The 67961-nt window shown below is 52.6% G+C and overlaps 4 protein-coding genes across 13 annotated transcripts; 3 read left to right on the top strand and 1 right to left on the bottom strand.

The window, feature by feature from the left end:
- Nucleotides 1-5447: 5447 nt before the first annotated feature.
- Nucleotides 5448-10043, top strand: LOC310912489 (regulator of G-protein signaling 16-like; the record flags this gene model as incomplete). The annotated part of the gene is made up of 5 exons (XM_083867081.1): nt 5448-6080; nt 7278-7379; nt 8060-8121; nt 9382-9548; nt 9843-10043. The coding sequence occupies exons 1-5, from the start codon at nt 5590-5592 to the stop codon at nt 10041-10043; spliced, it is 1023 nt and encodes a 340-aa protein (XP_083723207.1). The 5' UTR covers nt 5448-5589.
- A 6435-nt stretch (nt 10044-16478) lies between these two features.
- On the top strand, nt 16479-23661 carry RNASEL (ribonuclease L). Of its 7 annotated transcripts, none has more exons than XM_083867750.1 (8): nt 16479-16690; nt 17860-17911; nt 18549-20119; nt 20427-20515; nt 21400-21590; nt 21692-21809; nt 22102-22223; nt 23048-23661. In XM_083867750.1, the coding sequence occupies exons 3-8, from the start codon at nt 18688-18690 to the stop codon at nt 23181-23183; spliced, it is 2088 nt and encodes a 695-aa protein (XP_083723876.1). In that variant the 5' UTR covers nt 16479-16690; nt 17860-17911; nt 18549-18687; the 3' UTR covers nt 23184-23661. The 7 variants fall into 7 exon arrangements, with proteins under 7 accessions (XP_083723876.1, XP_083723875.1, XP_083723879.1 ...); XM_083867749.1 differs by having other exon boundaries at nt 17788-17911; XM_083867753.1 differs by having other exon boundaries at nt 17781-17911; nt 21695-21809.
- Nucleotides 23662-25645: 1984 nt separating this feature from the next.
- Nucleotides 25646-42174, bottom strand: RGSL1 (regulator of G protein signaling like 1; the record flags this gene model as incomplete). Its single annotated transcript, XM_083867521.1, is given in 19 exon segments — nt 25646-25652; nt 26931-26988; nt 27110-27201; nt 29567-30130; nt 30132-30304; nt 30864-31002; nt 31674-31839; nt 32554-32683; nt 33062-33281; nt 34120-34192; nt 34530-34616; nt 35205-35436; nt 37138-37200; nt 38444-39393; nt 39551-39712; nt 39960-40064; nt 40897-41026; nt 41762-41836; nt 42103-42174. Coding segments are annotated over 19 exon segments (3489 nt in total). The 5' UTR covers nt 42166-42174.
- GLUL (glutamate-ammonia ligase) lies at nt 40830-57157 on the top strand. 4 transcript variants are annotated; one of them, XM_083867464.1, is made up of 9 exons: nt 40830-41083; nt 43535-43667; nt 46764-46989; nt 51690-51880; nt 53068-53229; nt 53499-53645; nt 54036-54163; nt 54335-54534; nt 55444-57157. In XM_083867464.1, the coding sequence occupies exons 3-9, from the start codon at nt 46856-46858 to the stop codon at nt 55760-55762; spliced, it is 1281 nt and encodes a 426-aa protein (XP_083723590.1). In that variant the 5' UTR covers nt 40830-41083; nt 43535-43667; nt 46764-46855; the 3' UTR covers nt 55763-57157. The 4 variants fall into 4 exon arrangements, with proteins under 4 accessions (XP_083723590.1, XP_083723589.1, XP_083723592.1 ...); XM_083867463.1 differs by lacking the exons at nt 40830-41083; nt 43535-43667 and adding an exon at nt 46423-46450; XM_083867466.1 differs by lacking the exons at nt 40830-41083; nt 43535-43667; nt 46764-46989 and adding an exon at nt 49250-49272.
- Nucleotides 57158-67961: the final 10804 nt, after the last annotated feature.

The following is a 67961-nucleotide window of genomic DNA, read 5'->3' as shown; positions in this document are numbered from 1 at the left end:
CCCTGGAGGTCCAGTTTGGGGAGATGAGTCAGAAATGTGTCAGTAGGACCTGCAAGGAAGGAAAATCCCAAGAGCCTTCCAGCAGCACACTGCTGTCCTTCTCTGAGTACCCCCCACTGCTGCCTGTGATGGATTCCCTGCCCCAAATCCCAACCCCATCATGGCCAGAGGTGGGAACAAGTGCTGAGTCTGCTCCTTGCACCAGGAGCAGCAGTGGGGGATGCACAAGCTCCTGGGAAAAGGGAGCAGTGTGGATGGATCGAGCATGATCAGGTCACAAAGAGCAAACAACAAATGAAGAGCTTTCTCCAGACCATAAAAAGCAACTCTGTGCTCCAGCAGGCAGCTCACATCCAGGGCTCAGCTTGCTCCATCCTTATGGGATAAACCAGGGAGGGATGAGCAGGAGTAGGGTGAGAGTCACCAGCCAGTCAGTTTGGGGAGTCTGGAGGAGCCTGGGATGGCTGGGGAAGGGCCAGGCAGCAGCTGAGGGCAATTCTGGGCAGCAAGGGGGGAAGGGGAGGCATTTCCAGGGGCAGGGAGCAGGGCAGTTGAGGCGAGGTTAGGTTTTAGTGGGAAATTGCATGGTGAGAGATTTACTGCAGAAGCTGTCTGAGGCTTCAGTGAAGAAGAATCTCCTGAGCAGGGCTGGCCTGCAGGAAAAGCAGTGACCTGGATCTCACCTGGCCCTGGGCACACTGAGGGCTCCTGCCCTGCCTGGAGCATGACCCCCTCTTCCTGTGCAGGTGAGTGTCTGCTCTGTAGCCTGCACGGGGTTCCATTTAAAAGCAAAAATTAAATTTGCCTGTTTTCCTCTGGAAATGAGTGCAGTGGAATTTATCCCTCCCTCTGGCTTCTTTCTGTCCCCCTTTTTTCTTCCCCCTAAATCCCTTCTTCTACTGTTTTTCCTTTTCATCTGCTGCTTCTTCCCTGAGCCTGTCTCCGAGCCAAACCAATTTGAATGCATCCAAGGAAGGATCTGCCATTAGTGCTGCTCTGCCTCTCCTCTTAGTTAGGATATATTTAGCCATCATCTTTTTTTTTTTTTTTTTTTTTTTTTTTTTTTTTTTTTTCTGGCTGTTCAGTGGCTTTAAAAAGCAGGTGCCGGGAACGGAAAGAGAAGATTAAAAGTACCTGCTGTCAGCTCCCTCTCTCTCCCTGTGCAGCTGTGCAAAGCGAGCACGTGAGCAGAGTGGATAACAGCTGCCCCTCCAAAGCTTCATTTGTAATTCTAATTATTATTCTTTTTTATTATCATTTCAATAATCTCTTTCCGCACTGTTACGAATTTCCCGAGCAGCGATTTCCTCCCGTGCTGCACATGGATGTGGAGTGTTGGGAGTCCATCAAACACCCCAGGGTCAGGGTGAGGGATCCTGCACGGGCAGCTGGGATGTCCTGGGATGGGATGGGCTGGGCAGGCACAGATGGAGCCAGGCTCACCTGCAGCCACAGGGATATGGTGTCCCCACTGCCTGTCCCTGCCCCACAAGCTGTGCCCATGGCTGAGATCCAGCTGCAGTGTGGCTACTCAGGGACCACTTGCAAATGCCTGGCTGCTGTCTTAGCCTTGGTAACTTCCCTTCTCCTCCCTGGCACCATCACAGAATTTCTCAGGTTGGAAAACACCTCTAAGATCATCAGGTCTAACACAGCACTGCCAAGCCCACCACTAAACCCTCTCCCTATCACAGCACTCCTGCCTGCACAGCACCAGCCTCCATCCCATTCCCATCTCCTTGGCTTACTGCCCTCCCTAAAGACATCCAGAGCTTATCAACAGCTTGCAGGTGGAGGAAAGGGCTATGGAACATGAACAGGGCCTTTAAACCTCCCATTTCTGCTCCTTTGCATTCAACATGTCCCTGATTTCATGGCAGGCTCTGTTGGAGTGCCTTCAGGTTTGACCATTCCTGATTGCCACCTCTGTGGTTCTCCACTGGTTCAGTAGAAGTCAGGACAGACTCCTTGGTGAGCCCCCAACAGCACAGCTCACCCTGGCTCTTCCCCTCTTCCTTCTCCCTGCCTCCCCCTCCCAATCTATTTCTCTATCTTCCCCTTATTCCACTCGAACAGTATAAAAATACAGAAACACCTCTGCCAGAAACCCTCCTCAGAGCTTGACTGTGCATTGTGGCACATACGCAAGGGCACTTTGCACCCTGTCACCAAACCCTTGTTTTCCTATTCCCCACCCCATTTCTGTAGGTTGGGGCTGAAACCTTTGTCGTTGTGTTTCCCAAACAGTTGCTGGCCTTTTGCAACTACTGACCCAGAAACACCAGCAGCAATCCCTGGGGCCGATGGGGTGTGTGTGTTTTGGTGCTGAGGGTGAAGCCATTTGGGGACTGTACCCTCCCAAGTTCTGGCTGTGGGTGCCTCCAGAGCCCAGCCGTCCCAGCCTCAGCAGAGCACCTGCCTGGGCTGCCAGGACCTTGCTGGTGGAAATGGAACTGGTCCACACGGATGGGAGGTGTGTTGGTGCTGGCAAGGCTGTGGCACAGTTCTGGGAAGGTAGCCTGGCCCCAGGCGTTGCAACACAGATTTCTGTCCTTTTTTTTTATTTGAGTTTTTTGTATTCCAAAACAAGGGCTGATAATGGAGGCAACGGAGCCGGAGCCGCGGGAGGCTGCTGAGCTAAATGAGACAGGAAGCACGTAATTAAATTAGATACAGAGCAGCATGAAGACATGTGAGTACACATACGGGGCTGGGCTGAGAGGCTGTTATTGCATAATCCCGGGAAGAGCTCTGCAAGATGAAATATCTCACCTAGGGCAGCCCAGGCTGGCCAGCTGCCTGCCTTTGAACAGCCCCATTGGAGGGGAGAGGCAGAAAGGCTGCCCGAGGGAGCAGAGGGGGCAGCTGGTGGCTGTGGCACTGTGGGCAGAGAGTCTGCCCCAGACTTGCTGAGGACTTTGCTGGAACAGCCCAGTCCCAGTCCTATGCCTGGGCTCAGACCTGCACACCTGGATCTGGCACTGCCCTGTGTCCCAGAGCGACGTTCAGGATCAAACATCCCAGCGTGAGTGTGGCATTTCCTGTGCCTTTGTGCCTCTTCTGGCTGAGCTGCTGTGGTGCCCAAAACCACACAGCCTTTGGCTGACCCTTCCCTTCCCTTCCCTTCCCTTCCCTTCCCTTCCCTTCCCTTCCCTTCCCTTCCCTTCCCTTCCCTTCCCTTCCCTTCCCTTCCCTTCCCTTCCCTTCCCTTCCCTTCCCTTCCCTTCCCTTCCCTTCCCTTCCCTTCCCTTCCCTTCCCTTCCCTTCCCTTCCCTTCCCTTCCCTTCCCTTCCCTTCCCTTCCCTCCCCTCCCCTCCCCTCCCCTCCCCTCCCCTCCCCTCCCCTCCCCTGGGGTTTTAGGCTCTCTCTCTCACACCACAGGCAGTTCCTCACCTCTGCTTCGCTGTCAGCCTGGCCTCACCCCAGCCCAGAGCAGCAAACTCTGTCACAGAGGACAAGGTAAAACCACACACACCTTTCTGCAATGCACTTTATTACTCCGGGGGAAAGCAGCAGGGCCTGAAGCAAAGAGTGGGGTCAGCAGGCTGTGATCTGGAGGCAGAGATGTGCAGAGTGTCTCTGCTCTGGCTCACATCCCCACTTGCTGCTGTGCCATCCCAGCTGTGTTTTTTGCCACAGCCAGGTTTGCCTGGCTGCTCCAGCAGCACGTGGCTCCAGCTCGGTGCCTGTGCCAGGCACCACGGAGGGGCAGCCAGAAATCATCTGTCCCCTGTGCCTGCAGCACGTGCCCAGGCTCCTGGAGGATTTTTCCTCTCGGCATGACCTGCTCAGACTGTGCCTCAAACACCAGGCAGAGTTACCAGAGCATCCTGTGACTTTGCACATCGGCAGGGGAGAGGATGGGCTGCAGTTCTAGAGGGGAAAAGGACAGAGGTGAACATTTCCAAAGAATTTGTGTGAAAAAGCAGGGAGGAGATGGAGATGTAGGTGATGAGGAGAAGGGGCATGGACACCCTGAACCATCTGGTCACCTGCTGCAGCTGGGAGGTGAGTGCCAACCTGCTTTAGCAGGGGGCAGGACTGGAAGATCTCCAGATCTCCTTCCCACCCTGAGCATTCAGTGGCTCTTTGGAACAGCTGAGTGTGGCCCTCCCCTGTGGGTACCAGTGTCCTTGTGACACCAGTGCTGCTGTGACACCAGTGCTCCCAGCACGTGCTGAACTGGGGGGGAGCCCCAGGTCGGTGTGGTCAAGCATTCCAAAAGTGAAACCAAGCCCTGTCCCCGCTGTGGGTGGGCACTGACCTTCTCAGCAGCTGAACAGGCAAAGGAAACCTTACAGCCCTCTCCCCTTTACTCTTCCATTTCTTCCCTTGAATCCACAGCAAGGAGCACAGCTCTAATCACGGTTTTAAGGCACAGAGAAGAAGACATGAGTAAGAGCTCCAGCCATTCATCTGTAGCTGAATATCTGCTAACCAAGAAGGCTTAAACTTGATTATTTGAGTGAAAAACCCCAGAGCCATTGGGAAAGAGGCTGCTCTTACATTAGAGCTGAGACAGGAGCTAAAAATGTGTGTTCAGTCATTAGTCCTGATGCATTTTTTCTGTCTGTCCACAAGCAACACCATTCTGTGGCTTTTTCTAAGTGATGAAAAAAAATACAGGACTCTCCTTTACTGCTCAGAGGGGCTGAGGTGCTTCATGCTCCTCCCAAAGTCTCCCATCCAGACATCCTCCTGCTCCTGCTCCCAAAGGCAGCTCGAGAGGAGCCTTTTCTCCCTGGCCCAGGGCCGAGATGGCTTTGTGCTGCCACTCTCCTGGCACAGTTCATGTCTCCTGGGAAAGATGCTCTGGCAAAGGCAGAGATGCTCTGGCAATGTGCTCTGTGTGATGAATGCAGGCAGCAAGGGTAGGAGACAACTGGAGCTCTGGAAAAAATGTCTGAGCTGGGAATAGCAGGGAGGAAGGGAGAGGATGAGGAGTGGAAGTGGCAGCTGGGGCCTGGTGCTTGGCTGCCGATGAGCAGGCAGGGTTAAGGTCACTCCCTTCCAGAGCCACTGAGCTGGGGAATTGCAGGGAGGGCAGCTCTGGGATCCTGTGTGAGCCTGACCTCACCACAGGGACCTGTTGGCTCTCATGGATCTCTGCTTCTTGTAGCACCAGACCCTGGGCTTTGCTGGTGTGCACTGGTTTAACCCTTTCTCTTCATCTTTCTCTTTTGCTGGCTCAGTCCTTCCCCTCCAGCTTCCAACCTCTCCCCGTCTTTTAATCTCCCTTCAAATTTCAGGTCTCATCAGGATCCTCCATTATCAGCTGCTTTCCCAGGTTTGGGCTCTCTTTGATGTGCATCCCTTCCCTTCTCTCACCACACACCCAGCAGGGAATTCGTGATGAAGAAGTGCAACTTCATCCAGCGCAGGGGGCCCGACACTGCCCTTACATATCCCGTCTGCGGACTGGCAGTGGCGTTAAGAGGGAAGAGGAAACATGACACCCTTCTGCTCCATCTCTCCGGGAAGCACAAACCCTCCTGCTTAAACCCCTCGGGCAGGCTTAAACCCCTGCTGAAACCCCCGCTGCTGCGGCGCTGGGAGTGCGGGGAGGTTTGGGAGCCCTGGGGCAGCGGGATGGAGCTGACGCCTCTCTGCAGCGTCTGTGCTGTCCCTCGCTCTCCCACCGGCGTTACTCAGCGGGCTCCACACGTCGGTGGAAACGAGTCTGGTGGTTTTTTTTTTTTTTTTTTTTTTTTTTCCTGTTCTCGAGGAAGCGGCTGTGACTGTGATGCTCAAGGACGAGCCTGGGCCTCCCACTCCCCCCTCCCTCAGCAGCACACACAAACTTACCTAAGCCCTTATCTTCACGGGCGCTGCCTGAGCAGCTTTTGGTTGGCTGGAGGCTGGAGCGCTGCCGGGGCCCCCTCCCCGCTCTCCCGCCTCCCACCCGATATAAAGCGCGGCTCGGCGCCGCTGCCGCAGCCGCCGGCACAGGGACCGCGGGGCAGGTGGTGCCGCAGCCTGTTGCAGCCCCGGGAGGAGCCGATGAGTTGCTGGATGCCCGGGTGCCCAGCCCTCAGCATGTGCCGGGGCGTAGCCGCGCTCCCCATCACTTGCCTGGAAAGGTAAGGCGCTTCTGGGAGGCAGAGGGCTCGCTGGAAAACTGCACGTGGACCAGCCCGGGCTGCTTCGATGTGGTGTCAGGGCAGGGACCGGGGTGCAGGCCTCCAGGAAACGCGCAGCCAGGTGATTTTGTGGTGGCTGCATCCCCTCTGCTCCCCTGGAGGGGAAACAGGCGGAGGGAGAGGAGGCTGGACAGGGCTGTACACACACACCAGGGTTTGTTTCTCCGGCTCTGCCTCTGCACAACTTGCTCCGAGTTGGCGGCGGCGGCAGCAGCAGGAGTGTTTTTGTCAACACGGCCGAACTGTTAAGTGACACGTCGCTCCTCCTGCAAAGCCCCACGCTGCCGGCTTGACATTTAAACCCTTCCTTTTGTACGAACGAGCCGCGGCACGCAGAGAGCGGCGGGGCCACCCTCTGCCTCGGGGACACCCTGGGGACAGACAGGAGCCGCTCCTCCTGCCCTGCTGCCGCAGACAGATCCCGCTAGGGAGGTGCCTCCTCCGTGCCCGAGCCGCGGGGACAGGCAGGAGCATCCCAGCCCCTGGCTCAGGAGCATCCCAGCCCCTGGCTCAGGAGCATCCCAGCCCCTGGCTCAGGAGCATCAGCGCTGCCGCTGCCTCCTAAAGGCATGGGGTGGGTGGATAGCGCTGCCCTCTCCACGGCCTGGTGACAGGCTCCTGGGGACCCTAGGGCAACCCAAAAAGGAGAGCAGGGGAGCAGCAGCCTGGCAGGAGGGAGATGCTCCTGCTCTGCCGAGCGGGAAGAAATCGCTGTGTTTTCCCAGCGGTTTGGGAGCAGCGGAGCGCTGCCGCCGAGAGAGTGGGATGGGGAAAGGAAGCAGGTGAGCTCCGGGGAGCTGGGGGGTCCAGCTGGGCACTCGGCAGCTGCTCTGTTACCTGCTCCAGAGGGAAGAGCTCGTCGTGCTTTATATTCCATGTGTCTGCGCCTGGGAAGCGAGCAGGAGAAAACAGTCCCCCGGGCGTAATGCGCTGCCGAGCGCGGTTGCCAGGGAGCAGGAAAAGCAAGTGGGGAGCGTTTGTTTCACACACCAGAAAGCAAAGAAGTGGCTGGAGCTGGGGAGCGAGGGCTGTGCCCCCCAGGCCACGGGGTGCAGCCCCTGCCAGCGAGGGAGCGGCGGCAGCAGACTGATGGTCCAGCCATCCCACCTCTCCCCTTCCTCCCTCCCTCCCCTCCAGAGCCAAGGATCTGAAGACCCGCTTGGGCATCCTGCTTCATAAACCCGAGCCGGGACACAAGATCGGGAGCTCCAGCAAGCTGCAGCTGGGCTCTAGGCGCAGGTAAGCCCAGCACTGCTCTGCCCCGGGTTCAGGCCGGGCCAGGTCCCCGTGGAACAGCCTTTTCCGAGGGATGCTCCTGCCCATCTGCGCAGCTCCCCCTCCACATGGTCCCACCCAGGCGGGCCGGGAAGGCGGATCACTTCCCAGCTCCAGCGGTTATAAAATCCGACGGGGGAACGGATGCTCTGGCATTAGGCACAGAGAGCAGGGCCTTGGCAGGAGGCAAGGAACCCAACCCGCGGGGCTCCTGCACTTCCTGGTGCCTCACACCCGTGGCTGGGTTACCCCCGGGGAATGCAGGCAGCATTAAACACAGAACACTAAATACAGCTGCCGAGGGCAGGGGGTCTTCCTGCAGAGGAGGCTCTGCTGGAACGGCACCAGCAGAAAGGGAGCATTCCCTAGAGAACCTGCCGGACTTGCATCGGCAGGAAAGGGTTTTTCTGAGCATCCCCTAGAGAACCTCCTGGCCAGCAGCATGGAGCTGAGGTCGGGTGAGCCATCAGGGAAAGTAAAGGAAAGGGAGGAGAGAGGAAAGAGAGCCCACAGGTAATGGATATTGGCCTCTCCTTTGGTCTCCTGCCGAATGCCGCTGTCTCCCGTTAACGGAGCTGCACAAGTGAAGTGCTCCCATCCCGCAGCGCCGGACAGCGAGCCTCACATCCTTTTGTCTTTTCCAGAGACTCCTCCCGAGAGGTGCTGGAGTGGAGGGAGTCCTTTGACCAGCTCCTCAAGAGCAAAAGTGAGTAGCATCTTGTTTTTTTCTCTCGGTGAGAGCGTGTAGGACAAATGTTCTCGTGGTGAGCTGCACGACTGAAGGCAGCGTACCATGAAATTTTGCCTCCTCCTTGAATGAGGTGTTTCAGGATTTAGAAAGGGGTCCCTTTCCTGCCCAGATGTGAGGCACAGGGGTCATTGCCTGCCCCATGAAGCTGTACCTTTTCCTCCTGGCTGGGTGTTTTTGGGGAGAAGTGTTGTCTCGCTGCTGCCTCGGGACAGGAGCGTTGTCATGGGCATCACACGAGGAGCAGCCTGCCAGGGGAACGTCATGGTATTCCCAACCCAGCCCTCTCTGCACACTGGGGAGAAGGCAGCGTCTGCTCTCCGTGTCTGGTGGAAACAGCGCTGCGGCCACCTCCCCTCAGGCTTGTCCAAACAACTGCATTGCTGCCCTCTGTCTGTCTGACCTGTGCCTCCGGGGACGGCTCCTCCACAGGGAGAAGGAACTCAGCTGTTTTACTGAATAGCCGTGGCCTTTCCCCCTTGATATCAGCTGTGTGTCTGTGAGATGCTGTGTCCCTCTCCCTGTGCAGGCAGCTCCTCCGGACCCAGAGGTGGGACCTCTTTTTCAGTCCCACACATCATCCTCTCCTTGCCCGAGCTCTGCACAATGGCAGGAGCTCCAAATTTTAATCCAGAAGCAGTTGTCTACCTTAAAAGCTCTTCCCCAGCCAGACGAAGTCCTTCCACAGCGCTAGTCTGGAGCCAAGAGTAATTTTTCCCCCCAGTCTTCCTCACGTGCAGTGATGGCTAATGAGCATCTCCAGCTTTGTAACTTAATCCACCCTCCCAGCACAGCTTTGAAATGCTTGCTGCAATTACTCTCCCGCCCTCAGCATCTCGTTCCCCCCGGATCTCGGCTGAGAAATCAAACCCCAGGCAGCGCTGCTGGGCTCCTGCAGCGTTCCGATGCGTCAGCGCGCTCCTCCTTAGGTAGAATTAGCTCTTTTCCGAAGCTGTAAAGAAAATACTCTGAGGCCTCATTACAGAAAGGTCAGATAAATAAAACCAGAGGATTACTTGTCTGTGGGAAAGGATTTTATTGGAGTCTAGAGGCCAATTAGCAGTGTCTCAGAGGGTGGAATTCGCCCGGAGGGAAAGGAAATCGGCAGATGTCACGGTCTGAGCTCCCAGGGTGATGCTGCTGCTCGCCAGGCAGTGTCTGCTGCTGGTGCTCTTCCTCCCTTCTGTGCCATTAACTGTTCTTCTGTCCCCTCCCCAGGTGGGGTAAATGCCTTCCACACCTTCCTGAAGACCGAATTCAGCGAGGAGAACCTCGACTTCTGGCTGGCCTGCGAGGACTTCAAAAAGACCCGCTCGAAAACCAAGCTGGCCTCCAAAGCCAACAGGATCTTCGAGGAGTTTGTCCAAAGTGAGGCACCCAGGGAGGTGAGAGCATTTTCTGTGGCATCAAATAGGGTGGGAAAGGAACAAAATATTCTGGTGGGCTTTATCAAAGTGCTTTTGGGTCAGGGGGAGACGAGCTCTTGTTCATGAGAGCGTTAATTTCTAACTCCGTGTGGGTCCATCACAATTGGCCCGTTAATGGTGGAACAGAAAATGAGTCTAGCCATGAAGGGATAGGAAGGTTTGTGAGCGTCTTCACCCTCATCTGAAGATGGATTACAAACAGTTTTTGTCCTCACACAGGAGAGGAGTTAACGTTTGTGGGCTGCCTTGCAGGTGAACATCGACCACGAAACGCGGGAGATCACCCGCAAGAACCTCTCGGGGGCCACCTCCGCCTGCTTCAACGAGGCGCAGGCCAAGACCCGCACGCTGATGGAGAAGGACTCCTACCCCCGCTTCCTGAAATCCGCCTCGTACCAGGACATGTCCCGGCAGGCGGCCAGCCGCGGCTCCAGCAAGCGCTCGCACACCTGAGCCCGGCGCGGCGGGCGGGGGGACGGGCCGGGGCCGCGCACGGGCGGGGACACGCGTGCCCGGGGCTGCGTGCCCGGCTTTCGGCCGAACTGCTGGAATTTTAGCAGGATCCCCCAGCGCCTGGAGCAGGACCCGGCATTCCTCCCTGTCCGAGTGGGAGCCCGGAGCCTCCCCTTGCAGCTCGGCCGAAGGAACCGGGTTTGAGCTGCGAGCCCGGGGAGAAGAGATGGGATTCCCCCGAGCAGCCGCAGCCGAAGACTCCCACCGCTCTCTGACCCGCGGAATCGGCCGGCACAGGAGGCTGCCGCTCCCGCTCGCAGGGATAAAGCCCCGAGGCGCCCCGGCATTTTCAGCTGGAGGGATCCTGCGCCTTCTCCTGATCCCAACATCCTCCAGCTGTGTCCTGTGCATGCTCTGCATCGAAACTTTCCACCTCCTTCCAGTGCAGTGACGTTTTTATCCCTCGCTTGAGCTCCACGACCTTCAGATTGCACCTAATCTTAGGTCACGTCTGCGACGGTTATTCCTATTATTGTTATTTATTTTATCGTCATTGATATTATTATTATTATTATTATTATTATTATTATTATTATATCTGTATTTATTAGAGGAGCACTGCTGAAAGCACACACGCATGTCCCTCGCTCCGAGGAGCTTGTAAATTAAATTATTTTAGCTGTTGTAGCACTTAGCATGCCTCCCACCTTTTCTGTGTAATGATTCCAGGGGACCAGACAGATTTGTAGCACAGTTGTGGAGCGAGGTACACCAATAGCAGCAGGGAGAGCTGCCAGAGGACCACAGAGGCAGTGCAAGGATATTTTGCAGCTTGTGTTGCTGTCTCTCTCCCCTCAAAGATGTGGAAGGCATCTCAGCACATGGCAGCTTGTCCTAGGCAGGGAACAGAGAGGTCAAGCAGGCACTTTAGTAAGCAGCCCTATGGAAAACGTGATTTTCACACATGGGAGAGAAAAGCCAGGGCTTTGCCTGGGTTTATAATCGGGCTTGGTGTTCCCTTGGATGGGGAAACCAGTCTGCAGCCACAGCACTTTGCCAGGAACCTGTGGAGTGAGGGAAGTCAGTGCCATGAATTCAGTGACACATCATCAGCCCAGACCTGGGGGCAGCTCTTCAGGAAGTCCCTCTCAGCAGGAATTTTGGGGTCCTGGAGAGGTGTGGATCCCACTTGGCAGCAGTGGTGGCAGCAGCTGCCTGGGTGGGTGGTGTGGAGCCTGTTCTGGGATGTGCCACTGGCACTGCTCTCTGCTGAGGGAAGGCTCTCTCCAGGGCTCTGTTTATCCCTAAAGACCAAACCTGGAGATCCTTATCCCACTGGTACTCACTCCTTGCCAAGGGAACTCTTGTTTGCCTCCTGTCTCAGCAACAGCCAGAGCACAGCATCCTTTGGGCTCTTCACAGCTGCTTGAGCAGAGCAAGGGACCAAGGACCAGTTTGGGGAGGTTACTCTGAGTCCTCTTCCACCATCCCCAAACTGGTCCCACCTCTGAGCCTCTGGCTGCTATCCTGGCTGTATTTACAGGGAGACATCAGCTGCTTTCTTATTTATTGTTTATTTTTACAACTGGAACCAGCCTTGCTGTGTTACTGAGGCGAGTGATGCACAATGGTCTGTTCTCATTGCCAACGTGACGTTGTCATTGCAAAATAAAACGTAAAGAGAAAAATATCCTGACAGCATCGGCGGCTCTGTATTATTATTATTATTAATTTTTTTTGGTTATGGACTTTCAATTAAATTTTTTATTCTAATTCTGGATGCTTTGCAAAGCTGCTTGTTTTGGGTAACTCAGGGGGCACTTCCAGTTGCTTTAGAAGTGACAGTGTCAAGAGCAGAAGAGGGAGGGGGAAGACTTTTGAAGCATAAAGCTTTGTGGTATTTGGTTTATCAATAAAAACCAAATGGTTCATAGAAAGAATGAAAGCAGAAGTGAAGTTTTGAATGCATGAACTGCCAGGGTATTCAGTATTGCTTGTATTGCTCAGAATTTCTGAGCCATTTATGAGTGCAATTCCCAATATCTGCTCAGTATTAGTAAAACACAGATGTCTTAAAATTGGCCTCAAAATAGTCTTAAAATTCTCAATTGCATTGAGAGGATGATTTTTTTTTTTTTCTTTTTTCTTTTTTTTTTTTCAGGAAAAAAACCTGCTTTGGGTCACTGACATAAATAATACATGATTTTTGTCAGTAACACACCGGATGATTAAATTCATTGACAAGAGGGAAACTCTCTGGTCCCAGAGGGGTTATTAAAAAACATCCTGTTCCTGTGCAGAGTGAGTTCTCTGGAATTCCCTGGGAGGGAAGGGGAGGGTTACATGGAAAAAAGCTTTCCACAGAAGCACCCAGGGCTGCCTGTGACAACATGTGGGGAGGAGCACCCCAGTGCAGCTCCAAGAAGTGCTTGGAATAAAAACACAACCGAAATATGGTTTTATTCCAGTTGCCTTCTTTCTATTTATTGCGTGTTCTGGAAGCCAAAATTAACTGTCCTGCGTCAGCAGAGGAGAGCGTGAGGGGACTGCCGAGGAGGAGCTGGAATCACTGGAATCACGGGGGAATAGCTCGGGAATGTGCAGCTTCCAAGGTGTTATTATGAGCACAAGCCACCCCCTCCATTCAAACGAATTTTACGAGCACCTGCAGCTGCAACAGAACCTCCTGCCCCCTCTGACACGCCCCTGCAGGGTACAAGGATCACCAGGCACTGTAAAATACATCGACTCTGCTCCATCCCCACCTGTCCAGGGGAAAGCAGGTGGAGCTTCCCCTTACCTCTCATTTCCTTTTAAATTAAGCATGGCCTTGTCTTACAAGCCAGGTGATTTGGGATCATAGCAGTTTGCATCTCTGTCTGATCTTTGTCCGTGTCAGAGGGAAGAAATGAGCTGAAAAGTATCCAGGAAATATTTAAATTACTTGTCAGCAAAGAGAGCAGTAAAGCAGACTAGAAGCAGCTAGAATCAAAAATAATGTTGTTGCCTTTTCTTTTAAACTGCAGCTTCTGAATGAAAAATATGAATACTTTGTCTTGCACACCTTGAAGTTAATTTAAAACCGATTCTCCATTAAAAAAAATTAAACAGGCCAACAATGACAACAACAAAATAAAGAAGCAATAAAAATATAGAAGTAAAACCTTTTTGAGCTTTCTTTAGAAGGAAATGTGAGGCCGTGTCTGTTCTTGCTGCATCATGCACGGCCCAAGCTGAGCCTCAGCCTCGGTGGCAGCTCTCAGAGCCCACAGCTGATCCTGGACAATCCCATTTGCAGCCCAGTTTCCTCGGGGATGCTTCCCAAAGAGCAAACCCAGCCACTAAAATCAAGCCTTGCATCCAGCTGTGGCTGCTGCCAAAACCCAGCGGTAAGACAACAAAACCTTAAAGCCTCGGGGTGAGAGTGGGGAGGATTAAAAAAAAACCCAAAGCCACAAAACCACGTTTGAGAAAGAGGAGCCAAAGCTTCCCTCGGCCTGCTGCGGTCATTCCCAATAAACCCCGGCTGAAGTTTCCCAGGGTTTGCAAACTTGGAAGCAGCTGAGGGGATTTGAGCTCCGGGGAGCCACCGTGGGGCTGGCACTGCCCTGCCCTCCAGGCTGTGAACACAAACTTGCTCCCGGGCCAGGTTTCCATGAGCCAGGATGGGGGGTGGATTTATTTGGTGGGAAAAAAAGCCATTTCCCCGTGCCCTGGGAGCTGCAGCATTCCCAGCAGCAGCTTAGCCAGAAGGTCCCTGCTCCAGTGGGACCGAGCCGCTTTGGGGTGGTCTTAGGACACGGATGCAGGAGTGCACTGAGACAAGGATTTAGGCAGGTGGATGTGCAAATATTTAACTGTAGCAATCCTGAGCTTTCATTTCCCATGGATACGCACACATGACAATAGTCTGTACGTGTGTATTCCTCCTTTTAAAGAAAGGCCGAGGAGGATCACTGTACAAGGCCATCTGCATGTGTGTTTTTGGAGGGAGCCGAGCAGCAGAGAGGATGCACTGAGCCATTCCAAACACGCCAAACACCTCAGCCTGTGCTCTGCCAGCCTCAGGGCAGCCAGCAGGGAGGGAGCAGCTGGATGGCATCGCTCTGCAGCTTCCACTTCAAGGCCTTTGGCTGAACTGAAGTGCCAGAACTCACAGCTGATGTGAGTGTTCCCGCTCGCCCTCCCCTGACACAGCAGCTGAACACCAAGGCTGCACACAGGTTTGTGCCCCTGGGCTACCTCGGGAGCTGAGACAGGATGGAGAGATAATTTTCATGCTTTCTGCTGCTGTTGGGGTGTGCAGCCCTCCTGCCTCCCCGGGGCTGGGCTGCCTGTGCTGCAGGGGAGCTGGGACACGGTGCAGCCACAGCCTGGGGGTGAGGATGGGGATGAGAAACAGAAATGGGGAGAAATCCTGCTGGAGATCCACCTGCTCCGCTTGGGAAAGGCATTTCTAAGCTCAGGTGCTCAGCCTGATTCCTTGCCTGACCTGTTTTGGCTGCTCTGGGCTGTTTTAAATGGATCTGCCCTGCCCTCCTTGCCCAGGGGCTGGGATGTGCTGCTTGGTGAGGTTCCTGCCTGCCTCACTGTGCCCTCACCTCTCCTTCCCTGCTGGCAAAAATTTCTGGTTTTATGGTGATGAGGATTGGGGAGCAGTCTAAAAAAAAATAGAAAATGAAGTTTTAAAAATCTTAAAATACTCCATGAAAGGCACAGATATGGGGGATGTGGTTCATTGGTGGACTGGTGGTGATGGGTGATGGTTGGGCTCAATGATTTTGAAGGTTGGATTCAATGATCTTGGAGGTCTTTTCAAACCTAAATGGTTCTGTGAGAAGTGGTTGATGCTCCTCCATGGGTAGCATCACCTGCCGTCCTTCTGTGGACTATTTTCCAGGGTTGTGTTCCAGCAATGAAAGTCACATCAGCATGGCCAAGCACATAAACCCTGGGATATTCCCACTTGGAAAGATAATAGGAAAGCACGTGAAGGGAACATGAAGAAAAAAACCTCATCCTACTATTCATAGCTCCTTTAAAAAATTATTTTGCCCTTGGCAGGCATTTTTGTTGCCACATTTTGCCTCGTGTCTATTTGTGGCTGCTGAGAGGACAAGGATTCTCGGGAGATGTCGTCTCAGGAGAAAGGATGCAAAAATGGGTGTAAGTCCATCAGAATGGAGGAAAAGGGAGATTTGTTTAGTTGTGCCCTTGATTCCCCTGCTGTCTGTGTCTCAGCAACTCATCTCCTGAGTCCCTGGGTGCGTGGGAGCAAATAATGACTCTGCAGATATATGAACACAGCAGTAACTCCATAACCCAGAGGCTATGGAATGGTGGTGGAGAGGAGCTCTGTTACTCCTCTGCTTTAGAAAACCTTTGAGACCCTTTCATTCCCTGGAAACTGCCTGTTGCAGGGCAACACTCAGAGTTTAAACTTATGGCTCTGTGAAAAACAATTTGGATCAGGCAGCACTGCCAGCAAACCCTTTTTGGCTGGGATGCAGGCACAGGACACTCCCGCCACAGCCCTGCTGGCTGCAAACACCTCGTTCCCACCACTGTAGGGTTTGGGTTCCCACCATCCCAGGGATTTTCATCTTCCCACCCTAAGATAATAAATGACTTTAATTAAAGCAGCAAGCTGGAGAAGGCTTTTGTACTTGGCTGGGTGGGCGAGGTGATGCTGTTATATTGGCTTTTTCGTTTAAATGTCTTTTGGCTTTTTTTTGGATGTCTTTACTGGCTTTGAAGCTGAGATGTGCCCTTGCTCTGGTTGTTTGTTTTTGCAGCAGCAAATGGATACTTGAACACCAGCAGCTGCAGCCACAGCCCTGCTCAAACCAGGAGAGATCCTCCCTGTGAATTAAAATGAGATCCTGACAGCCTTGAGGCAGATTGGAGATTGCTCCCTGAGTTTTCACAGTCTCTGTCCCTGTGGGGCTGTGTCAAGGTCTCCTGTGGCAGCACAAACCCCACAAAATCCCCTGCCCAGACCGTGGGATGTTCCCAGAGCTTGTGGATGCTGTGGGAAGCAGGATGCCCAACAGCACAATGAGGTACAGGGCTGTGACTCCTGCAGAGGTAGAGTTTAGTGAAAGCTGGCCTGGAGATGTGAGCCAGCAGTGCAGGCATCCACCAGGATTGGGATATCCGTGGAAAACCCGTGCAGAGTTGCATCCACTCAACCCTTTTCCATGCCCTTGTGCCTGTACCAGGCCATGTCTCTGTGTCCACAGGCAGAGTCCCTGTTTGTGTGTGTGCCAAGGCACCATGGAAAGTCAGGAACGATTGGATTGACACAACTGCAGCCCCGTTTCAGACCCGAGTCCTGCTGCTGGCACAGCCCAGCGGAGCTGCCGGGGGGAGTTGCTCAGGCTGTGCTGAGCTCATCTCACGTCACAGGGCAGTGAAGGAAACTGGGTGGGACAACACAGGCCGGGCTGCTCCGGGTATTTCCTGCTTTCTCGGCAGATAAGGAGGGCTTGGAGGAGCAGGCTCCTGTTTACACAGAGCTGCCTGCAAGGAGCGGGGTGATGCCAGGGAGCTGCCTGCCCGTGCAGTGAGGAACCCACAGCTCAGCGACTCCCTGGCTGTAATTTAGCAGCATTTGTTTCCCTCACGTGGATGGAGTTGCCAAAAAGGTGAGGAAAAGCTTAAAATGAAACCCTAAATGTCCCCCAGTCCACACCCCCTGATGAATCCAATGCCTGCATGCCTTCAGCTCCTGAACCACTGCTGAGCAGGTGTTTCTGAACAGGGTCTGGGGCTATGGGGAGAGCAGTTTGCTCATGACTTCTCTGCTGCCTGCTGGAAAAAAGGCTGTCAAACACCTCCCCCAGAAGCCCAGCATCTGATGAGTTTCTGCGTGGGGCCAGAGTGTTTTTAGCCCCACAAAGTTGTATTACACTCTGAGGGTTGGCCAGCAGCCTCTCAGAAATAAGAATAATTAGTGACACGGCTGATTGGAGGGGTTTGGAGAAAGCAAAAAGGTTTTAATTAAGGAGAAGATAACAACTTATATAGAACAAAAGAATAAAAGCCCTGCACGGTGCAGGGAGGTCCCCTGCACCTGCCAAGACACCCCGAAAATCCCTGAGAACCTCCATGCTCTCTCTTTAAATATTCAGCAATCTAGGAGGGGTTTTTTTGCATGCTGCCCAATAGAAAACAGATTCAGACACAGCTGAGGAACAGCTCAAAGATCCAAGGGGTGCATTTGTCCTGGCACTGGGCCAGTTATGGTGAAAGGAGCACGGACGTTTCTGGTTCTTCTTCCTTAAAAGTTCAGGGATGAAACTTAAATTCTTTCCTGATATGGAAACAGCTGTTAAGGTGTGGAGGTGCACTGCAACAAGCATCCTGCAAGTGGATAAAAACTTTCCTTCCTGGCAGGGGCCAGCACATTTTTGGGGAGCCCTTGCTGGCTGTGTGGTTGTGGGTGGCGCAGGCAGGGCTGGGTGACACAGGCAGGGCTGGGTGACACATTGGGACAGGCAGATGAGATCAAAAGTCAGTGGGGCGGGGCCAGAAATATTTAAACATTTCCTGGAGTACAAAGCTCACCACTCTGCTGGAGGAGGAGGAGGAAGGAGCTCAGCCCCTCTCTTTCCCCCTCCTCGGGGTTCTGCCATCCTGGCAGGGATGAGGAACTTGAGCCCCACTGTGCCCAGGGGATGCTGTGCTGCTTTTCAGGCCAGGAGAGTAACACTATTTATTTCTTTTTTCTGCGAGGCAAAAGGTACAGAAATTAATAGAAGGAAATGAAATGCATCTAAATCAATGAACTACTGTGTTTTTTCCTGCTGGGCAGGGAAATAAACCATCCAAAAACCAATCTTTGGCTTTCCTGAGGGAAAATTCAGGTAAATTTATACTTTGCTTTTATACCTTAAGAATTCTCTATCCCTTTTGTGATTTGCTTGGGTAATTTATTTCCAGTTCAGCTTGTCAGGAACAACTCCTGGAAGTGCTGATCAGGAAATGGGTATTGGAGCCCTGCTTTTTCTAGATACCAGATAGATAAATTTAGTAAATTAAATCCTATCTGATCAATCTCCTAACATGGTGAAAAGCTTAGGCGAAGCTTCCTGTCAGGCAAGGTCTCCTCATGGCCTGTGGAAGCAGGAGGGATTAAGGCCGGCTCTCTGTCTCGTGTTGGATCAGGGGCAGTCAGGACTGTGTGTGGTTGCCACCCAAAGCTGAAGATGGGAATGCCCATCTGCACCTGACACCTGGCGGGGGGGATGGCTTGCCAGGTAACCCGTGACAAGTCTGAGATGCCATTCATAGCAAAAGCAGCAAATCAGCCCCTCCCTGGGCTGTGAGAGGGGCTGGGGCCAGGCAAGGAAACAAAGAGTCCATGAGTGCTGAAGCTGTGCTTCTCTCCAGGCCTTGACTGTCCTGGTTGGCACTGGCATTGCTGTCCTCAGGATAGGACATGGAGTGGAAACGGAGAGGTTTCACAGGCTAATAAAGCAGTATTTCCTGTTCATTAATCAGGTGAAAAATGCAGCTAATGGGTTTCACCAGCCACACCCAGCACATCTCCTGCTCCGCAGGCACTGAGCCCTGCACCTCTCCCACCCTCCTGTGAATCCCTGCGTTTTGCTGCTGACCCCAGAGCCTCCCTCTGAGCACCATGGAGCTCCCAGATCACCACCAGGCCTCCACCCCTCCCAGCACGGAGGCAGCAGAAGACCTCAGCTCCGAGTTAAATTATGCTGTGAAGTACAAGGATAAAGAAGCCGTGCTGGAGCTGCTGGAGCAAGGGGCAGATGTGAATTCCAAGGTAGGCAGTGGCTGGACACCCCTGCAGACTGCAGTGCAAACCAGGGAGGAGGACCTGGTCCGGCTCCTGCTGGACAGGGGAGCTTCTGTGCATGCCAGGAAGGACAATGGTGGCACTGCATTTACTGAGGCAGGGATAAGGGGGGATGTAGGGATCCTGCAGCTCCTCCTGGAGCGAGGGGCAGACATTAACGACCGAGATATCAATGGATTCACAGCGTTCATGGAGGCTGCCTGGTATGGGAGGGAGGAAGCCTTGAGATTCCTGTACAGCAGAGGGGCAGAGGTGAATCTGAGGAGGGAGACCAGCGAGGAGAAGGCCAAGCTGCACAAGGGAGGAGCCACGGCACTGATGGACGCGTGCAGGGAGCGCCACTTCTCGGCCGTCAAAATTCTGGTCCAGGAGATGAGGGCAGATGTGAACATCCGTGACAACAGAGACAGGAACGCCTTGATCCACGCCCTAAAGAAGGGCTCAGACAAAAAAAGGTACCAGTCAGCTGTGTCCATAGTCCGTTTCCTGCTGCAGCATGGCGTGGATGTGAAGAGCAAAGATGAATGTGGGAAAACTGCCCTCATCCTGGCTGTTGAAATGGAGAGCCCGGAGCTGGTGACAGCTTTGCTGGAGAAGGACGAGATCAACATTGATGACGTGGATGAGGAGGGCAACACAGCCCTGATGGTGGCTGTGGAGAAAGGTGACTGTGAAATAGCAAAGCTGCTGTGTGGAAAGGGAGCACAGACTGATCGTGGGAACCTGCTGGAAGTTGCAAGGAGAAATCGTTCTCTCAGCATGGAAAACCTTCTTCGTGAGCACAAGGCCAGGTTGGTCCCAGAAACCCCCAGAGAGTGGGAGCCAAACAGCAAACGCTGGAGGGCCCAGCTGAAACAACTTGATCAAATGCATCGCCCCATGATTGGCAAACTGAAGATATATCAGTACAACCAGCAGAAAATTCAGGATGGCATCTACCTCGGGCTCCACGGAGGGACAGAGGTGGCAGTGAGAATAACCCGCAGTGCAGAGGGCAACAAAGAGAAAGAGTTCTTGGAGGAATGTTCTCACTGTGAGCATCTACTGAAGCTCTTCCAGTCTGAGAAGGAAAAGGACCGTGTGTACTTGTGCTTCCCACTCTGGGAGAAAAACCTCCAGGAGCACTTGCAGGACCCTGAAGGCCAAAAGGATTATAAAGCTGCTCTGAAGATGATCTTCCAGGCACTGAGGGAGTTGCACTCCCTCAGATTTGCTCACCAGGATCTACAGCCCAGGAACTTCGTCATAGGTTATGTTTTGCTTTCTTTATGTTTTCATTTTGCTTTCCCTGTAGTTTAGAGGGGAAGGTGCCTCACAGCTGTCTGTAGAAATAGAGATGTCTTTGTGCTGACTAGGGTGGCTTTAGGTCTCCTCTTTAAATAAGCACAGATATGTTCCCAGAGAGAACAACCTTACACATCTCATTAGGGCTCTGCAGGCAGATCAACCCATCACAGATGCCTTCAGAGAACTGTTCTTTAAAGAAGGGGTCATCCAGAAGTCAGCAATGAAGCTTTGCCACCTTTATTTGTTAACACTTCCTCTTATTTCATCAGATTTAGGTGGCAAAATCTACTTGGCGGACTTTGGTAATAAAAGAAGGTCAATCGAAGGCCAAGAGGAACTTGTAAACTCAGATTTAAAGGCAAGTTCTCTGTGAACCAACCTATGGTTTAAAATTCTGGGTGCTCTGTAGCTGTGGGTCCTAGGGAAAGGCTTTTTGCATCTAGAAAATGCCCTGATTTGTAGGGAAGCCTGTGCAGTGACAGATGTTGCACTGGAGCAATGTTGGTTTGGATGCCCATCTCCTCTGTCCTTGTGCACACAGCCCCAAGGATTGTGTTCTATTTTACACTTCTGGGCACCTGCAGGGCTTGGGGAGATGAATCCATTGGTGTGATGGTTCTGGCTGCTTTTTCTCCCCCAAGGTCGGGATTAATACACAGGAATCATTGTTTGTGTTCAGACTTGGTGTTTATTATTTCTTATCTATATTACAGTCTCACGAGCTGTGAGCTCTGAATAACAAGTTAGAGAACAGAGGTAAAATGGAGCACCTCTAACTCTTTCAAGGTTATTTAAGTGCTAATAACAAGGTGACACCTATATAATTTATATTTCTGATCCAATAATGACTACCCAAGGCCCAAAATGTGGACCTTTTTCACCCAGTTACAGAAAACCACTCAAACCCATGAAGAAGAAAAAGAAGGTGAAGAAGGACTTAGACAATACCCAAAGTCCTCCATCTTGCCCCATACATTATTATATAATAAAATCTTAAATCTAAGTTTTTCACCCTGTGAAATCACTAGACAATACTATTCCAACTACACACCCACAACCCCAGTGCCATCACTCAATTCAGAAGCCTGTCAAATGTCAAAAGCCTCAAGTCAAATGTGGTACTTGCTTGAAGGCTAATGTCTCTTAGAACAGAAAGCCTGAAATTTTCAGCCTCCAGAGTTCCAACGCATTGGGTTGGAAGCTGGGTGCCTGTGGCACGGGAGCAGTGATGTCTCTTTGCAGGCCCTGGGCAGGCTTGTGCTCTACGTTTTAACAGGGGGTAGAAAACCCCTCCAGCAAGTTGGGATCAACGATTTGGCTCCCAATTCCCCAGATTACACAGAGGCTCTGGACCTTGTACAAAGCCTGTCCTCTCATGATGAACGAGGCTTGGAAGGGCTGAGCAAACATCCCTATTTCTGGAGCAATCAGAGGTAAGCCCTGGGAGTACAAAGGAGGTGGAATTTTGGTGCTGGAATTGCCTGCAGTGCTAGGAACAGCCCCATTACAGCTAATGAGGTTTCTCATCCCACAGCAGGTTCAGCTTCCTGAAGACTATATGGAATACAATCAAAGACTACCCAAACCGAAGAAGTGTTTTTCAGGATCATGTCACTAAGAAAACTTTTCCTTATCCACAGTGGACCAAAATGGTAATCCTCTTCAATTTGGATTGGTATCCGGTTTGAGCTAGACATTCAGGCAGAAGATTTTCTGAGTGTTCCAGGGGCTCTTCTTTAAAAATGGAACTGGAAAAAGCCCCACACAAAATACAGACGACTGGGAAAAACAATTCAATTGAAGGCATGTTGATGCTAAAGGGAGCTCTGATAACTGGGGTGATAAAAGGGGTTGATCGTTCTCAAATTGGCTGAAAAACCTTCAAGGGCTATTGGTTTTTGTGGGGTGTAAAAGGCAGGGAATAATCTGTGTGCTTTCTTTCAGATTGACAAAGATGTTTTACACATCATGGAAAATCCTAGGAATGCAAAACCATTCAAGTACAGAAATGATGTCACTGACCTCCTGAGGCTCATGAGAAACATGGATGAACACAAAGATGAAAGGTACATGTTCCCATCCTTGGCCCTGCCATGGGTGCATAGAATCAGAGAATATCCTGAGCTGGAGAGGACCCGCAGGGATCACAAAGTCCTGTCCAGGACAAGCCCAAGAATCCCCACCATGTGCCTGAGAGAGCTGTCCAAAGTGAAAGGCAGATGTGTCGCTATTTCGGGCACACAAACGACGAGACAGGCAGCAGAAAGTCAAGCAGAAAAGCTCTCTTTTAATTTTCTGACTCCATCTTATATACACTTTGATCAGAGGGCAAAGGATTGGCTACACAGGTTTCCACCTCATTGACCTCGTTGGTGAACATCACCATCAATCATATTTCTCCTCCCAGAGGACAAATATGTAAACAAAAGTAGATAAGTTCTAAATATATACATAGTTTACACCAAGCTGCGTGAGAATCTCCACTGCAGAGATTCAAAGACTCAAAACCAAGAAGACTTAGGGCGACACAGATGGAGATGCTGGAGGGAAAAAACAAACAAAAAAAAAAACACAAAAAAACCCCCCAAAAAAACAAAAAACAAAAAAACCCCAATCCCAAACCAAACCAAAACAAAAAACAAAAACAAAAAACCAAAACAGAAGCAAAAACCCCCAAAAAAACCCAAAACAACAAAACAAACAAAACCAAACCCAAAAAGAATTGAGGAGTAGAAAAGCTGCAGCTTTGGCATTTCTAGGAAACCTAGAGTCTTATCTATACTGTGTTATCAGAAAATCCCTGGAATGGCTTTTTCTCTGCAAGGGCACCCTAGAATATTGACCCCTTGGATAAGCTTTAAAAATCCTGTTTGCTTTTGTTCTCTTTCAGGATCAGCAACAAAATAGGAGACTATGCTGAGTATTTCCTGAAGGTTTTTCCAAAACTTACCATCTATGTGTACAACAGTTTACGCCAGAACCCCACGTGCAGTCACTTAGCACACTTCCAGGACCCTTCTCTGTAGGATGTCACTGCCTCCTGTCCCGTGTCTGAGCCCACCACGACTCCTTTTATTTATTATTTATTCACCTGCAAATGAGCTGAAGATGTGGGTAAGGAGATGGGCTAAATGGACAGAGTGTGGAGGACTTAAATTGGGAAAGACTCCAAAGAGTTTGGTGTAACAACCATGAGCTTTGGATGCTTTAATTTGCACTGTGATTATATGTTGCTTATGGAAATGTTTTGCAGCTGTTGAAAAGGTTGGGTTTTGTGTCTGATTTTTTTTGTTGTTGTTGTGGTGGTGGTGGTTTTTTGGTTTTGTCTTTTGCTTTTTGGGGCTTTTTTGTTGGATTTTTTTGTTTGTTTGTTTGGTTTTTTGGAGTTTTTTGTTTGTTTGTTTGCTTTGTTTGTTTTGTTTGGTTCTTTTTCAAACTGGAATTGTTATTCTTTCAATGACCCCGCGAAAAAACAAACCTGAATAAACTTGACTAGAAAACTGACTCTGCTCTCCTTTAGGAATGAGGTTCCCCCATCCCCTCTGCACAGGAAGAGGTTCTGCAGCACTGTTAAAACACCACCTGCATCAGTGGTCCTGTCTTGGATCAAAGCTCCTTCTGAGGGCCCTGGGAACCTTTTAAATACATTATGGAAATTTGACTACACAACTGTTGATGAGAAAATGCAACCAGGAGAATGCTGACTCCTCTTGTGCCAATATTTTGGGCTTTTTTACCTTTCCTCCTTGCTCTTTATTCTTTTTTCCCTTTCTTCCTATGCCTGTCTCAGTCCCAGAAGGCAGGAGGACACGCAGAGATGTGTGCTCAGGTCTCAGCAGTGTGGGGAGCAGGGGGCTTTGGAGTGGCCTGTGCCACAGCAGCATTTCTGCTCTTGCATGAAGAGAAGTGAGGCCGTGGGCTGGGCTCCTGCAGCCTCCTGTAAAATGCCACATTTCCAGCATTTCTGTGTGACTTTTGCAACTTCTTCATCACTCTGCTGTTTCACTGCAGGGCTGGGACTCCAAAGGTGTGCCCAGGGAGACTGTGAGTGATCTCTCTGGGGAAATCTGGCTGCTGGAAAGAATTTCCAGGGACAGCTCCTGGAAGAAGAAGAAACCTGATCCATGCCCAGCATCTGCAGAGCAGATTGCTCCCAGAGCATCGAACCATGGGAGGAAGGAATGCAGGACTGGGAGCAAGGCTGGGGAGAACACCAGGCTCTGTCTCCCAGGAGGATGGGCCAGTGAGAGGCCAGGCAGGATGGAAAAACTGGTGGGCAGTGCTGCAGCTGGGTGGTGTGGCAGTATTTGGGGCCCAGGATGGATGGAGGTGTCCTGGGGAGCTGGGGGCAGAACCAGCTGCCAAAATTAGTGCTGTGGGATGTCCCAGCCTGCCCCAGGCTCAACGAGAGTTGGGATACAAATTCCTCTGAGCCTCATCCACACAGGCTCAGAAGCACTGAGAAATGTGAGGGCTGAATTAAGGCCTTCAGAAAAACTAAAATACATAAATCCACGCAGACATGGGGTAGAATGTAAGTTTAGTTTTAAATAAGTAGAAAGTTCTTTAAGTGCCTTAAGCAAATAAGAAACTCTATTAGTCAGAAAAAAAAAAAAAAAAAAAAAAAAAAAAAAAAAAAAAAAAAGCCCTAAAGTCTAGTTTAAAGTTCAGTGGCGTCACTTTTTACAAAGTTAACTAAGTTTTGGACATAAGGAAAACATAATGTAGCCTTGCTAGCATTCCTAGATAGATAAACAGATAGACTATGTAGGTAGAATTTGTGTAAGAATTTAGGACCACTTTCACACATCAAACTTTGATTTGCCCACCTGGGAGGTGCTGCCTTTGCCTCAGGCAGCTTTGCAGCCCAAAGATGTGATATGGCCCCACAGGCTTCACTGCCCTGCTGTCCTGCCTGCATTTGCTGTGCCTCTGCCTTTTTGCTCTGCTGGGACCTCCAGGCCAGCTGGCTCAGCCCAGTGTGATGGGCTCAGGTGCTGCCTGTCCTGGCTCTTCGTGCTGAGGACGTGTTTGTGTGCACAGGGATGCTCCCAGCTCACCGTGCCTCATCTGCTGCCCTGAAAAACAAACCCACCGAGCAGCCCACAGGAGCAGTGGAGTGAAGGCTGCTCTTAGCTGTGGTTTTGCTGTGCTGAGCTCCAGGCACATCTGTGAGGCTTTTAGAGGGCCTGGGCTCAGCTGGGCTCAGGAGTGTTGGTGAAAACTCACAAAAACACAGCAAGATTTTGGGGCTGAAAGCTTTCAGGGCAAAATCAACTTCCAGCACAAGAGCAGCTCTGAGAGTTGGTCACATTTCATGTTGTAGGGATGGAATCAGCTTCCCAAGCCCTGCAGTTAAATAAATGTTCTTGGGTTTGCATGTTTTTCATCCTCCAGAGGCAAGGTGTTGATACTCACAATTGATAAATACAAAACATTCTCATCTGCCTTAACATGTAACCTGGTGTTATTCCCAGGATGAATTCTTCTAGGATCTGGGATTAAAAAGTGGTTAAAAATAGCTCAAAAATTACAAAGCTGAGAGGTTGCCTCTGACAAACTGATAAAAAGGTTGTGGTCTTTTCTTCACGAGGTCCAAAGAATATTTGTGATTTCTGCAGCTTCCTGGTGACTTGGCAAAGTCACTTTGACTCAGTTTCACCTGGGGAAAATTAAGGCCCTTGCTATGATTTAATTTGTAAACACGCACTGGCTTAAAAAGACCCATCAAAACCCTAAAACCTCACAAAAAAAAAAGCATGCTGAAGCCCCAGTCAGGCATGAGCTGATTTTTTTGCTGGAAAATCAGAAAGGCTTTGGCAAACCAGGCACCATCTCAGCAGCAGCTGAGTAAGTGCACCAAATAGGCAGCCTTGCTACCTACCCACAGGAAGTATTTCAGTTGTGTGGAAAGGTGAGGAGCTGAGGTACAGAGATCCATGTGAGGAAGGAGATTTGTGTGGTGTTTCAGCAGGAACACGTGTCACAGCATGTCCCTGCCACGGCTGCAGAGCTGGAGCTGCTGTGCTGTCACCAGGTAAACTGGAGGATGCTGTGAGCTGCTTTATTTTTAGGTCTTATTGCTGAGTGCAAACGATTCCCTGTGTCCAGGCTGCTCAGCTTTCTTGGATCACACCTGTGTGGAGGCTGCTGTGGGAGAGCTGCTGGGGGGAGGGCTGGGCACCCCTTCCTTCCTGCAGGGGAGGGAGAGATGCTGCATCAGTGTCTGCTGTTGCTGAAGGCAGGCTGAGGGTGACCACGGACCAGCACAGGGCTCCCAGGGAGGAATTCTGGGCATGGACGGGGATCAGGGATGTTCCCAGGGAGTTCTGGGCATGGAGACATCAGGGATGCTCCCAGGGAGGAGTTCTGGGCATGGAGAGGGATCAGAGATGCTCCCAGAGAGGAGTTCTGGGCATGGAGAGGGATCAGAGATGCTCCCAGAGAGGAGTTCTGGGCATGGAGAGGGATCAGAGATGTTCCTAGAGAGGAATTTTGGGCATGGAGAGGGACCAGTGATGCTCCCAGGGAGGAGTTCTGGGCATGGAGAGAGATCAGTGATGCTCCCAGGGAGGAGTTCTGGGCACGGAGAGGGATAGGGATGCTCCCAGGGAGGAGTTCTGGCCATGGAGACATGCAGCAGCTGGGAGTTCCCTGTGACTGGAGATTGTTCAGGATGATGTTCAGCATCCTGCACCAACCTTTGTGCTTTAAGGGGGGCACAGCCCGTGCTGGTGGGGTCTGGAGGGGGTGAACAGTCTGGGAACACCCACCTGTCCTGTGGGGCAGACTTGCTGAGCGAGGTCCTCTTCTCCCCACTGGCATCTGGGTCTGAGGGAAACAACAGCACAAACCCCCCACTATGGGCTGCTGCAGAGAGCCCCCGAGCTCAGCTCCCATCCCTGCAGCCCCCAGCAGCAGGAGGGCCCTTTTCAGCCCAAAAAAGGCTCACCTTTTTCCTCCTCTGAAGGCTCACTTTTCTTCTGGGGCCGTGGCAGCAGGAGCTCGAGGCCCTCTGACAGCTTGTAGATAAGGACCGGCTTTCTACCTGGGGAGGGAAAAGACAATTGATGCCTTCAGTTTTAGCTTTCATGTTTTCCAGATTCTGTACTGCATTGGTGTGTAACTCTGAACTTCCTATAAAGTATTAGCAAGTTCTCCTCACAGTTCAGTCACACAAAACAATCCTGCTCCAGCTTGAGGACCAACCTCACTGTTGCAGCTTCAGGCCCAAAATTATAAACAACAGCAAACTGAGGAGAGCAATCTGGGAGGATGGGACTTCATAACCTGAAGCTGTAATTGGAAAATTAACCCCAATTTGGAAATGGACCAAAACTTATAAAAGTATGAAACCTCATGATGACCATCTTGGGTGTAGCCTCAGCCAGGCTCTTGTATTGCCCAAGGTGTGTCCTTTGAAGGCCTTTCAATAAATGCCTGCTTTATTCCTTTAACTCTGCCCAGCCTCTGTTCCAGGCAGCCTCTTTAGACATCCCATGGAGTGCTCTGATGGGAAATGGGGGAGGACAGCAGCACTGCCCCCCTCAAATCTCTTGGGGCTTGCCCAGAGCACAAGGAAGAATGGCTGAGCAAGGCCCTGAGACCTCCTTGAGGGCAAAAGTCTCTGCAACTACAGGTCTTTTCCCCAGCAATTTTGGTGCTTTTTAAAAGGCAACATAACCAATTTTTCCCCCCAGCTCAAGAGCAAGTTTTTACCTAAAGGTTAGAAAAGCAAAACCCTTAGAGAAAAGTCATTGGTGAAAGCATAAGGTGCAGGAAAGTGTCTCTGGAGCTGGTGTGGACAGCCAGGAACAGCAGCTATTTTTGGGTACATATCTTGTCCCCCACATGCCTGGCAAGCTGAGGGATATCTTTTTCTGCCTGGCTCCTGTTACTCATCCCTGTGGGACACAGCAAGGAGTGGTGGCTTGGGGGCTGCTGTCCCAGGGCCAGTCCCTGTGGAATGAGTGTCCATGCTTGAGAGATCACAGCCTTATCTGTGTGTCCAGAGCAGCCCCCAGGGCAGCTCTCTGTGGCTGCAGTTAAACACAGGCTGTGCTGCCTGGGTCTGTCCCAACCCTTGCAGCAGTTTGCACTGATGTAAACACAGAATAATTCCAGTTGGAAGGGGTCTTTCAAGGCCATCTAGTGCAGCCCCCAACACCTTCCACTAGATCAGGTTGCTCAGAGCCCCATCCAACCTGATCCTGAATATTTCCAGGGATGGAAACCACAGTTTCTCTGGGCAACCTGTGCTGGTGTTTTACCACCCTCTAGTGTAAAAAACGACTTCCTATCTCTAATCTGAATCTGTTTAAATGACACTCTCTCTGCTCCCTGAAGACCTGGCAAACACTGTCCCTATCCTGGATAACACAGCCAGTAGCTCTGGGGTAACACAAGTTTTCTGACTTATCACTAGCTTGGAATAAGTTTGAGGTTTTTCTGTGGGGGTTTTTTGTGACTTTTGCATTAAAACAACTACATTTGAGAAGGCCCTGGAAGAGCAGTGAGGCTCTGTAACCAGCTGGAGACACAAGCTGAAGACTGGATGTTGTCCATGGGGAATAGCCAAGGCGTGAGGTGGTTTGAGCCACGGACATGTTTGGCATTCCTGGAGCACAGGGCTCTGTCACCTCAGCCCTGCTGTGGAGCAGCAGCTCAAGCACCTGCCTGGAGGCATCCAAATCCTTGAACTCTGCTGCTTTTTAGCCAGAACTTGACAGTGATAAATGACAGGGAGCAGAACAGCAGCTTGCTGACACCCACTCATCCGTCAAAGCAAGTTTAGTATGTGCCTATTTTGGTTTCCCCTTTAATCAAGAATCAATTAGACAATTTCCAAATGAATATTCAGCCAAGGAGCAGGCTGTCAGGCAGACTGACAATGCTCAGCATCACTTTGTGTTTTCCAGTTTAGAGTTATTCAGTGTATCAAAACTAAACAGGGAGATGAGGAAGAGAAAATATCTCTTTCCCTGGAGATGTTACCTCAAATCCTGATGGAGCTTATTCTCCATTCCAGATATTCAAAGCACCCTGCATGAAATGCCACTGTGCCTGGTGTTTGTTCTCCTTTTCCTGCTCCCATTTGGCTTGCAACCCGAAAGATTGGGGGGTTTTATTTCTGTTTCAGGGGGTGTGCCTGAGTATTTTTAACTCGGTTATTGAAATAAATAGGAATTATGCAACAGCTTGTTGCTTGGGAAGTCTCAGTGCTCACTTCCCTATTCACCAAAGAAAATTTCTAAAATCCCCCTGGACAGTTTTGACTGATGTTGATGGGAAAAAAAAAAAAAATTCCATTCCATTTTCCCCAGCAGGCCTGCACCACATACACCCTCAAAGCTGTGTGAAGGAGGGGGTCTTTTCAGAGGAACTTAGAAGATGTCAGGTCTGGAAGAACAAACCTGGAGCATAACGTGTAGCAGAGGGAACAGCCACCAACTTCTTGGGAGTGGGGACCTTGGGCGCTTTGGAGGGTTTTTTTTCAGGTGAAGAGTCTGGAACACTGTCCTCCTTCTGGGCCCTGGAGCTCCTGTCCCCCTTGGGCCCCTGAGAGCTCCTCTCCTCCTTCTGGGCCCTGGAGCTCCTGTCCCCCTTGGGCCCCTGAGAGCTCCTCTCCTCCTTCTGGACCCTGGAGCTCCTGTCCCTCTTGGGACCCTCAGAGCTCCCGTCCTTCTGGGCCCTGGAGCTCTTGTCCCTCTTGGGATACTGAGAGCTCCCATCCTCCTGGGCCCTGGAGCTCCTGTCCTCCTCGGTGGGCTGAAAGCTCCTGTCCTCCTCACTGATCTCAGAGCTCCTGACCTCCTGGTAAACCCTAAAGCTCCTCATCACCTTCCAGATGCAGAACCTGCATGAGAAACACCGGAAACAGCAAAGCTCCAAAGAGACAATTCCAGCTGAGCTCCTGGGGAGTGTCTCATCTGCACTTGCAGCATGGCAGAGGAACAAGTGGCTGGAGATAAAGGCATCCCCAGAGCTTCCTCCACCTTGGGAGAGAGGGGATGGATAGGTACCTTCTCCAGAAGTACATCAGGATGGGGAAGAGGGTGACCTTGGCGCTGTGGTAGATGGCCCGGGTCAGCGGGCCCTTGGAAGATAAACGCTGGATTGAATCCCTCTCTTTGTCAGAGATGTTCACCTGGGCACAGAAGAGACCAAAGCACTTTGCAGAACTCCTGATTTGAGCCAGGTTTCCTTCCCTGACCTCACCTCTAAGAAGAGACCCAAATTCCATCCTGGCTGCTTGCCCCAGGCACAAAGGCAGGATCCTACCTGGATTTCTGTGGGAAGCATTGTGCCCTCCATAGAGGAGATGGGGTGAGTGCAGTGGGGAGGGGATGAGGGTGACCCTGGCCTCTAAAGAGTGAAAAGACTGGATTGGTGGTGTGCACCACCATCCTGGCACTTCAGGCCTGGCATTTCTCCAGCAGGAAATGCTGGAGAATCATCCGCATTTCTCCCATCCTTATCCACATGCTTGTTCTCAATTTATCAAGGTCTGGTGGGGGGTTGCTTCCCACCCCTCCCAGCCCGTGTGGAACCCCCAAGCTCCAGAGCACGCCCCAAAGGCCCCCCAGCAGATCCAGACCCCTGCCTGTTCCTGTCTCCCCACCACTGTTCCCAGCTGTGCTGCAAAGGCCTTGAGCAATGAGCAGGCAGCAGCCTCCAGCCTTCCTGGGTGGGTCCCAGCGTCTCACCCGTAGCTTGGGGGGGATGTCAGAGTTCAGGAAAACTTTATCGATGATCTCGAGTTTCTTTTTGAGGAAGGCTTTGAGCCTTTTTGACCGCGTGCTGCTGTGTGCCACAGCTCCCATGGAGTCAGACAGGCTGGAAAACCTGCAAAGGCACGTGGGGTCCTGCTCTGAGACAAGTGCTGATGACTGCTGGGCTAGACAGTTGTGTTCTGGCTTAGTTTGGTATTTCTTGGCCAGGAAAAGCAATCCTCAAGGTATGGAGCAGTGAAGTGACATGGGAGGTATGAAAAGCCATCTCTCTCTTCTGCCACCCTTGTGGTCACAGGATTCACTTGGGGCAGGTGATGTCCCCTTTTCTAGGAAAAGAGGAGGATTGAAAGCTGGGGATCGGCCTGTTGTGAGGGTGTTGGCTGCAGGGCTGGTGCCCATTGGCCATGGATTGGTCTTACAGGTTTGTTGGGAATGTGGACAAAGTTGAGGGAGAAATGCCACCACAACTGGGACATCCAGAGTGGTGTGAGCAGAATGTTGGATTGCTTGGGACTACCAAACCAAAAGGATTTCAAACAGGAGCCCTGAGCCAGGGGATGACTGCAGGCTGAAATGGGGGTTTTGGACGTCTCCATCAGAGATGGGTTCAGGCCAGAGCCAAGGGAGGGTGGGGCCAAGTTGGAAGGAGCTCCCAGCAACTCGGTTCAGTGGGACATGTCCCTGTCCATGGCAGGTAGCTGGAACGAGATGACCTTTAAGGTTCCTTCCAACCCAAGCCATTCTGGGGTTCTATAGGGGCACCCTGGTGGAGGAAGGACTCACTTGTCCATCTCCATGTAGAAGCGGAGGTCGTCGACGAGGAAGGTGACAACAATGAGCTGTTTGTTCAAAATGCGGCGCTTTATCAGCGTCACCTTCTGCGGGGGGGCCTTTCCCTTGCGGGGCCTCTTCAGGGGGCTTTTCTTCTTCTTCTCCTTGATGGGCAAGTCTGAGACAGGGGAAGAGATGCTGTGTCCTGCTGCCCAGCACTGGGTTTTCTCCTTCACCTGACCTGTGCTTCCCACACCTGCATGCAGTGTGCTGGAGGGCCTTCCTACCTCTGTGGACTTCACCTTCCCTCTCTAGCTTGGTTATCTCCATCCCTCCTCCTCTTTGCACACATGGAGTGTTTATGTTCACTTTTTCCATAGGGAATGGTGTGTTCCTAAAGCCTGCTGGTCTGCCTAGCTGTTGCCCTGGCTCTGACAGAGCCCCCAAGCAGATAATGAGTGAGGATGAAAGGGAGAAAAATCTCTTGTTTCCCCCATATACAAAATTCTCTTGATCTAAATAGGGTTTCTGTGTGTTTAGTAGATTGTTTTCTAACTGCTTTTCCGGCCTCCTCTCAAACCTGTGTGTAAACTTTCTGTTTAGGTCAGCTCCTTGTTGCCCAGAAAACAATTTCCTTTTGTTTGTTTTTCAGGCCTGTCTCAGCTCCATTTACTATTTTCCTGTTTTGAGTTGTTTTGGGTCTTTTTTTTCCCTGAGGCAGGGATGTAAACTTGCATATACAACGTTGTTTGAGAGAAATGCAACAGCATAATGAGGGCACTAAGCCACAGTGGTGGGAGGTAAGGGACAGCTTTTCTCCATTTTCTTCTCTACCTAAACCCAGGGGTGTCCTGGGGAGGGAGGAGAAGGGGTGGCAGGACACTGGACATACTTTCCCTCTCATTTCTTCGCTCCTGAAGGAGGAACTCCTCAAACTCTGCGCGGCGTTTGAGATTTTTCATCTCCCTGCGGAACTTGCAGAAGCTCCTGACGAGCTCCCGGACGGCATCCCAGGCCCATCCCTGTGGAGACATGGCACAGGTGGCACCAGCCAGGGAGCTGAACCCTCCTGTTCAGATGCACCACGGTGAGCTGGAGCAGCCTTGGCAGTGGGATTTGTGGCCCAGCCATCACCTTTGCTTCCCAGTGTTTCTCACTTTCCCTGGTGGCCACAGGGGAGGGCATGAGTCACTTGGCCAGTCCTGACCAGAAGTGGTGAAGTCTGTGTGGAGCAGGACTCCAGGGCCTGTAGGAGGGAGTTTTTCCCTTCTGCCTTTCTGCAACTCTCCAAGTCTGACCCCTTCACCCCATTTATATGACACCCCTTGTCTCACAGCATCTCCTCTCTTTCCTGCCTGGTGAGCAGCCTCAGCCTGCCAGCACACAGGGTCTTTCCTCACCATCCTCCGTGTCTCTGTCCCTTCCTGCACATACTGAGGGCGCCTAGACCTGGGCTTTCTGCACCAAGGCAACAAATCCTTCTCCTCCTGCTGCTGTTTCTTCTGTTTCTGCTTCTGCATCTTTTTCTGCTCCTGTGTCTTCTTCTTCTTCTTCTTCTTCTGGTTGTAGTGTTCATCCTCCTCTTCCTCACCCTCCTCATCCTCCTCACCGTTCTCAAGCCTGCCAGATGGGAAAGCAGAGAGATCATCAAGGGCAGCCAGAGGCATGAGGAGGGCACTGGTTTGATGGAAGGGTGGCTAAGGTGGGGAGCAGCTGATAGGGGACTGTCCTGGGGTTGGGATCCCACTGGATTTCTGTTCCTGGAGGAGGTTGGACAATGGTAGAGGGCACTAGGTACCCTCCCCGGGCTCTATTGCATGTGGTCACTTTGGGAGTGTCTGTCCCACTTATCTGCAGTGTTTCCTCCTCCAGTCCAGCAGCCTGCAGGCCCAGAAGGGATTTGGTGGCTTTGGGGTGAGGGTCTGGATGGAATATCAATGTAGTGGCTGATGGGTCATAGAAAAATGCATTTATAGCAGTTGCTGTCTGGCCCCTTGGGGTGGGATGGGTGTTGTGCAGGGTGCATTTGCATAGCTGGGCTTAAGAACTCAGCTCAGCCCAGGTGCTCACCATCATTTTTTCCACTTGCTTTATATCCCAGTGTGAAGCCGCAAGGACTCACAGCTGGAGTATTCCCAGGAGGTGAGACATGAGTCCAGATATTTAATTGTGGCTACAGTGTGATTTTAGGCCATTTTTCTGGGAATCTGAGTGCTGCCAAGGTGGCATTCCGGGGGTTGATTGAGGATGAAGTGCATGAGACATGCACAAGGCACGAAGAGTAAATCTGAATTTTTCTCCTTTCCCTGGTAATCCTGCAATTTAGACCCACAGGCCACCTATGCCTATATCTGAGAGGGCCAAATGGCCAAACAGGGAGCAGTGGCCCTATGGAGGAGCACTGGGAAAAACCTGAAAGAGTGGAAGGAGCAAAGCTCTGTGCTGCCAGGTGCCAGACCTGCGTTTTCTAGACGCCTTCTTCCTTGCAGCAGCAGCAGCATTCTCTCTAGCAATCCTCTCAGATGCAACAGCTGTGGGGACAGAAACAGGGCTGGCCTCTTCCTCAGGGGACAGCCAGAGCCTGTCACAGCTGGACCCTGGAGCCTCCCGTGGTGTCTGTGTGGTGACTCTGGCCCAGGAGACACTGTGGGAGCTCCTCACCTCTCATGGCTTGGCCTCCTCAGAGAAATCCCCCCCTCCCACCCTCCCTGCCTGGATTAATGCCCCAGAGCATAGCCTGTGGTGGATGGATTGTCCTTTCCTTCTGGAGAAGTTAAGCCTCCTGCTGGCCCAGCCCCTGAGGCACTCCCAAGGGTGGTAGAAGTTTGGGAGCCCCCCTGGCCTCTTGCCTGCCCAGCCTGGGCTCACCATGTGCTGCACGCATGAGCTGCAGAAGCTCCTCTTCCTTGCTTGGGCTACTCACAACCACCTCATCTGACATCATCCTCTGGAATTCTGCATCAGAGAGAGGGGAGGGGACAGATCTCATGTGCATTACCTCTGGTTACAACAGCTCTTCAGCACTGGCTCTGAGGGCTGGGTTTTGTCACCTTCCCTGTCCCCTCGTGTGTCCTGTTCCATGATCTACCTGTGACACTGCATTTCTTGGGTAAAACTGAGGGCCCACAAGCTACAGGGGTGCTACAGGTGACTGCTGTCACCCTCAGTGCCTAGAAAATTGGTGTCATTCTCAAAGGATTGCATGACAGAACAAAGCCGAAGGCTTACACCAGTAGCACCAGCATGGCCAGCCCCAGCATCCTCAGGAGAAAGCCAAAATGTGGAACTGGGGTGGCACGAGCCATTGCTGCCTTTGGGCTTCATTCTCTTTTCTGCAGCCTTCAACTGATCTGGTGATCCAGGCCAGTGCAGGGATGTGGCATTTGGTGTCCTGGTACTGGCAGGAGGGAATTTGGCCCTTAGCCACCCACTCCAACATGTCCATCACCTGTTTAGTGCCACTAGTCACCAACAGAGCATAAAACATGCCTCACTGGCTTCAGCCAACGTGAGCCACGTCAGGAATTGAGAGCCTGCTCTTACCAGCAGTGCCCAGGAGCACTTCCATCTCTGCCTGGATGGAGCCCCCTTGCTGCAGGTCCCGAGCAGCAAGCAGTTGCCAGTGCTTGGAGGAGACCTCCTCCAAGCTCCTGGTGCCGTGCAAGCCTTGGCTCAGCGTCAGGGACTGGTTCATCATCTGGGACAGGTGGAAATGTTCCCCTCTGCCAGCAGCACGGTCTGGCACCTCGGGCACAGCCACATCCATCCCTGGAGCCTGTCGTGAGAAGAGGGCAGGGTGGTGACACAGGGCACCTTCCCCATCTCCAACATTGTGCCCACGTGTTCTACTGTGCCTCAGACTATAAACCTGCCCAGTTTAGATCCCTGCTTGAGCTTTAAGCAGCCTGGAAGGAATCTCTGTGAGCACAAAGCTCAGCTCAGCTGGCTGGGATATACCAGGGACAGGCAGCCAGAGACAGGCCAGACACAGCCTTGCAGCTTTCCTGAAGAGTTCAGCATCCCCCCAGGAGGGCTGGAAACAACCCTGAAGGTGTCCCCACCAGCCTTGTGTGCTGTTTTGTTGGCTGATGTCACCGGGGCTGGCTCCAGCTGGTGCCATGGGAGTGCCTCCCTGGTTCCCCCCAAAACCCTCCTGCAGGTTTTGCCTCTCCCCACAGACAGACAGTTTGCACAGCTCGCCAAGAGCAGGGGTAGAGTGGCTGGTTCCTGGCTGAGAGCTGAGAGCAGGCACCAAAAATAAGGCTGTGCTAAGCCCCCAGCAGTTCCCCTGACACCAGAGCAGGAGAGCCAGGAGGAGTTTGGCTCAGGGGATGGTGCCCACAGAGAGCATGGCCCCAGCGCCTGCTGAAGTGCTAACTGCACCCCCAGACCAGCTCTGACCTCAGAGGAGAGATTTCCTTGACAAGAGATGCTTAAAAACCTGGGACAGCTAATTAACTTCCAACCAAGAGCAGTTAATGAGCCAGAGTCGGGAGCTGCCAGCTGACTTTTCCAAAATGCTCAGTCTCACTGGCTGAGGCTCTGGGAGCCAGGTCTTTGAGGCCACCAAGTCCTGACAGCCTCTCCTTAACCTTTCCAGGATCAGCTGCTGATTTTACATCTTGTTTTGGGAAAACAGTTGGTTTGAAGAGCACCATCTGCAGTGAGAAAAACTGCCTGCATGGGTTGAGCAGGTACCAGTGCAGGTGGGATGCTCAGGGGGTTCTGCCTGCAAGGAGATTTCTGGGTGTAATGCTGGAATTTGGGGTAGGAATTATGGGATTGGCGATGCCAGGAGGAATAATAGTTTGGGAAGAGTGCTTGTAACTCTGATTTCTTGGTTTTGGTGGGGAAAAAAAAAAAACAAAAAACAAAAAAAAACAAAAAAAAACAAAAAAAAAAAAAAAAAAAAAAAAAAAAACCAAAAACAAAAAAACAACCTGAGGGTGGTTGAGTCATAGGCTAAAAGGCTGCATGGCCTCTTCCCCCCATGCTGGCCAGGCACTGGTGCAGGGCAGGGTCATCCCATGTGTGTCATGCCCGTGAGTCACGTTAATAGCAGCAATAATTACACATTAATAGCGTGAGCAAGGAAAAAAGCCAGGGGGAGATCAATTCCCACAAGTGCTGGGCTCACCCCTGCCTCCCCTAAAAGCTTGGCATTATGTTTCTCCCTGCTTTTAGGCAGGGTCACAGCTTGTCTCGGGGGAGCTCTTGCAGGTTGTGCCAGCAATGCTGCCAACTTAATGGCATGCTGTGCTGGAAGAGCTAAGGATCATTGCTCCAGGCAGCTGGAGCAGGATCTGCTGTGTCACCCTGTGGCAGCATTGGCTGGGCATATTGTGGGATGCCAGATAATCTAGGGCTTCTCCTCCCTCCCTTCCTCCCTCCCTCCCTCTCTCTCCAACTTTTCACATCCCCACTGGAGCCTGCACCCCCGTCCCCCCCCGAGGATGCCCCTGTGCATCCCCCCTACCATAAACTGGAGCAATGTCCTGTCGTCAGCAGCCAGAAATTCCTCGTAGAGGCCGCAGAGCACCTGAGGAGGAGCAAAGGGGGACTGTGCTCAGGCAGGGTCACAGTGCTGGTGCCATGGGTGGCTCACAGCTTGAGGACATGCCAAGGACATGCCTGCACATCCAGCGTGGTCCATTGGGCTGCCCACAAGGGTTGGGGTTCTACATAGGTTTTACTGGGGTTGTGCTGGAGCCAGTGACGGATGCAAAAGGATGCCCACTGCCCTGTCATCCTGCCTTGGGTTGTGATATGTAACCAAAAGTATGTGTTCTATTTGCTATCTGTTGAATCTGTTTGGGGAGGTGTTTTTATCTCTTGTATAACCCATTCCTCATAACTCCAGGGGGGAGGGGGAAGATGCTTTCTGTTTTACGAGCAGCTGTTAAACCAGCTGGGGCAGTGTTTTTATCTCTTCCAGGACCCATCCTCCCTCCAGGGGATATCTGCTGTTAATGGGCCATGCAGACCTGATACAATTCCATCATCCCATGGGGAGATGCTCCAATGGGGGAGGAGGGGCATTCCTACCTAAAAACCCCCTACATTTCACAACAGCAGCACAGCCTGTTTTCCACTGGGTTCCAGAGGAAGACCAGACTCATCTCGCCACCACTGGACCCTTCTACAGGACCATCTCTACTCCAACAGAACCACATCTGTTACTGCAGGAGGATTTATTTGGACTACTTCCAACACCCTGACCAACAAGGTGTCAGGTCATATTCTGACTCTGTCAGGGTTTCTAGGATTTTTGTTTGTTTGTCTGCTTGTTGTTGGTTTTTTTTTTTTTTTTTTTTGGTTTTTTTTTTTTTTTTGGTACTATTACATTTGTATTTTTTAATATTCCTAGTAAAGAACTGTTATTCCTATTCCCATATCTTTGCCTGAAAGCCCCTTATTGCAAAACTATAATAATTCAGAGGGAGGGGGTTTACATTCCCCACTCCAAGGGAAGCTCCAGCTTTCCCTGGCAGACACCTCTCTTTCCAAATCAAGACACATCCTCAGCCTTTGGAATGTACATCTAGCCAGGCTCACCAGAGATACTGACTGCTCACCCCTGCTCTGCTGCCCAGCACACCAGTGAGGATGCTCCTCTCCACTGGCCTGGGGAATCTCGATGACTGCAAGTTTTTCCCTTCCTAATCTCTTTTTCTCTTAGTTTTCCAAATGCTTCACTTCCTAAACATTCCCACAGCCTCCATACCACCACAGGGATGCCAATGCCAGCTGTTCCTCTCAGCCTGACCGCTGCCCCTGTGTACCTTGCAAATCTCCTTCTGGGCTCTGAATATCCAGGGGGAGAATTCTCCACATATCAGATGGTTCCACAGACTCACGAGAGTCCTGGTCTCCAGGGGAAGCTTCTCAGTGCTGTCCTCCTCCAGGTAGGTCTTGCAGATCTTTTCCCCAATCAGATGGCGCAGGAAGAAGCTGTTTTCTCTGTTGGAGTCCAGAGCCACGGGCAGGAATTCTTCCAGGTCGTGCCACAGGTCCAGGAGATGAGTCTCCATGGGCCTGTTCTGGCTCTGCAGGAAATCCCTGAAGGGTCGCCCTGCACAGACCTCAGCACTCAGGGCCCAGGGGAGGAAATCCAAGGTTGTGACTGGCTTTTTCAGGGATGGGAGCCGGGCAAAGGACACAGAGGGAGGCAGGCCAGGGAGGATTTTCTCCTTAGAGAGGTTTTCTAGATCCTGCTCTGCACCGGACTGAGGTCTTCCAGGAAATGTTACTCCTCCTCTGCCCCCAAAGGCAGGTTGCTCTGACTGCTGGGGAATGGATCCCAAAGCATCCTTATCCAGACACAATTCCTCCGTGCTCCCAGCTGGCCCTGGCTGCTGCTCTGGCTGCACCCAGAAAGTGGCCATTTTCAATTCTTGGGTGTCTCTCCCTTCCTTGACCAGAGCCCAGACCTCTGCTTTGGCCTTCTGGCTGCAGTAGGGCCCTGGCAGGCCCTGCCTCCTTTTGATGTGCATGGTGGGGAGGGGCTCTGAAAGGCCTGGGGGCTCCTGGCAGCAGGCCTGTGATAAACGTTCCTGGTATTCCTGGAGCAAGGGCTGGCACGATTCCTCTTCCTCCATTCCCATCTTGCAGTGCACAAAGAATTTAGGGAGCCAGTAAATCTGAATCATTAAAAGGGCGTGGTCCTGCATCCTGTTTAGGATCTCCCTCCTGGTGCTGATGGACTGGATGTGCCTGACTTTGGGCAGAGATCCTGAGATGGATGCAGGGAATTATGATGGTGAGATGGCCCTGTGCAGGCTGGGCTCCCCAGCCAAATCAACAGGGATGGCATCCCATCCCCTTGGGAGCATCCAGGAAAAACCCCCTCTGGAAGGGCAGTGCTCATGCCCAGCTCCCGTGGCTCTTACCAAGGAGGGTGGTGCAGAGGGTGATGACTCTGGAGCCCTCACGCAGGTGGGTGGCTCTCAGCCTGAGGACCAGGGACAAGAACAGGTCCCTCTGACTCCCATCTGACTCGTCCAGACCCAGCAGCCTTTCAGTGGTGAGCCAGAAGTCAATCAGTTCTTCCCCTACGGATCAGACAAGGAGTGGGAGTTGGGACAAGCCCCTGAAAGCCCCGAGGATGGATGAAGCAGAAAGGAAAGATCACTTGGATGAACCGAGGGAACAGAGCAGAGAAAAGCCACAGTTATGCATCTCCCTCCCAGCTCTGCTGTTGGCTCACCTTCCAAAGCTTTATGTGGCATCTTACCCATGCCCCCAGCTCTGTGCCAGGGTCCTGCCAGGCACTGCTGGCCGGGAAGGGGCTGTGCCCACCTGCTGTTCCTCGGACAAAGGTGAGGAAGTGCTGCATGCCTTTGCTCCCAGTGATGCACCTCTCCAGCAGCCACTGGTCAGCACCCTGCCAGTTCAGGAGCTCTGCTGTGGGACAGAGCACACAGATGGCATCAGGGCTTGCCTGCCAGACCCCGAGGAAACTCTCCAATGCGCACCCTGAAGGAGGCTGCTGGAGGGAGACCAGCAGATCACCCTGAACTGGGAGTTTCAGGCAGGCTGTGGGATGCACACGAGGATAACTCGCTCCTGTCAGGGACAGCCTGTCCCACTGTTGTGCCTCCCTTCCTTGCAAATGTTTATCTTTTCATGCCCGAGTTTGGGGCTCGCCCTCAACTTCCTCCAGCTTTGAGTTTCAGCCCGACTGGAGAAGCAGCAGCAACATACTCGGGAAAAGCCTTGCTGAATTGCTTGTTTTTCTGAAATGAGGATCTGCATTCCTGCTGCCACAGCTTTCTTTCCAGTAGCAGCTGACCGTGCAGGCTGAGGAAGTACCTGCCTGGACTGAGAAGGTTCATTTTAGGGGCAAAGTGAGCACATTTTAGGGGTAAAGTGAGCACAGTCCAGAGTTGTTACCATAAGAGAGACCACATCCTGTTTTCCCAGCAGCAAATCCGAAACATCAGCACCTCGGTTTCCCGTGCCCCAGGACACCCTCCAGCCCCGCTCCAGCCCCGGACCCCTCGGCAAACCCTGCTGGGCAGGTACTTGTATTGACAGGGTTGTGGAGTTGATCCCTACACATCCCATCGGGACCTGCTGCATCCCTAAAAATGGGATGTGCAACGCCTTCTTAGCCCCGAGCAGAGGCACGACCCACTGGGCAGGGACCAGGCGGTGACAGCCCCGGGGAGAGAGGAAGCCCAGGCGCAGAGACAGGAGAAGCCGATCCGATTTCCTCCGTGCCGCGATGACTCACCTGCTTCCCCCGAGCGAATGAAACCCAGCAGCCTCTGGCAGAGGACGAGGTGGAGGCACAGGCTGGATTTGCAGAAGTGAGGCAGCCGGTGCTTTTCCAGCCAAGGCAGTAAATCCGCGGGGCTGGGATCCTGCGTTGCCCAAGGAGAGGATTTAGCTGTGAGCAAGGAGCCTGCCCGGCGATCAGGGTGAGTAACAGGTCCCTGCTACGGGGGAAGGAGCTGGGGAAGGCGCCCTGTTGCTTTATTGCGATGAAAGCCACCCTGGTGCTGAGGCACAGGGGGGGATACTCGAGTTACAGCCCCAAAATCTCTGCCTGCGAGCGGCAAAATCAGTGCCTGCAGGGCTTGCTCCCCTTGCCTCTCCCCGCCAGCCTTGCCAGAGCCCAGGCATGGCAGCTTCCCCGGAGCTTCCAGAGGAGCAGGTTCCTTTTTTTCCTTTGGGATCTGAGCGCTGCCAGCGGCGCTGGCGGCGCTGGGGAAGGAGAACACGCGTGGGGAGCGAGGGCTGAGCCAGCCCGGTGATCAGCAGGGATTTGCTCCTGTTGAATTCAGGAGGAACCCGGGACAAGGGGCTGATATTTGTGTCCCTCTCTGCCGACACACATGCTGTCCCTTCCCTCCAGCTCTCGGTGTTTATAGATAAACACCATAAAACTGCAGCGGGACTTTAAATGGCTTGTGCTCCACCCAGGGCTTTAAAAGCGAAATGACGCCCGGGTTTGAAATGATCGCCCAGCTGCAAGAACAGCAGAGCCAGAGAGAGGGGCCTTGGCACCGAGAAACCGGCTCCTTCCCTCGCCTGCCCTGTGCCCTGCCTCCCTCCTCCTCCCACTCCTCCCTTCAACACAAGGGACACGCTCTCACCAGGTGGCTCGGCAGCTCTGGCCACAGGTACCACCGGCCCGTGCCACTGATGTAAAGGGGTGTCTGGCCAAAAACCTGCATCAAAACGGAAAGGGAGAGCTGGAAGAGATGGGGATGGCAGAGGAGCTCAGAGCCCAGCTGTTCTAGTTAGTTCCCACTACACAGAAGGGCATCGAATTCCCTTTTAGACCCCTGTCTCCAAGTCGAGATCCTCAGGTTTCCCTCATTTTCCAGCCTGAATGTGGCATGCTCCCAGTTTTCCTGTGGCCTCTTAATGCAACAGAAGGTTCACCTGAGGAGAGCTCTGGAAGGCCCCAGGTTTCATGGTGCAGTGGACTTACAGGAAGGTTCAGAAAGGTGTTGAAGAAGTCAACAAAAACATCATCTTGCAGCAGCAGCCTCATGTCCGTGGAGGCTATGGATGCTACAGAGGGAGAAGAGAAAGTTACCTGGGCCCTGTGCTGCCAGCTGTGACATCAGTGTGAGCCACAGGAGGAGTTTTTTTGGGGAAATCAGCTTTAGGAGATGTGTGGTACAAGCTTGTCTTATGTGCACACAGGATGATTTGGGGCTGGGAGAGTCTGTGAAATGTGTTTTGGGATGGGTGCACAGGCTGCTTGGGAAGCACCAGGAGCTGGGAAGTTTGACTGGCAGCCTCCTAAACAGCCAAGGTACGTGGTTCACAGAGGCTGGGCACAAATGTGGTGGCATCCACAGGGCAGGAGAAGGGAGGGGCTGTGGCTGCAGGGCACAAACTGTCCTCCTCTGCCTTCCCCTGAGCATAACACAGCTTATCCACCCAAGAGTTAGTGCCAGTGTCAGGGCCCAACACCTCCCACCACCCTGTGAAGTTTTATTCATGTCTGAAAGATCTGGATGCAAGAAGGTGGGCTGGCATCAGCCTGCTTGTGGGTGGATGTCCTTGGAAATGTCTCTTCCTGAAGGCACAGCTGTGTTACAGGGAGGACACATATTTCAAAGCTTAATAATGCTTTCCCCCCCACACTTTTTCCACCTTTTGGGGTGTTTTTAGAGGGGATGAAGCCCCCAGCAATGGTAACTCACCAGCAGTCATCATGATGGTGCAGAGTTCTGGTGCTGTGTTCCGAAGTGCCACCCTGATTGTGACACACTCGTTTTGGTGACTCCTGGGGGGCTCCCAGGGACCACAGGGCTCTCAGCAGTTCCCTCCTGGCTGTCCCTCTAGCCTGCAGAGCAGAATTCTGAGAGAGGATCTAATCAGTGTCTGTGCCTGACGGGGGATGTCCAGAGGATGGAAGCCAGGCTCTTCCCACTGGTGCCGAGCAAAGCGATGAGCAGGAATTGAAGCAGAGGAATTCCTACCTGAACATGAGGAAAATCTTTACTATGACAGTGACTGAGCACTGGAACAGGCTGCCCTGAAAGGTTGTGGAGCCTCCCTTGCTTTGAAAACCATCTGGGCACAACCCTCGGTTCTGAGCTCAGGGGACCCTGTTCGAGCTGAGATGTTGGAGCAGGTGGTCCCTTCTGACCTGACCCATCCTGTGATTCTGTGAAATGTCACTTTTTAAATCAGACACACTCAGGCAGTCCTGAAATGAAACCCTTCCCCTCTCCCTGCTGGGGCAAACTTCTTGCCTTCAAAGCAGGTTCCTGGTGGCCCCTCAGTGCTGGCTGTGGTCACTGTCAGTCCATCTGCTCAGCTTGGGATGGGGATTTCACAGGAGACCCACCGTGTCTGCCCCAAACACACCAAGCTCACATTTCTTATCAGCTGTCTTTCTTCATCAGATCTGGGGCTGAGACCCAGCCTTGGAGACCCTCCAGCTGGAAGAGGAGAAGGAGACGGAGGAGAAGAAGAAGGAACCCGTCCTGGAGCAGGAGTGACCTGTTTCCCCGGCGGGAGGAGAAATCTGCTCCCCAGGTGGGTATTTGATCCTGCTCTTTGTAATGCCGTGGGGCCAGACCTGGGAGCACCCACGCTCTGCACAGGCAGCAGAGGGGCAGGACAGTGTCCCACGGTGTCCCCAGCAGCGGGGCCGCCTCACCAGGTGGCGCTGTCAAATCAGGAATGCGAAGCTGTTCCCAGCACCAGCGAGGCTCTGCATCCCGGCGAGCGGCTTGTGACAGCGCCAGGAGTACAGGGACAGCCCCGAAATGATTGTGGGGCCGGTGCTGGGAACCCCAGGGGACAGCGCTGGGCTGCCGGCACTGGGGATGGTGCCTGTGGTGCCAGGTGGAGCTGTGGGAAGGAGTTATGGAAGTCCCTGGAAAGGAGTAGCTCCAATCACAGATCCAGACTGACAAGGAGAACTCACAGAATCACAGATTCACTAGGTTGGAAGAGACCTTTAAAACCAAGTCTAATCCAGCCCAATACCTCCACTAAACCATGGCACTGAGGGCCACATCCAGTCTTTCTTTAAACACATCCAGGGATGGTGACTCCACCACCTCCCTGGGCAGACAATTCCAGTACTTTATCACCCCTTCCATAAAAAAGCTCTTTCCTAATATCCAACCTATATTTCCCTTGGTGCAGCTTAAGATAAAGACTTATGCTGCTGAGCATAGGGTAGGAATAGGATAGCATAGGATTAGGAATGAACTGGAGTGGTGGCTGTCTCACACCTAGAAGACTCAAAAGTCCTCAGAGGAAGGTCAAAGCTTAAAAAAAACAACACATTTTCCAGCTGGCAACTGAGGAGATGCCCAGTAGGATCCTCAGAGGCTGGGGTGGCTCCTTGGGTGCTCATTCAGCTCTGGACTAACCTCAGTGGGACTGTGATGGCTTCTGCCAGGAAAAAACTAAGGTTGTGAGCAGGAATTGGCCAACGTGGTCACTGTGGGAAGGCACAGGGCTGTTTCCATGGAGTTTCTCCCCAAGAGGAGACCCCAAGAGGCCTGGCAGGATGGAGCTCTCCTCAGCCCAGCTGCAGCTTCCCAGCTCTCCCCAGGGCACATGAGCTGGGTGGCTATTTAGGAAAAACCAAAAAGGTTTGAAAGAAAGAGGTGGGCCCACGAGCACAGCCCAGATTTAGAAGGAAGTTTGGAGTGGATGGATTCCATAGAAAGATAAGGGCAGGGTTGCAACATCAAACACGTCAGGAGGGCTTCACTCCCCCTCTGGCCCAGCCTGAATCACTCACGTCTGCTGTCCCTGGCACAGCCCTCCCTTGGCAGCCCTGAGGTGACAAGTGGCAGAGCCTCACGTTCCCAGGGCAGCAGAGGGGATGGGGCTGGGATTTTTCTCCTTGCCCAACATCAGCTGGCACTGCTCCCCACGGTGGCAAAGTCCAAGGCTGCCCAAGGCTGTCAGCCTCACTGCTGTGGTCACTGGCCACACACAGCCTCGCCCAGCAGCCCAGCCTGTCCCTTTTGGTGCCATCAGGAGGGTGGGAGTTGTTTCCTGCCCATCCTGAACATCTCAGCATTGCTTCTGGTTCTGGGTGATGGAGACCCGGAAATCTGGAAAACTCCAGCCTGAGTGCACAAACCTGCTCTCCCCTCTAGCATGAGTATTATATCCCCACCATGAGCTTTTGGGAGAAGGTTTGGGAATTTTTCCCCCTGTACAGCCTCATCCTGTTTTCATGTAAGTAGTTTATAGGACATTAGGCCCACAGCTCCTTAAAACTGGAGTTGCCCAAGGCCTGAGGAATTCCAGTTCAGCCTTAAATACTAATTCCTCTCTTGAACACATCACAATTATTTTCACATGGGATTTCCATGCTCAGTCTCCTGAGAGCCTAAGATCCATTTGCTCAGCACGGACACCCCTGGTGTTTCCTTGGGGAGCATTTTCGAGCCTGCTGCCATCTCTCTGTGCTTTCCTTACTTGGGACTGTCCCTTACACCTGAGAGCCCCAGTGCCAGGCTCTGCCTTCACTTGTCTCCCCTCCAGCTGAAGCAGAACCACTGCTGTAACCTTACCCAAGCCTCCGGGGCTGTTGACTTCAGCAGCCCGGGTTAAGTATGTGTTGTGGCAGGACAGGGACCTAATTCAGCCACCAGGGAGGGGCAGGGGCAGCAGCACTTTGCTGTTACCTTTTATAATTTACAATGTCAGGCCCGGATCCACCACTGAGTCCACTCAAGCAGCAGGGTGAGGATTTCTGTACTCTCACTTAGGGAGCTGTGAGGTGCGTTGGGCTGAAATTAATGTGCCAGCCACAGCTAACACATGGCTGAAATTTGTGGGGAGCACAGGCAATGTTTTATTTCCCAGGAGCAGAACAGAGAAAGCCTTGTTGTGCCGTGGTGGGAGAACTTTGGGACATTTCAGCTTGAGCCGTGTCCTACAGCTTGAACATACTTGTATATGGGATATCCAAAAGGATCCCATTTCAATGGGAAACTCAGAAACTGCAAACCAGTGGAGTGCCCAACCTGGCTGGGAGTGCTCTTAACAGTGTGAACAATAAAAAAGGAAAATGGGGAAGGAAATAAAAAGAAATCCCAGCAAAAACAACCCTGCCAATGCAGTGTGACCAATTTCCAACTGTGGGGAAAGGCATGTGCAGAGAGCTCCCTGGGATATTCTCCACCCTTGTACAGAACGAACCGAGCCAAGCAATTCCTAGGTCTCAAATCCCGCCTGCCCCTGGCGTTCTCATCTTCCAGCTTCCCCCCGGGCCGCTGCTGAAGGCCAGCACGTGCTGGGAGAAGGCGCTGGGCCCCGGGGGAAGGTCTGCAGAGCACGGCCAGGTAGGGGCTGCCTGCCGGGAATGCCCCTGGAGCTGGGCAAGGGGCTGCGGGGGCACGGAGCAATGCCACGGGCTCCCAGGAGGGCGGCAAGGTGAGCCCTGGGCACCGGGACAGGCACCCAAGTGGCTCAGAAAGGGGTGGACAGGGAGGTGGCAGCACCTGGGCTGTCCTGGGGGCCGTGCCCCAAGGTCCCTCTTGCCTCTGTGAGTCTGGGGAGCTGAATGGGGAGGGAGTTGTATTTTTTTTTTTTCCACTCAGCATGTGCCTCTGCACATTTCCACATATTAATTTGCTTTCCTAAACTGCCCTTCAGCGCAGCCCAGGTGATCTGCTGTGGAATACTGAAAGCCCTCTGGCCACCAGCCCGCGGCCAGCCTTGACCCTGGCAGCATCTTCAAAGGGAGCATGGGCCTGCTGCGGAGCCTGCAATGTTTGCTCTCAGCCAGGGCCAGCAGCTCCTGCCTGCCCACCTCGGGGGGTTTCGTCAGCCTCCTGCAGCGTTCCGGGGGACACCAGTCGGCCACTGCTGCTTGCACAAGGTCAGTCCCCCCGGGGCACTCATCCCCCCACCCCACGGCGGGCTCCCTGTCCTCGGTCACTCCTGGGCTAAGCGCTTGCTCAGCCCTTAGGTTGGTTTTTCCAGCCCTCCTGTTGCTGGTTATGGGTGAAACATGCCGTGTCTCCAGGTGTCCCGGCCTGGGAGCCCCTGGGGAGGCCCCCAGGAGCCACTGCCATGGTCCCAGCAGGGGCAGCTGTGCCCAGGGGTGGGCAGTGGTGGAGGTGATGCAACACCAGGACAGCCAGCCCGTGGCTGATGTCACTTGGGTGAAGTTCAGTTCCTCAGGCAGGACCTCCCAAAGCCTTCCACTTCCCTGGATGTGTCTGAAAGTGCTATAGCTCTTTAGGAATGATCCTAGTGTGCTCAGTTTAGGAATGTCTTGAGTGTGGGGAGAGGAGAGATGCTGAAGATCTTCCTGCTCATTGCAGGGGGTTGGATTTGATGACCCTCAGGTCCCTTGCAAACCAAACCAAAGCATTCTGTGATTCCATGATGTTATACCCATCCCTCTTCCCTCCCAGCTATGCCACTACTGTAGGCTGGGGAATTTTGGGTGTGTCCAGCCTCCTCCTGGGGCCTAACCATCACAACAACATGGGCAATTCCTCCTCCCTGTGTGACATCTCCATTGGAAAAAAAACAACAAACCAACCAACATCCCTTTCTAATTCAGGATTTTTCTTTAATGCTGGTGAAAAGCCAATGGGTACCTGGGCTTAGCAGTCCAGGTCTTCAATCTGTTGGGTTTGAGATCCAGGATCTGTGGGGAGGGGCCACCCTTGGAGATGGCCCCTTGGTGCTGGGGAAGTCCCAGCACTGCAGGAGCAAAGCCATCAGCTCCCTGCCCCAGGGCCTGAGCCACAGGGAAATTTCATATCCCGTCTATTTAACCCTCAAGTTGCCACCCTCCTCTTCCCACCTACCCCCACTATGGTGTCACATTTCTGCATTTTAAGGCATTCCCAAATGGAGGACAGGGCTGGAGGGGGACACACGGACAAGGGATGGGTCACAGCAGTTCCAGCAAGGCACGCTGGAGAGAGAAGCCTTGATCCTTTACTGCCTGGCTGCTGGCTGGAGTTGGGAAGGGGCAGACATGTCTCATGCTACCTGAGAGAAACTCATCCTGCTCCCCAAGCCTTCCCTGGAGAGCACAGGGACCCGGCTGTGCCCTGTCCCTGAGGGTTTGCCCCACTGCCTTGGAGGCAGGAGGCTGCAAAGTCCAGCCTGCCCAACCCCTCATAACTCGCCAGCCACTTCCCAACCTTGGCACTTCTCTCAGGATATCAAACTGTGCTGGCGGGAAGCGCCGGGCCGGGCCAATAAAGGTGTTCCCACGAATTAATAGGAGGAAGAAGGAAAAAAACCTGTGCCAGTTGGGACTCGCCCCTGGAAGGGGACATTGTCTCACCCTCTGGCCGCGCGTGTGGCCCTTTGAAGGCGGATTTCAATCCACCCGAGGGTCGTGTCACCTGTTGGGTCCCCGAGGAGGGTTTTGCCGGCGGCACGGAGGGTCACTGGAGCGCGCAGCTGGGCCAGAGCACGGCCTGAGCAGCCTTTCCCAAAAACAAAAAAAAAAGGAAAAGCCAGGCTGGAAGGGAGGAGGGGAAGGAAGGCGGGCGGTAAACAAGCCGGGTGAGGAGGGCCGGGAACGCTTCCCGGGAGAGGGCGCTGGGTCCGCGGCCGCCGCCGCTCCGCCGGCTCGTAAACAACTTGTGCGGGGCGAGCACAGGGGCTTGGGCATCAGCCAGCCACCCAAACCTCCCGGGGCTGGCTGCTCCATCCTCCCACCCCCGCCATCGCAGCCTGGGGGTTTCTCCCAGCCTGGGGTTTGCTGCCCGCCGTGGGTTTTTGGGATGGAGGGATGGTGTTTACATTGCCAAGCTGCCTTTGCTCCCCGCCTGCCTTCAGGGCGGGTTGGGGCTGGCCAGCGCCGAGGCTTGCACGGCACCCCCTGCTCGGGGGCTTCCACTTGTAAACATCTGGGTTTGTTTGCAGCCAAAGGTGGACAAAGTTACTGGGGAATTAGCAGGTAGCAGGCGTAATTCCAAGAATTTGGAGCTATCGGAGCTCTCAGCGTCCCGATTAAAGAAACACTCAACGAACGTAGGGAGGAGAGGAGGGCTGGACACTGCTTTACGTTGCCTGTGCTTTGACAGCTCCCCTTTATGGGAGCTATTTTGGGCACCAGCTCCTGCTCTGCTTCCTTTTACTCCAGCTGAGCTGTTAGATTTGGGTGACCACAGCTGAACTTGGGCTGAACGTGAGTTCCTGAGCTCGTTTCCGTGGGTAAAACACCACGTTTGTTTGTGCTTTGGAACCAACTTCTCTGCGCACAGGGTGCGGGAACTGGGGTGCTGGCAGGAGGCTCTGCCTCGGCCAAGCAATTCCAGGAGGAGAAAAGCACCTGAATCTCACCTTGTTCTGGACAGCCTCGGGGGAATTGCCACACACCGATGGCTGCTCCAAGGTGGTGGAGAGGAATGAGCCAAGCTGTCCCCGCAGGGAGGGTGGGGGTCTGCCTCTTGAGATGGGCGATAAATCAAAGCGTGGTTTTGGCCAGCGCTTCCACCTCCTCCCGCCTGAGGATCCGGCTCTCCCTGGCCATTTTCCCTTTGGATCGGGGAGCTGTACAGTGGCTGCGGTGGCCAGGAGGCTCCGGCTCCTCGAGGAATGGCAGTGTGGGTGCCATCTCCCCGAGGCTGGCATGCGAAAGGGCAGGATCCCGCGGCTCCGTGGCAGGCGTGTGGGTGACGTGTGCTCGGCCAGGGCCCTGCGTGTGCCCTCGGCGTGTGCGCACACGGCTCCGTCTGCTCCTGCTGCCGTGGCCCTCCTGCCCCTTGGATCCGGGCTGGGAGCTGCAGGGGATGGGACAGGCCACCCGACGGGGTGGAAAACTACCGGGCACTGCCTGCGGTTTGCTGGGTGCCGAGTGGGTGCTCCCCCGGTGGGGCTGGGGGATTTCTCCTCCCTGGAGTGACAGTGAGCGATCCTGTGCCCCGCAGCCAGGCTCTGCAAATCCAGGTGCTGGAGGCTGGGACCTGCTCTAGGGAGGAGAAGCGGCGCACCCAAGCTCTTGTCCCCCTCCCAAGAGTGGGCACCAAGCCCAAGCCTGTGCTCGGTGGAGCCTCCCTCCCTCTCTCCCCCCGTTTTCCCGGGCGGCCGGTTTCCATCCCTGCCAGCTATGCCAAGGCAGCCGCTAATGTAAACGCTGCGGAAAGCCCTGGATCCGCTCCCGCCTGCCCAGGGACCAGGGGTTGTTTTTCCGGTTGGGAGCGTTGTTAAGAAGACCCCAAACCCTGCGCTTTCTGCTCTCTCTTCCCTCGGTTTTCCGCACCCACACGCTCACTCCAACCGAGTGCGGGCGCTCCCCTCTTTGCCAGGGGCGGCCGGGCCGTGATGCCGCCGGAGCGGGCGGAGAAGGAGGAGGAGGAGGAGGGAGGAGGGGTGGTGGCCCCGTCCCCCCTCCCGGGTCCCCCCCGTCCCGCCCCGCTGCCCAATCCGTGCGGCGGGGCCGGCGCTGCTCCGCCATAAAGGGGCGGCGGGCGCGGCCCCGGGAGCCGAGCGTGGGAGCCCCGCGCCCACCGCAGCCGCCGCCGAGCCCAGGTACCGGCCCGGGGGGACACGGGGACACTGGGGGCGCCGCCACCCGCCGCAGCCCCCCGGGGACGGCAGGGCAGGGGAGGCAGCCCCGGCGGCCAGACCTTCCCAGGGAAAAATCCTCCTTTGGGGGAAGGGGAGGATGAAGGGAGGGGGGGGGGGAAGTGGCAGCTTGAGTTTTCTGTTGAAAACATTCCCTTCGCAGTTTTTGTGGTTTATTTTTTTCACCCCCGCGAGGCTCTTCAGCTGCTCCGTGCAGCGCCGGAGGAGGAGATGCTGCGGGAGATGTACGCGAGGGGGAAGCTCCTGGCAGGGCAGCGGGGCGGTGGGAGCGCAGCGGGGTGAGCTGGGGACGGCTCGTCCCGAGTCCCCCCGCAGGCCAGCGGGGTGTCGGAGCGACTGCCCAAGTCAGCCCGCATTTCCAGAGTGTTGGCATTTCCAAGCTCCCTGGAAAACAGGCGCGGAGTCCGGTGCTGTGGGTCGGACACGAGTGGGCTGGCTGGCGTTAGGAGCCCGGCTCGCAGGGCTCTGGGGATGCTGCAGCTCCCACCCACCGGTTCTTAGAGCCGCTCCGGCCCATCCCGCCTCCCCGGCGCTGCCTGGGGTGCTCAGGGCTCGCGTGTGCCGCCTGTTGCTTTTCCTGCTGCCCTGGGGCCGGGATTGGATAACCTCAGCCGGGCTGAGAAGGCAGCTGGGGCAGAAAAGCCCTCCTCGATGATGCAGATTTATGAAGAAAGCCCCAGCTAATCTTCCCTTGCATTAGCCTTGCTGTGGAGCAGCGAGTGGAGGTGAAAAGTTCACGTGGGGCTGAGGAGCCCTTTGGGAGTCTGTTGCTGTGGTTTATTAGCAGGAGTTTGGGTATTGATGGGACTCTTTTGAAGCAGGGCTTTCCTGGCTGCCGGCATCTGCCTGAGCTGCTGTGTGTTCCCCCTGAGGAATGACAGGGAACCGCTGGGGATGCCATCCAGCCCTGTGGCCGAGCTGCCTCCTCCCTGGCCTTGGGGAGGGGAGGAGGTGCTGAAAAATGTGGGAACACAGGCAAGGGCTCACAGCTGGGGCTGTTTGTGATTGTCCCCGCAGGAACCCCCTCGTCAGGACTGCAGCCATGGCCACCTCAGCCAGCTCCCACCTGAGCAAAGCCATCAAACACATGTACATGAAGCTGCCACAGGGGGAGAAGGTGCAGGCCATGTACATCTGGATCGACGGCACGGGCGAGCACCTCCGCTGCAAAACCCGCACGCTGGACCACGAGCCCAAGAGCCTGGAAGGTGAGAGGGGCAGGTGCAGCACTCGTGGCCCCCTCGCTGGGTGGAGGAAGGATGCTGTTTCTCTCTTCCCATGGCACAAGGATGGTTTTTAGGGAAGATGTCCCTCCTCATACCCTTCCAGTTACCTCTTTCCCCAGCTGCTGCAGAGGAACGGTCCCAACTCTCCAGATGTGGAGTTTCAGGGAGATGCCCGGGGCTGGGAGCCCGTCCTTGGTGCTGTCCCTGCCGTGGAGGGGCTGTTGGCAGGGGCTGGGGGCTGTTGGCAGGGGCTTGGCTGCCCATTGACTCTCGAGTACTCGTTTTGGCCGGAAGTAGTTTGGCAGAAGAAAGTGCAGGGGAAAGAATGGAGCTATCCGGTGTAATTAAGAGCTTGTGTCCCTCAGAACAAACAGTCCCAGCTTACACAATAATAGCATTAGGATTTTCCCCAGGTTGCCATGGAGCTGGCTGGAGACAGTTATGAAATGAAAATACTGTGTGTGACTGAGCAGAATTATCTTTTTTCTTTACTTTTTTTTTTTTTTTTCTTTTCCCCTCTCTCCTTTCCCCTTCTCCCTCTGAGGGAGTGGTTGGCACAGCTCCTTTGAAATCTTTGTGCTTCCCATCCTCCCTCTTTCCCCCAGGGATATGGAGGAGATAACATTGCCTGGGTGGAGTTCTGGTCTTTGACCTGGAGGGCAGTGCTCAGGATGGAGGGGTGGGCTGGGGGCCACACTCCCCTTCCATGTGAAATTCCACCTCTCTATGATTTTCCTTCCCACCTTCCTCAGGCCCTGTAGCATGATTGAGGGTATTCCATGGCTCCCCTCCTTCCCACAGCTGGAAGATGGCTCATGGTCTGCCCTCTCCCAGCCGAGGGGACCGGGGGCTTTACTCATCCCTGTGGTTGTTGTGACATGGGAAATGTCCTCAGCGCTACTCTGTTCACTTGGGCTTGGCCAGCAGCCCAGTAACTTGTTATTTCCCAGGGTGGCCGGGGAGTTGCACTCCTGTGGTTTTTTGCTTGTTTTGGGTTTTTCTGGTGTGTTTTTTTTTTTTTTTTCCTTCCCCCACTTGGAACAAAATCAGCTGAGCTGGGACTAAACATATTCTTCATGAGCATCTTAACCTCTGTCTTACTGGAGGGCAGCAGGGGGCCCATCCTGGGGACCCTGGGTCACTGTGGCTGGTTCCTCTCTTTGCTCCAGATCTCCCTGAGTGGAATTTCGATGGCTCCAGCACCTACCAGTCCGAAGGCTCCAACAGTGACATGTACCTGCGACCTGCTGCCATGTTCCGGGACCCTTTCCGCAAGGACCCCAATAAACTTGTTCTCTGCGAGGTCTTCAAATACAACCGCCAGTCTGCAGGTGAATGAAAGGACCTTCTCCCTTCTCCTGGTGGAGGTGGTGTTCCCAGGAAGGGGAATGGGAGACCTGCCCAAGGGCTGGCTGTGCCCTTAGCATGATGCAGAAATAACCCCTGCCTAGAAAGTAGAGGGCAAATGAAGTGCTGGTGATGGACAAAGAGCTGAGCTTGGGATTCTTCAACACTGCTGGGACTCAAAGCAGTAAAATAAGTGGAGATGGGGAATGGAGGTGGAGGTGCTCATGAGCCTCATGTCACTTTTCCGTTCCAGAGTCAAATCTCCGGCACACCTGCAGGAGGATTATGGACATGGTGTCCAACCAGCACCCCTGGTTTGGGATGGAGCAGGAGTACACTCTCCTGGGGACAGATGGACATCCGTTTGGCTGGCCTTCCAATGGCTTCCCTGGACCCCAAGGTAATCTTTTGGGAGCCTGGACCAAGGCAGGAGTGTTTGAACTGCAATCTGTGTGGCACAGCTTCGGGCGAGCTGAGGGATCCAAGGTGTTCCTAGAACCAAAGGTGGACAGTAGAAAACAGGATATTGGCAAAAACTAACCACGAGATTAAATTTGTTGCAGAAAGGCTGAGGGGGGGATTGGCCAAATTTGCTGCTTGCTTTGTTGGTCTGCAGGGGACTTATACTCAGGGGGAGACAAACTCAGGGGGAACCTGCTGTCCATCAGTGTTCTACCCTGCTAGTTCTTCCATGAAAAACAGATCCTGGGGCTTTTAGAGAGTTCTCTGTGCATGCTGTGTCTTCAGCGTTTATCTCTGTGGAGGTTGATGTTCCCCTGTGCTGTTGCAGGTCCGTATTACTGCGGTGTAGGGGCAGACAAAGCCTATGGCAGGGACATTGTGGAGGCCCACTACCGAGCGTGCCTTTATGCTGGCGTCAAAATTGGAGGAACCAACGCAGAAGTGATGCCAGCCCAGGTAAATCACTCTGAGACGCCTCATGGAGCAAGAGAGTAGCGTGGAAAAACCCCAGGCAGTGGGAGCTGTGTGTGCCTGCTCCGAGCTGTGTGGCTGTGCCCAGCATCAGGGGGTGGGAGGTGCCTGTCTCCACCCCGCTGAGCCCCTGACGCCTCCTCCTCCTCCTTGCAGTGGGAGTTCCAGGTGGGGCCATGCGAAGGGATTGAGATGGGGGATCACCTCTGGATCGCGCGCTTCATCCTGCACCGGGTCTGTGAGGACTTTGGGGTCGTGGTGTCCTTCGATCCCAAACCCATCCCTGGCAACTGGAACGGTGCTGGCTGCCACACCAACTTCAGCACCAAGAGCATGAGGGAGGAAGGGGGACTCAAGTAAGTCTTTGGGTTGTTTACCCTGTTTATCTTATCCTGGGCAGCAGGATTTTGCAATGCTTTGGATGACATGGGAGTTGTTGCTCTGGTTCTTGGCGTGACATCCGAGTCTTCTGGATGGGGATTTTTTTGGTTGTCTTGTTTTTGTGGTTTCTTTTTTTTCTTAATATGTATTTTTTATAATGATACATCCTCATCTTGATGCTTGGTGGTCAATTTAGCTAGCAGTACAGCTCCACCAGTGCTGGTGGAAGTACAGGATGCAGCTATCCCTAACAGCCTGTCCAGCTCCTGACCTCCCAGTGCTGGGAACAAACAAACAAACTCATCACGAGGCTTTTTAAGTTACATTATTATAGGCATGATGAAAGAGAAAGACTATTAGCTTCATCTGGGCAAGGCTGCCATGTTTTCTTAAAGATGAACATCCTAAAAATGGGAACTGTGAGGACTGCTGTGCAGAGTACAGTTGGGGACCCTGTGTCACTGGGGCTGTGTGGAGGGATCCATCCTGGCAGCTCTGTTTTCTTGCCTTAATCTTAGTGCTGCTCTGAGATAACGGAGCAGTCTGTGACTGTGAGCCTCATGGATGGGAACTCCAGTGTTGAGAGTTCTCCACTCTGAGAGCAGGTGGACGCGGGAAGTTTACCTGGTGGTGTCTCACAGACAGCACTCCCTAGGGAGCCTGTGGGATTTGGCCACGAGGACCCTTTTTCTGGGTCAGCAGCAGGAGTGGAGAGAAACCCTGCATTGGGATGAACAGCCCAAGGGGATTTTGAGGCATCAGTGGTTTGGAGACAGCGATTAATCTCACCGTTGTCACTTTGACACAACAGTGCAGACGGGTTTGGTTTGTCCCGTCCCTCACTGTGCCGCCCTTTGTCCGTCCCTCCCTCCCTCCCTCTGCAGGCACATCGAGGAGGCCATCGAGAAGCTGAGCAAGCGCCACCAGTACCACATCCGTGCCTACGACCCCAAGGGGGGGCTGGACAATGCCCGGCGCCTGACAGGCTTCCACGAGACGTCCAACATCAACGAGTTCTCGGCCGGCGTCGCCAACCGCGGCGCCAGCATCCGCATCCCACGCAACGTGGGCCACGAGAAGAAGGGCTACTTTGAGGACCGCCGGCCCTCGGCTAACTGCGACCCCTACGCCGTGACGGAGGCACTGGTGCGCACGTGTCTCCTCAACGAAACCGGGGACGAGCCCTTTGAGTACAAGAACTGAAGCGGAGCCCGCCCCACCAACGCCGCCTCCCCCCTGTGCTCCCCCGAGCTCCCCTGATAGATGTAACCCCGAGGGTACAAGATAACATGTTTTGTGTCTCAGTAACTCTTGTTGTCTTGAGGTGGGGAGGAGGGCAGGTTTAGTTTTTTATCCATGTCTTGTTTGTCTTTGACTCTTCAGAAGACGAGAGGATGGGGTGTTAGAGAACTTTTAACCACTGTTTTATTTTATTTTTTTTTTTTTTTTGGTCTAATTCATGTGTACGTCCGGTGGGATCCAGTGGCTTCCAGGGACAGACTGCACAAGCAGAAAGCCTGTAGGAGAGGAGAAAGCTTAAAACAGAGCCAGATTTGGGGGGGCCAGCCCTGCTGCTGGCTCTCTGCAGACTGATGGCTCTCTAAGGTTGGTGCCTCTCTGTGGAGAAGGGAAGATGGGAGCTGTGGTGACGGGAGCTGTGCCTGCGCTCCTGCCCGTGTGGGGATGTGACGGGGACATTGTCGCCCTCCGGCCACTCTGAGGTTTCTGGGAATCTCCTGGCATTGAGCTCAGCCTAGGAGCATTGAGGAGAACTCTTGGTTCTGTCACTGGAAGTCAACTAATCTCTGGCTCATAACACAGAGTGAAGTAGTATTTTTCTATTTAAATATAAAAATGGGGGAAAAAAAAAAAAGGAAAAAAAATTATATATGAAAGTGTTTTTTTCTTGAAGAGATGACGTTCCAACGTCTCATCCAGCCGGAGCAGGCAGAGCTCCTGCGGATGCTGTCGGAGGCCTCCAGGTGGGACTGAGGGTGAGCTTGGAGGGAGACTCGGATGAGATTTGTTCCAGCATGGATTGGAGAGGGTTCCCAGAGCGGGAAGCCTGCACAGAAGCATTTGTCACTGTAACTCGGGTGGCCGTGACACGCTCAGAGCGGGAGGAAGGTGTCCTGAACCAAGAGTTGACTGGTCAACAGCGTTCGGGACAGAGCCGTGGCTGTGTCACCTGTCCAGCAGGGCTAGCATGTCACTAAAGCAGGGCTTTTGATAAAAGTTTAAAAAATGAAAAAAAGAGAAAAAAAAAAAAAAAGAAGAAGTTTTAGATTTTTTTTTTTCATAATGTTCTTAGTTTCTCCGACTGAATGGTTTTACAGAGACTGTTGATGCCACTGTTGTGTCCTGGCTCTCTCGGGCTGCCTGCCATCCGGCCAGGATGGGGGCTAGGAGAAGGGAAGGGAGAGGCCACCTGTCCCTCCCAGACAGCCTGGCACTCCCAGCTCCTGCTGGGGGGTTCAAACGTTCCGGGATTTTACACTTGGGTATCTTAGGTGGTGCCAGTTATATTCCGTTGCATTTGGACTTCTTCTGAATAGGTTTTTTTTTTCTTTTTGTAATAAAAAAAAGGAAGAAAGAACAAACCCTTCAATCTGACCTCTGCTGCCTCTTTTTGTGTGTGAGTTGCCTTCACCATTCCAAAGGATTCTGACTCCGATCGTGGGTGGATATGGCTTTTCATTTTTGGGGGTTTGTTTTGGGAGGGGCCAGGGGTCTTTCAATCCATGTGTGCTCTCCAGAAAATTGGAATTTATCAGCAGTGGTTGGTTCTGCGGTGAGGGATCGTCCAGCTCTGGCTTGAATAGAATTCTTTTGGGATGAGAAAGGGCCTGGGTTTCTGAGTGTCCATAGGGAGGATTATGGGGTTGGTACAAATGTTTGTGCATTTCCCACCCTCCTCCCCACAAGTTCTACAGAATACAGAAATCCTACAGAAAACAAAAAACTTCAGCACACTTAATTTAAAAGGGAGCTTTGTGGAAGCAGAACCTTTCCCACTCTCCCTAAGAAAGAAAATGAGAGAAATGAGAAAATGCTGCTTGTCCAACTTTGGCATAAACCCAGTCATTCGTGAAAATAACCAAGGCAGTAGGAATGTGTCACTTTGCTCCCGTGGTCCTTTATTTATGATGCCATCCCCCAGCTCCCTGGGAGGTGCTCCCTTCAGAGGAGGATGCTTTAACCATCCCCACCTTCAAATCTGGATTAACTGCATCTACTGGGTTGATGAGGCTGTTCCTGCTCTCACATTTTTTTGTGGGCCAGCCGTTCTCCTTCATCTCCCTTCTGGGGAACATCGAAGGCAGCACCTTCCTCAGCACAGTCCCAAAATTGCCCTGTCCTCGTGCCCTGGTGGGGTGGGATATGACTGGAACAGAGGCAAAGTGAATCTCTCCCCTTTCCTTTCCTTTCATTCTGACAGAGCCACAAGGACCTGGGAGCTGGGGTGCTGTAGCCAAAACAAACCCAAGCTGCTCTGGGGTAAATCAGGAGCCCAGAAATCTTGACGTTTTGTTCTGGTTTGGGTTCAGGGCAAGGCAGCTGCTGTTTCTTATGTCTTCCAAGAAAATGTCACAGAGGAAAGAATCAGATTACACCTGAATTAAGGGAACTTTTTTAAAGGCATTGGCACAGAGGGAGGGAGAAGATGTGGTTTGGTTTTCTGTTTGATTTTCTTAAAGAACCTGTGCTTCCAAATGCTGTGAATCATTGAAGCTGAATCTCTATCCAGAGACCCTTTCCTCCTGGAGAATAAAAAAAAAACTGGGAAAAGGGGACATGGCTCAGTTTTGGCCACTGAACATGACCAAGGCAGAAGGTTTTGTGTTTTGCCATAGAATCATGGAATGGTTTAGTTTGGAAGGGACCTTAAATATCTCATTCCAACCCCATTGGCAGGGACACCTTCCTTGGGTTGCTTTGGGATGAACAGCATCTCTCTGTGCCATTGGGGTGTCCCTGAGGAAGATGCCATCCACAGAGTGTCCCTCAGGCTGATAGGGGGAGCAAGCATCAGTCCTTTGCTCCTCCAGCTGCCCTGAACATAAATTTAGGTCAGGAGCTTGATGCTTAATGGTTCCTCTTGTTCTCAGCTGAGAAAGCATTTATCCACTCACTGCACAATTACCCGGCTGAAAACAAGGTCAGAACAACACTGTGCTGGGAAATGGCTTTTCAGATCATTATTAAAAGTATAGGGGGAAAATAAGATCATAATTAATTAAAGGGGGGGGGGGGAATAATTTTTTCCCTCTAGAAATTGTTTTCTGACTTTTTGCCTAAAGCCTGCTTGCTGAATCTGCTTTTTAGTTACCTAAACACCATTTCCCAGCTCCGTAGGGTAGGGAGGCCTCCTCTTAAGGCCATGGGGCTCTTACAAATTGAGCCTGAAACCCTCAGAAGATGAATTTACGTCTTATGTATTCATAAAAACACTTTAACTTTTGATCTGAGCCTCTCAGGAGGAAGCGAATCCCTTTTCTCTGTACTCACACATCCTTAAAATTTGAATAATGATATAGCAAGGATCAGTCCCAAAGGGTTTGCTGGGCACATCCAAGCATCAGGAACTGCTCCAAATGAAGCAGACAAAAATAGCAGCAGCTTTTTGAAGTGCCTGTTGGTTGTGCTTTCTTTTAATCAAACACCAGCTCAGGAGACAAGGCTGCCCCATACCCATTAATATATCTGCTCACACGCCAGGCTTTTCCCCACAGCTGGATTTTAAGGCAATCAAAAGAAGATTAGACACAGCTCCCTCCAAATACAGCCTGGAGCACATGAGCTAATCAAGACCACACTTGAAGCATCTTTTCGTGCCAGGCTGTGCCAGCCCAGTTATTGCCTGGACAGGAGGGATTTTCCCTTTGTGCAGAGCCTGCTGCATCAGGTGGAGTTGCTTGGATTTCTCCTGCCCTTTCCCACTCCCAGAGTGCCCTGATGCTGCTCCATTATCCACATCCCACTTCCCTCACTATTTTGTGGGAGTGTTTCAGTGCTATTTTGTTGGAACCCCGGAAGTGAAAATTTCTGGCTTTCTGTTCTAAAAGACACTTACCCTAAAGGAAGCACCACATTTGACTTGAGGCCATAGAACAAACTTCAGAAGTTAAGTAACAGCACTGGAGTTGTAGGTGTGTAGTTTGAATAGTATTGTGTGATCTCACAGGGTGAAAAACTTAGATTTGGGATTTTAGTATATAGTAATACATGATAAAAGATTGTAGACATTGTCTAAGTCCTTCTTCTTCACCTTCTTCTTCCTTCTTCTTCATGGGTTTGGGTGGTTTTCTGTGGTTAGTTAGTGGGGGCCACATTGCAGACTTCAAGCAGTTAGTTATTAGGTTTAAAGTAAAAATAATTTAAGTAGCATTTCACAATTAGATTGTCCTTGAGAAAACCTTATAGAGAAGTACTCTATTTTACCTCTGCTTTCTAACTTACTAATTAGAGCTCAACTTGTGAGGCTGTAATATAAATAAGAATTAACAAACACCAAGTCTAAACACAAACTCATAACTCCTGTGTCTTAATCCCAGCTCTAACGTGAAGAAGAAAAGAAAATAAGAAAACCAACACCATTTGATCTTCCTTGATTATCTTTTTTTTGTAGGTCAGCCTTCACATGCTGGCACAGCCTCTGGCTTGAACACACATCTCTCCCTGAACACAACTAGAGGAGGAATCAGCCAGCCTCAGCTGGGTCAGGATTTGCTGAGCTGTTTTTTGGATGCCCTGACCTGGGGGTGAAGAGAGGCACTTCTTGTTGCTGGGTGAAAGTGTTTTTTATCTCTCCAAGCCTGTGTTTTCCCCTTTTCGTGGGGTGTTGATGCTGGCCCCTGTGAGCATCTTGCCTGCATCGGTTGGGAAGGGCTGGCCCCAGGGAGGGCACAGACTGCTGAGGGGCTGATTTGCAGAGCTCTGCAAGAGCCTCTGTTGGGGCTTGAAGCTGCTGTGACCAGAGCAGCTTTGTTCTCTTGAAATGCCTTTTGGAGCTCCAGCAGCTCCTCTGGTGTGGGGCCTGGAGGAGCCCTGGATGAGATCTACCCTTGCAGTTCATCAGCTGATAACAGTGCTAAGCTTTTCACCTTGGGAAAAGTGGCTGGAGGTTCTTTGTCCCCTCGAAGGAGGCCAGGGTGTGCTCTAGAAGGGTGCTGGGGGAAGGTAGTTTCCTGTGTGACCCCTTTGAGCAAGGTGGTGGAGCTGGGAGGGGACTCCTGCCATCACACACATCCGAAATTCAGCTCCAGCCCAGCCGGGATCTCATCCCCCACTTGTTCACTTGCTGATTAAACTGAGGACAGCTGCTTAGGGAACAAGTGGCAGCTCTTGAAAGGGAAGATCTCCTGAGGTCTGCCTGGCTTCCCCAGCCAGCTGGATGCAGAGTCAGACCTGGGCTGGCTCCTGAGTGGGTCCTCCACCCACGAGTGGTTCCAGGCTCTCCAGCTGGGACTGATGAGCTGTTTGCAGTTTCAGCACGTCCTGTGTGGATGTAAATTGAACCCTGACTCTTTGCTTGCTGATAAAGGGCCCAGTCCATTTGTAGGATCTGCTTTTCCTGAGGCCATGCAGGTTGTGGGGGATATCAGTCACTGAGGGATGACTGAAGACGTCACTTGTGAATTGCCTGGTTCATGAGTGGTGATCTCAGTCTGATCCTCATGCCCCCACCCTGAGCCAGTGCTGGGTGTTTGGGGACTCTTCCTCCTTTCTGTGCAATGATCTCTGGTGGGAACATGTGGAGAAGGGCTCTGGGCAGACACAATCCTACTGCCCTCCGCACTGGAGCATCTCCTGGGGGAGATGATGTGGGTCAGAGCATCTCCAATCTACCTCTGGAGGTGTCTGTGTTCAGAAGGAATGGAATTTGGGGCTGAGTGCTTCCTGCATCTTAGCCCCCCAAAATATGCAGTGGTTGGCCTCAATGTTGAATTTGCCTGACTGAGGAGAAACCCAGGCTCAGAGAGGTGAACTGGGGAGGAAAATGCACATTCTGTGACTCCAGACTGAACACCAGGACTGCAGCTTTTCACAGTCCTGTAGGAGGACTGGGCCCTTCTCCCTCACTGCTCCCTTCCTTCCCTTCCCTGGTGGCACAGGGTTGGGGCAACGGTGCAGGGGGGTCAGCAAGGCTTCACCTCAGCCAAAAAACCTCTTTCTTTTCCTTTCTTTCCTCCCATCCTGGCCTGCCCACAGGCTGGCATGGCCGTGCTATTTTGCTTTCATAAGCTGCATTATGTAAGCCGAGTCTTGAGTGGGGGATGCGGTGCCAACTTGGACTCCGCAGCAGGAAGGAGCCACATTCCTCAGCACCGGGTTTAATCCCTGCCTCCAGCCACAGTCGGTTTGCTGAGAGGAATCCGGGGGCTGTGCCGAGGCTTCTAATCCCTTGCCCCAGGTGGAGCCAGCTTGTTTGTGCAAAGGGAGCCCTGCTCTCCTTTGTCAACAGGTTGTGCCCAGGTCTCCTCCCAGCAAGCCCTTTGGAGGAGGGTTGGCCCAGGCATGCACAGCTCACCTTGGGACTCTCCTCCCCTGCCCTTGTTTGCTGAACTCTCTGCCCTCCTTGGCTTCACTTTCACTTGCTCAAAAATGCTGCTAAGGCAGGATTATTATGGAAATGGAAGGTTCCATGATCCCAGCCCCAGAAAACACAGCCTGGAGGAGACCACATTGGTGACAAGAAACTTCACCTGTCCCAGCACTGGCCGCCCTCCCAGTGTCCCATCTGTAGGACGTGATGCCTGTCCCACCAAAGAGCTGGAGATCCTGCACCCAGAGGTCCTGTTGGCACCATCCTGGCTGGGAGGAGGGTGCAGGGCAGCAGTGGGTGCTTGGCAGGGTGTTTGGTGGCTCCCTAGCCCATTGCCTTACCCCCCTGCAGCTGGGACTGGTGATCTTCAGGCTGGGAATGGGCCATGAGGGTTCAGAAGGAAAGGTCCTCACCCTCCACACAGGTTTGAGGTGAAGCTGACAGCAGCCTTGTTTTCATGTCCTGTGGGTGGATGAGGCACCAGACTCCACAGTTTCTGCTGGCAGCTTCTCCCAGTGCCAAACATGTTGTTAAAATGAGAGATATTAATCAGGCCTAGGGTTAGGCTGTTATTTCTTATCACAGAGCTGTGTAGAATTAACCCATCCATGGCTTGTGGAGATGCTGAGCAGCTGCTGAATTGCCCAGCTGCCTCTGCCCTGAGCCAGAGCCTGGCCAAAATGCCTAAAACACTGGGAAAGCAAGGGAATAGGAGCCTCCTGCCCTGCTGAGCTGGATTCTGGCAAGCATTGTGGCCAGCAGGTATTTGGAAAAATTCTGGGACCATTTGCTTCAACCACAAACCCCAATCTGTCCAGTGCCTCTCCATGTCATTTATTGCACTGTCCAGGACGGTTTCTTTCCTTTTCACTCTAATATTTAATCCCCTGTAAATATCTTGCTGCAGGTGCCTTTTCTACTCTTCTTAAATACTGTTTGTAACATTACAGACTAATCTGTGGTTGGTTCGTAAGTACAATTACATTGAAGGTGGTGTAAAAAGTTGCTTCATGTGTTAAAAGGTACTGTCAGAGTGTCTGGACTCTGGATTTGATGCAAGCAGGAAAGGATAGTTTCAGTTAAGGCAGCACTTCAGCCCTCCAATGATCCTTTGGTGTTGCTCTCAAGTCACTGCATACTGGCTGATTTAAATGCTAGAATGTAATTTTCTGGTGAACTTCAGAATAAGAAGCATAAAAGTGAGATAAGCTTCAGATGGTTTTGTTTTTAGGGGATTCTGAGCAAGCCCCCAAGTCTGAGGTGGGAATAGCTGTGCCCAGGGTTATGTTGTCCAGCTGCCATTTCCATTTCTACCTGGGAACAGCTGGGCTTAGAGATGGGCTTAATCTGAAAGTTAGAGGCCAAGGTTTCAGGTGGCTGAATCACCAAAAACTATGCACTTGCTCTGAAATACAAGACATTTTCAGACCATTTTCCACCCAGACAGGTAACACCTGCTGGGTGATTAACTGGCTTCCTCTTTTCCACCTCTCCTTGTGGCTGGCTCTCCTGGCAAGTTCTCCATCAGCCTGGCTGGTGATCTTAGGCTGGAGAAAGTCATGGAACCTGTAAGATGGGAGCTTCTGCTGGAAGAGATGGTCTTGGCAAACAAAGAATCTTTATGCAAAGTTTGGGGTAGGGGGATGGCAGTGACACCACAGAGGTCCTGCAGGTGAACGGGATGTTTTGGAGGGGAGCTTGTGACAGCTTTGCCCAAAGAGCTCTCTGAGATCCAGCAGCCCCCCCTGCTCGTCTCCCCCTGCCCATGCAGCCAGTGGGAACTGCTCCCATGAAATCTAAAGCAAGCACAGCAATGCTTGTCTTTTTGTTGTGAATAATGTCAGGCCTTTTTTCCGCCAGCGCTATTGAGGCAGCAGCTGTATTTCACCCAGCTGGCAGCGCTCGGGGAGGAGATCAAGTGTTCTCAGCAGAGCTGGGCCAGATCTAGGGCTGGGGGAAAGTGGTGCAATCCTGAGCTGGGCTTCCAGACTCAGACTTTAGGGGAGGTGAAATAGTCCTGTGTTGCCCAGGGGTCTGTAGGAGCAGGAGGATGAGGAGCTCGGCTGCTGCTGGATGGGATTTTAGTCGTGTGTGTCACTTGTTGTTGGACAGTCCTCTTCAGAACACGAAAACCCAGGGGCACCTGGAGCTGTGTGTATTTCTGCACTCTGCCTGAGCATGCTGCAAGAGCACAGCTCCAGCCCTGCCAAAACATCCCGTGTTTCTGGGAAGTGTCCTCGGCACCTCCCGTGGAATATGCCGTGCCTCCCTCTGCCAGGTACCTCTGGGTAGGTGCCAGCCCTTCCTCTGGGCTTAGGAACAGCTTGTTTTGAACGTTGGTGCCATGGGAAGCAAAGCAAGCAGGAGCAGATGTGCCTGTGGGCACTGCTGGCCCATCCCCCTGGCACGGGCAGGACTCGTTCCTCTGTCCCTGTGCTGCTGGAGCCCCCTGCCAGACCCCTGTGCTTTGCACAGAAGGACTTAGGCAGAAAAGTTATGTTAATTAGAATTGCATCTCCTCTGGATGCTCAGCTTGAGCCTCCTATCCCTCTGCCCACCAGTGGGTATCTCAGTGTGGGAGATGGATGAGAAGGATGTTGGGGGCAGGAGAAGGCTGGAAGGCAGGGAATATGCTCAGATGAGAGGGGCTTGGTTTGCTTGTTTGGAATATTTCTTTGGGCCATTCATTATATTCCAGTCATGAGGAAACATGTGACTTCTCTCTGTAAGAAAAACTGATTATTTTTAATTTTCCTTTCAATTTTTTCTTCTGTTCTGGTTGAGTTTTTGTTTTGTTTTTGTTTTCTCTCCCCTCCAGAGATCTGGCTCTTAGTGGGGACCTTTGCTGTAAAAGCTCCATCCTCCCTCTACCTATCAGTGATTTCCCCTTGCTTTTCACCTCCCTCTAGCCTTCATTTAATAAACAAAAGCCTCTGTCCTGGCCGTGCTGTTCCCAGTACCTGTGCTGGCTCTTTCCAGCTTGCCAAATCCACGGGGATCAAGGTGGCTCCTCCAGAGACACATGGATGTGCCCTCAACAGCGCAGCAAATGGGAGCACTGGGAGGGAGATCGAGGCATGGAATAAATCACACCCCTGGATGCCTTTTGCTGCCTGACTTGGTTGCTCTCACCCAGGGTTTATTTTCTTGCACCTTTCTGCCCCACCCCTGGGTTCATTTGGGTGTGCTGGGCTCATGGCTCCCTTGCAATGGATCTGCTTTTCCAGCACTGTGGATATCTGCTGATTGCCTTCCAAACATTAAACCCAAGGCAGAGTGGGAGGAGGGGAAGACACCTCGTTAATTTTTACTCCTCCCTGCATCCTTCCCAACTCTTTCCCCTGGCAGAGATTGGGAGGAACATTATTTCACACAGCCCCTGCTTCCCACTGCTATCCCAGGAATCAGCCTCATGGTTGCCACAGCAAAAAACCTGGATTTTTTAGGGGGTTGTTTTTTGGCATTTTTGCTCAGTCTGGTGCCGTGTTGCAGGTGGTGAGGCAGAACATTGTACTGCAGAGCAGCTCTGTATTTAGAAGCAGAAGCGAGGCAGAGGATGCACGATTTTAGCATCCTCAACACATCAGCATCCAAAACAGTTTGCAGGGAAAATGGTTATTGCTATTCCCAGTGTCAGAGAAGCCTGGGATCAAACAGCCACATAGTGGATGGGTTTGGTGGATCCTGGCTTGACTCCTGCTGCTCTCCTGGGACAAGGATGGGGATGGGCAGGAGCTGGACTGCCCTGGGAGCCTGCTCTGGTGGGACAGGCTTGAACTTCCAGCCCAGCTCACTGTGCCCAAACCACCCAACAGTGCTGGGAGCAGCCAAGTGAGACTCAGGCAGCAAATTCCTCATTAAAAAGGCTCTACTTTCCTTTTCTATGGTCCCAGTTGATGTTTCATAGGAGCTGCAGGTGCTTAATATCCAAAATATCCAAGGGCATTTTTTTTTCTTTTTCTTTTTTTCCAGGTGGGGTTTTTCTAAGCAGGGAGCTGAGAGCATGAACAAAGAACAGGATGATGTTTTAAAAGTGGTCATATTTTCCTAAATTATCCCTAAATGTAGCTGCTGTGCCAAATGGAGATTCACTTGTTCATGAGATGACCTGCAGGAAGAAGGATTGCAGCAGTGCTGCCCAGTGCCTGCTGGGCAGGTTTGGGGTGATGGGTAAGGCAGTGTTTGTCAGGAGAGGTCAAACATTGTTAGACACTGGGATCACTGGGAAACAAACAGTTCACCTGCTGGCACAGGGGAAGGAAAAGGAGAAATGTGTGAGCAGAGACGTGGCCAGCTTCAAACCAGCAATGGGAGCTGGCTCTGCTCCTGGCCAGGCCTTGTTTGGAGACTTCTTGCTCCGTCTCAGACCTGAGGTGGGTGTGGGCCAGCATCTCTTGGGGATTTCCCCAGCTGTTCTGCTAGAGAATAATTCCTCTCCCTACAGACTTTAAGGACTGGACACCTGTAGTTTATCCATCTTAGTTTTCTTGAGCAAACAAGGCTGAAAGATTCTGTGATTCTGAAAGAGAAGATGTGTGAGGTGCCTTTCACTGCTCCTCCCCCCACGGTACCTGGGTGGGAGGTGGGACAGGCAGAGATGGGGATGGGAATCTGCTCCAAGAGGGATAAATGCAGACACCTGGTGGAGCAGATCGAGGCCAAACCCCGCCTGGATCGCTCCTGGCCTGGAATTTTCCTGGCGAAAGGCGGGAGGGGGATGAGCCCGACCCGGCTGTGGTGACGCAGCCTCTGGCAAAGGCTGCTGGAGAATCCTGGTGGAAAGGCGACTCCACCTCGTAGGTGTCACGGCAGGGCTGGGGTGAAGCAGCGAGCAGGCTGCAGGAACAAAGCCACCTTTGTGGCCCTTCCCCTGCCCTGCAGAGCTGGCCCCAAGCCAGCGCGGTGCCCGGGGACGGCTGCCCGAGCAGCCAAGAGCTTTCCGGAGCTGGAATTCGGGGCGGCTGCTCTCTCACCTGGAAAAGCAAACCTTTCTGCTGGCAGCAGCATAGAGGGGCTCGGATGGGGAAACTCCTGGAACTGATCCCAGCCCACCTCGCTGTGCTGGAGATGCTCGTGTACCTCTGGAGGTGGCCCCGGTGGGCAGGAGGATGTGGAATATCCCTGTGGGCACGGGCAGGATCCCTCCGGGAACAGGGAGTGTGACACTGCGGGGTCCCTGGCGAGTGGGGAGGGACAGTGCCAGCTCCGCATCACCTCCCTCGGCCACAGGTGCCTGTGCCAAACCAACCTCTTATTAGAAATACATATTATATTATATTATATTATATTATATTATGTTATTGGCTTTTCGCAAATATTAAGAGAAATGCTATATGTATAATGTTAAAATAACTTTGCTGTATGAATATAGCTTTTATTTCTGCTATAATAGTAAATAATAGTAAAATAACTAATATATAATTATAATTGAACTGTCTACTTAGTTAACATCTAGTAAACATATAATGAAGACCCTGCTACTAACATGTTAACTATCAGCACCTGCTGTCTGTAAAAAATATAGACCAAAGCCCAAACTTTGGGCTTTGTTTTGATTAAAAGTAATAATAATAATAAACCCAAACCACAGCCAAAAAACATGCATGCTCTAAAAAAGCAGACCCAAAGAAGAGCCATGCAAAATAGTTCCTAAAGTATATAAAGTAGTTTAGAAAAAAATTAGAGATATACATAAAAGTCTATGAATGTGCGACAAGCTAATGTAATAGAAAAGATATTTAAAGAGTAACCTCCAAAAAGAATGTGAGCTCTTGGCTCAATGCCAAGCACCCAGCTGTTTAACCCTTTGTTTTATCTCTTTCTCCTATTGGCTTTTTATTAAACCTTTTAAGTTTT

The sequence above is a fragment of the Zosterops lateralis genome, assembly GCF_965231275.1.
Source record: "Zosterops lateralis genome assembly, chromosome: 9".
Lineage (NCBI taxonomy): Eukaryota > Metazoa > Chordata > Aves > Passeriformes > Zosteropidae > Zosterops > Zosterops lateralis.
The sequence above is the reverse complement of the archived record's forward strand: the minus strand, read 5'-3'. Positions and strand labels throughout refer to the sequence as shown.

Coding starts and splice junctions, on each gene's coding strand:
- RNASEL (XM_083867751.1), top strand. CDS start 18,688: ATGGAGCTCCCAGATCACCACCAGGCCTCCACCCCTCCCAGCACGGAG. Junction 21,591..21,691: donor TATTTCTGGAGCAATCAGAG/GTAAGCCCTGGG, acceptor CTCATCCCACAG/CAGGTTCAGCTTCCTGAAGA. Junction 21,810..22,101: donor ATCCACAGTGGACCAAAATG/GTAATCCTCTTC, acceptor GCTTTCTTTCAG/ATTGACAAAGATGTTTTACA.
- GLUL (XM_083867464.1), top strand. CDS start 46,856: ATGGGCCTGCTGCGGAGCCTGCAATGTTTGCTCTCAGCCAGGGCCAGC. Junction 53,646..54,035: donor TGGCTTCCCTGGACCCCAAG/GTAATCTTTTGG, acceptor GTGCTGTTGCAG/GTCCGTATTACTGCGGTGTA. Junction 54,164..54,334: donor CAGAAGTGATGCCAGCCCAG/GTAAATCACTCT, acceptor TCCTCCTTGCAG/TGGGAGTTCCAGGTGGGGCC.